Source organism: Ovis canadensis, chromosome 15 (genome assembly GCF_042477335.2).
Source record: "Ovis canadensis isolate MfBH-ARS-UI-01 breed Bighorn chromosome 15, ARS-UI_OviCan_v2, whole genome shotgun sequence".
Classification (NCBI taxonomy): Eukaryota; Metazoa; Chordata; class Mammalia; order Artiodactyla; family Bovidae; genus Ovis; species Ovis canadensis.
In genome coordinates this window covers 60,827,975-60,886,703 of record NC_091259.1, presented here as the reverse complement: position 1 = coordinate 60,886,703, position 58,729 = coordinate 60,827,975, and the positions used below count along the sequence as shown (strand labels likewise).

Here is a 58,729-nt window from a genome sequence, read left to right as displayed (position 1 = left end):
AGGGCATAGCAGGGAGACTAAGGCAGGTATATTCTTAAGGAGCAAGGGATTCCTCTGACTTCTGACAGCCATCTTTGGCTTCAGGATAACACAAGCTTTCTTAGACCAAATGGCCATCTAGGACACCTGAGGGTTCACCCAACCCTCATCTCACTTCTGCTCACTCAGGGTCAGACTTGAATGGAGGATTCCTGATTCAGCCATACTCTCCCTTCCCATTTTTGTAAAATCTTGTAGGCTTTGCTTCTTGGAGAACCCAGATTAACACATTTGTGTAAAAGTATACATTCTTGAAGGACTTTGGACTTCACTCTGGACTAATTCACAAGACTAGGGACACTTTTAGTAAAGTATAATGAGACAAAATCTGAAGCTTGGAGATGTATGGCCTAGGGATGCAGAGAGAATGGAGAAGGTATGAAAGAGCAAACAGTTGTACAGTTGACCTTTGAACAATGCAAGAGTTAGGGGTGCCAACTCTGCACAGTCAGAAATCCAAGTATAACTTTATGGTTGGCCCTCCATATTCATAATTCCTTCTTATCCATGGTTCCTTTCCATCCAGTTTCACATCCACAGATTCAACCAAACGCAGATGGTGCTGTACCTGTAGTATTTACTATTGAAAAACATCTGTGTATAATTGGGCACACGAAGTTCAAACCTATGTCAACTATGAGGACCTTTTCATGTTTGGAGAGTTTCTCATCTTATGACACAGACAGAACTGGCTTCTTAACTCACTTTCCCAGCATTCCCTACAACTAAGACACAGCACATGACGAATATCCTACCAATTAGATATATCTGCCTTAGGCTTTGAATTGGAAGCTAGTGCGGTAAAGAAGCAGGAGTGTGCAGAATCAGTGTTAGCCATGGCTGGCAGCATGGCAGAGAGGCAGAGTCCAGGATCTTGGATTGGTCATCTTGATGGTACTTGAGCGGTCCCAGTCCTCAGGGCAGGGACTGCCAATGTGTTCACTGGACCACTTCTATATGATAAATTTGGGAGTTGACCCTGGGAGAAAGTTCCAAGCCTGGTTCTTCACCTTTCATAACAAAAGTGTGTTGTTCAGCCACTCAGGCATGTCTGACTCTTTGCAACCCCATGGACTGCAGTATGTCAGGCGTCCCTATCCTTCACTATCTCCTGGAGTTTGCTCAAACTCATGTCGTTTGAGTTGGTAATGCCATCTAACCATTTCATCCTCTGTCGCCTCCTTCACTTCCTGCCCTCAATCTTTCCCATCATCAGGGTCTTTTCCAATGAGTCAGCTCTTTGCATCAGGTGGCCAAAGTATTGGAGCTTCAGCTTCAGCATCAGTCAGTCCTTCCAATGAATATTCATGATTGATTTCCTTTAGGATTGACTGGTTTGATCTCCTTAAGGGACTCTCAAGAGTCTTCTCCAACACCACAACACAAAAACATCAATTATTTGGCACTCAGCCTTCTCTGTTGTCCAGCTCTTATATCTGTACATGACTGCAGGAAAAACCATAGCTTTGACTATATGGACCTTTGTCAGCAAAGTGATGTCTCTGTTTTTTAATATGCTGTGTAGGTTGGTCATAAATTTTCTTCCAAGGAGCAAACAGCTTTTAATTTCATGGCTACAGTCACCATGTGCAGTGATTTTGGAGTCCAAGAAGATAAAATCTATAAGTTTCCATTTTTTCCCATGAAGTAATTTTTCCCATCTATTAGCCATGAAGTGACAGGAATGGATGCCATGATCTTTGTTTTTTGAATGTTGAATTTTAAGCCAGTTTTTTCACTTTCCTTTTTCACCTTCATCAAGAGGCTCTTTAGTTCCTCTTCACTTTCTGCCATAAGGATGGTGTCATCTGCATATCTGAGGTTATTGATATTTCTCCCAGCCATCTTGTCTCCAGCTTGTGCTTTATCCAGCCTGGCATTTCACATGATGTACTCTGCATAGAAGTTAAATAAGCAGGGTGACAATATACAGCCTTGATGTACTCCTTTCCCAATTTTGGACAAGTCTATTGTTTCATGTCTGGTTCTAACTGTTGCTTCTTGACCGACATAAGAAAATCTATGGCCTTAAACAGTGGAAATCTACCCCTCATGGTTCTGAAAGTTGAAAAGTCTAAAATCAGGTTGCCAGCTGATTTAGTTCCTGGTGAGAGTCCTCTTTCTGGTTTGCAGAGTGTCTCCTTCTTGAGGAATCCTCACATGGCAGACAGACAGAGAGAGAGAGAGTTCTGGTCTCTCCTGATAGGGGCACTAACCCTTTATAATGGCCTCTACCTGATGCTCTCATCTAAACTCAATTTCTTCCCAAAGTCCCCCCTCCAAATAATATCACTACTGGGATTAGGATTTCAACATATGAATGGCAGGGATAGGGGGACAATCAGTCTACAGCAACCTATTCACTGAGTGACCTTGAACAAGTCACTGATCTTTCTGAGCTCCAGCTATCTTATCTGTAAAATGGGAATATTGAGTTTTACCTCCTTCATTGTTGTTATTATCTGGTCCCTCAATCATGTCTGACTCTTTGCAACCCCATGGACTGTAGCCCACCAGGCTCCTCTGTCCATGGGATTATCCTGGCAGGAATACTAGAGTGGGTTGCCACTTCCTCCTCCAGAGGATCTTCCTAATCCAGGGATCAAACCCACATCTCTTGCATCTCCTGCATTGCAGGTGGATTCTTTATCACTAAGCCCCTTGCAAAGCCCCCTTACCACCTTCATGGGACTACTATGAAGATTAAATGAAATAATAGGTACAAAAATACATTGTAAACAAAAAGGTGAGCTCTACAGATGTTTGTAATTTAACAGGGCCAAGCACACAGTGTGTTAGACAGAGGTGTTTTTTAAATGTTTCAAGTAAGAAGAAAGGATAATAATTGTTTTTAGAGCAATTACTGTGTGTCAGCCACCATAATAAATGCTTTATTAAAATTTTCTTTCTGATAGCCTAAGGTGATCAACTTCCCAGTTTGCCTGGGACTCCCCTGAAACTCACGTATCCTGGGAATCCCCTGAGATCTGAACATAGGTTTGAGTATCATTTCCATTTTGTTGATAAGAAAAATAAGACTTAGCAGATTATGCAACATGCCCAGAATCACATTTAATAAGTGACAGAGTCAAAATGTGAACCCATGGATCTTCCCTGGTGGTCCAGTGGTTAAGAATCTGAGCTTCCAATGCAAGGGGTCACAAATTCAATCTCAGTTCAATCTTAGTTCAGTCTCAGCACTAAGATCCCACATACTGAGGGGCACTGTCAAAAAGTAAGAAAAAAAGGAAAGAAAGTAAAGAAAGAAAGAAATTGTAATCAGAGCTATCAAAGAGGAAAAATGAAAAGAGAAGTCCTTAGAATGAAAGAGGGTATCAAAACATGCTGTCTTAACCATAGGACTCTAGTCCAGTTTGGTCTCAGTGGCTGGTGCTGGGAAACTGTTTAGAGAAGGTCATAAGCTGGGCCCAGCCCCAGGTCATCTGCTCCTCCAGGGCAGTTCCTGGCAGATCATAGTACTTTGTTTTTTTACTTCTTAGAAAGTCTCTTGTTGTATAGGGTAATTAAACCCTCATGCTTCATCCTGTTTATATTTTGCGTTTGTCTTTTGTTTTACTTATGAATGAAAGAGCTAGTCAACTTTCCTAATCCAAACTGCTTATCCTCTTAAAGCAGGTGTTTTGGGTCTTACTATAAATATGTATAGGCTTCCCAAGTGGCTCAATGGTAAATATCTGCTTGCCAATACAGGAGACACAGGAGATACATATTTGAGCCCCAGGGTGGGAAGGTCCTCTGGAGGAGGGCATGGCAACTCACTCCAGCATTCTTGCCTGAAAAATTCCATGGACAGAGGAGCCTGGCAAGCTACAGTTCATGGAGTCACAAAGAGTCAGACATGACTGAGCAACTGAGCATGCACACATAAATAGGTATACAGAGGTGGAGGGATTCTATGCCCAGCCAGTGTCAGAAGCAGACCATTTCTTAGATGATAATAGGTAGGTTTTGCTCAGGGTAGGTCAGGAGAGAAAGAAAGTCTGGTTAACCTCAAGATCAAGATTCCTTCCTGTTCAGATACATCTGAAGTGGCCTCATCTTGTTGTTGTATAGATGCCCAGTTGTGTCCAACTCTTTGCCACCCCATGGACGACAGCATGCCAGGCCTCCCTGTCCTTCATCATCTCTCGAACTTTGCCCAAGTTCATCTCCCTTGCATCAGTGATGCCATCCAGCCATCTCCTCCTCTGATAATAGGTAGCCTGTTAGGTAGCCTAATCAGGTTACCATAGCCTCTTCTCCTTCTGCCCTCAATCTTTCCCAGGATCAGGGACTTTTCAGATGAGTCGACTGTTCACATTAGGTGACCAAAATGCTGAAGCTGAAGCTTCAGCATCAGTCCTTCCAATGAGTATTCAGGGTTGATTTCCCTTTAGATTGACAGGTTTGATTTCCTAGCAGTCCAAGAGACTCTCAGGAGTCTTCTCCAGCACCACAGTTTGAAGCATGGATTCTTTGGCGCTCTGCCTTCTTTAAAATACAGCTATCACACCTGTTTGATATGTTGGGAAGACCATAGCCTTGATTGTATGGACCTTTGGGGCAGAGTAATTTCTCTGCTTTTCAATACACTGTCTATGTTTGTCATAGCTTTCCTGCCTCTGTAGGAGGGAATGCAAACCACGCCAGTATACTTGCTATGAGAACCTCATGAACTGTATAAAAAGGCCCCATCTTATCTCCTGTCAATTCTCTCATGCTGTGCTGTTTAACTGAGGGTCCAGAAGCTGGCATGTGACCCCAACTCTGCCTCTAGTGAAGTGTTTGCCCTAGATAAGTCTCTCCCTTCTCAGAGTTTCAGTTTTCTCATCCATTGAACAAAGAGGAATCAGGTTACCAGATTAGGTACTTTCCTACAGAGTTCCTATGGTATTGACACCTATGATACTATAATAGTACATATAACTGAACTGCTTCCTCAGGATAAGGATATTAAATTACTATTTACAAAAAAAAAAGAAAAAAAACAACAGTTAGAACCAGACATGGAACAACAGACTGGTTCCAAATTGGGAAAGGAGTACGTCAAAGCTGTATATTGTCACCTTGCTTATTTAACTTCTATGCAGAGTATATCATGTGAAATGCCAGGTTGAATGAAGCACAAGCTGGAATCAAATTGCCAGGAGAACCATCAATAACCTCAGATACACAGATGATACTACGCTTATGGCAGAAACCAAAGAACTAAAGAGCCTCTTGATGAAAGTGAAGGAAGAAAGTGAAAAAGCTGGCTTAAAATGCAACATTCAGAAAACGAAGGTCATGGCATCTGATCCCATCACTTCATAGATGGGGAAATAGATGGGGAAATAATGGAAACAGTGACAGACTTTATTTTTTTGGACTCCAAAATCACTGCAGATGGTGACTGCAGCCATGAAATTAAAAGATGCTTGTTCCTTGGAATAAAAGCTATGACCAACCTAGACAGCATATTAAAAAGCAGAGACATTGCTTTGTCAACAAAGGTCTGTCTAGTCAAAGCTATGGTTTTTCCAGTAGTCATATATGGATGCGAAAATTAAACTAGAAAGAAAGCTGAGCGCCGAAGAATTGATGCTTTTGAAGTGCAGTGTTGGAGAAGACTCTTGAGAGTCCCTTGGACTGCAGGGAGATTCAACCAGTCCATCCTAAAGGAAATCACTCCTGAATATTCATTGGAATGACTGATGCTGAAGCTGAAACTCCAATACTTTGGCCACCTAATGTGAAGAGCTGACTCCTTGGAAAAGACCCTGATGCTGGGAAAGATTGAGGGCAGGAGGAGAAGGGGACGACAGAGGATCAGATGGTTGGATGGTATCACCGACTCAACAGATATGAGTTTGAGCAAGTTCCAAGAGTTGATGATGGACAGGGAAGCCTGGCATGCTGCAGTCAATGGGGTCGCAAAGAGTTGGACACGGCTGAGCAACTGAACTGAACTGAATACCCTCAAACTGACAAAAGAAGAAAATGTTTCATTTATAAAATATAAGGGATTGCAGAACAAAAATAGGTAGATATGAAATAAAAGCAACTTGATATGATAAGACTATAAATGCTATAATTGAAAAACATATATATATCAAGGGAAGAATTTAGAAAATATAAACTTCAGACTAGATCCAGTTAAAAAGTTAGTTATTGAGCCACTGGGGGCAGTGTACCCTTGTATCTTGTTTTTCCCCAGTGAATTGCTTCTGAAGGCATGTCTGGCTGGGTTGTGTATGGGGGTAGATGTGAATGTGTGCAAGTGTGTTTGCATGAGTATGAGTGAGAGTGTGGGTGTGTATACAGGTCATTCTCAAAAAAGATAACCTCAGGGCTTACATGAAATTCCCGATCTGGTGAAAGCCATTCCCTGCCTGACTCTCCTGAATTGGCTTTTCCAGACTCAGCTCCTCCATAAAGACAGGAATGAGCACTAATGCTGGAGTTACACTTGGGCTTGGATCCTAACTCCACCCTGTACTTGCTATTTGACCTTAAGCAAGTTTCTTGCCTAATCCTGAATTTCATCAATGGTGACAAAGAGCTAACAGTCCCTAACTCAGCATAGTTAGAGACTGGAATGGAAGGAGTTATGTCAAGTACCTGACTTAGAAACTAATGCATTGGATACCTACATCAGGATCAAGTATGCAACTTGTGAATCCCAGGGCAAAAAAGAAAATGTGGGCCTCTTGTTCAGAAATTATCAAGAATTTCAAGATGGCAAGAACAGAACATTAAACCAAGCACAAGCCCCTTCTAAGCACAAGGCCCTGGGCATCTACACAGGTTACATCCTCTTGATATTAATTTTCTTTCAGGCAGGTTAGCTGAGCTGTCGGAAGAAGAATGATGGATGGAAGAGGGATGTCATAAGTAATGGCCCTCAAGTAACTCAGGAAGCATTAATTGAGGCTTGGAAATCTTTCCATCCCTACCCCCTCCCTGAAGTTGCCCTGGCCATGGGAAGGCACAGATGAAGGTCAGAGCAGGTGAGTCACTTGTTTCCTTAAACACTGAGAATATTTTTTCCTACTCTATGAATTCGGCCTCCCTCCCTTCCAGATGCAGAGGCTTAGCTCAGGATAAGACAACATGCATCCTTTCCCAGAGAGTCGGTCTTCACTTCTTTTACGTCACCTAAGTCCTTCTGGATCCCCTGGAAAGGAACCGAGGGCCTGGGGCCCAATGACAAGGGAAGGAGTGGCTGAGGGAGGTCACTGTCCATTGGGCAGAAGGGATCCTCCAGACCAAAGTACCTCTGAACACTTGGAAGCTGGGAAGTCAGCCAGCATTTCATCTTTTGTTTTTTCCTCCGGGGGCTTCCTGTCCCAAAGGTGGATGGAGAGGGGTCATGGGGGACTTCCTGACCTCTACAAATAAATCTTTCCATTGTCGTTGGCCAGGCAGAACTTCCAGGCCAGACAGACCAGGTAGATGGGCAGTAACAGACGGAGACAGCAATGCTGCCTGCAGAGGAAGCTCACCCCTAGTTCCATCAAAGTTCTCAGCAAGAGGAGGCTACACATTGCTGGGTGGAAAAAGTGATCATGGAAAAGGCCAGGACTGACTGCCTACAGTGGGGGTTGGGGTGTATAGAAACTGAGTTGAGGGGAGCATCAGAGAATGGGAGGGCTGAAAGAGACTCCAGAGTCATCTAGCATGTTCTTTGTTGATTCCCAGTACCCAGACAGTTTCTGGCACATAATAAGGGTTCAGTTGGCATTTAATGAATAAATGAGAGAATCTAGTCCAATGTCTTTCTTTAACTGAGCCAGAGAAGCAAGGCCCAGAATGGAAAAGAAAGTTTCTCAAGGACACACAATGAGTTAGTATCAGAACCCAGACTAGAGCTCAGAGTTCCTGAATCCTAAACCACTGTTCTTTCTATTTGGCATAGGGGTGTATGTGTGTATGTTCAGTCATTAGGTCATGTCCAGCTCTTTGCAACCCCATGGACTGTAGCCCTCCAGGCTTCTCTGTCCATGGGATTTCCCAGATGAGAATACTGGAGTGGGTTGCCATTTCCTTCTCCAGGGGATCTTCCTAACCTAGGGATCAAACCTGTGTCTCCTGCTTAACAGGTGGATTCTTTACCGCTGAGCCATCTGGGAAGCCTAAGCATAGGGGAGAGTAGCGACTTTCTCCTCCTTCTCTATGCTGAGGAAGAAAGGGGATTTCAATAAACCTGCTCAGAGAGCTTGACATGTGACTCTAAAGTTGAGTCATCATAAGACACAGAGTTTGACATACATTTGAGAAATATAAAAAGGAGAGACTGATGAACTTGGAGGACAAAGAGAGAGGTGGTTACTGCCAAGAGCTGACTGTTCTCTCACTGGCCATGGGGCAAAGACACTTGTATCCTGGGGACTGGTATGGATCTAGAAGAAGAGAGCTGACCTGGATCGTCTTAAAAATGACATGCCCTCAAAGCATGGAGGGCACTGTGACTCCAACAAAGAGGATGATGGACCGCTAGAAGCTCAGGAGCTAACCTGGAGGAGAGGCCTTGATTTGTCAAGGGAAGTGCAGGTGGAGCTCTGGGGGAGGATGTCCAAAGGACCTGCTAAAGCCTTCTGAGCAGAACTGGTTTTAGACATCTGATCTGCTCCAGAGAGCAGTGTCATATCAAAGCTGGTGCTCTGTGTTCCTCCTCTTCTCTCTTCCTTGGAGGCAGAGATGATATTTCTTGAAACTAATGAAGCTTATATTTCAGAACTTCTCACTTGCATGGGCCCCCTTAGGCCCATAAATCTTATATTTAATTTTTATCCTTTTTCCTCAAGAGTGTATTAGTTCTCTAAAGATGTGTAACACATTACCACAAACTTAGCAACTTAAAGCAACACAAATTTATTATCTCATTACCATATGCTGGAAGTCTGGTATAGCATGTGTGACTCAATTCTCTGCTCAGGGTCCCAGGCTGAACAAGCTATTAGTTAGGTCTGAGGCTCAAGGGCCTCCTTGAAACTCACTGGTTTTGGGCAGAATTGTGTTCACTATGGTTGTAGGACTGAGATCTTTATTACTCTGCTGGCTAACAGCTGGAGATCCCTGTCAGCCTATGGTCTACTCCCGATACTTTGCCATGTAGCCACTTATTATGAACTGAAAGTCTTGTGTTCCCCCCTCCCCAAATTCATACGTTGAAGCCCTAAATCCAAATGTGAATGTATTTGGAAATGGGACCTTTGGAAGTTAAAATTAAAATTAACTGAGTTACCCAACAGGATCAGTGTCCTTATAAGAAGAGACCTCAGAGCAGGGTCTGTGTGCACCTAGAGAGAAAGGGGCCGTCTACAAGCCACGAGGAGTGCTCTTACCAGAAAGTGACCATGTTGGCACCCTAATCTCAGACCTCCAGCCTTCAGATCTGTGATAAAATGAATCTGTTGTTTAAGCCAGTCATTCTGTGGTATTTTGTTACGGCAGCCTGAGCTAATACATTACATGCCCCTCCCCCACCCCCCAAATCACAACACCGATGTTCGCTTTCTTCCAGACCAGACAGAGCGCATCTCTCTCTCTGACTTTATCTTCTTTTTAACACTTAATAAGAACTGGAGAAATTTCATTACCTGAGGATCAAAAAATACCTACACATCAAGCAGCAAGGAAAGATCTATTTGGTAACCTAATTTTAGAGAAACTGGTGGGGAAAATAAGTATTCTACTTGAGACAGTATGAGTCCAGCTTGTTCAACAAATTAGTTGCACTTATAAAAGAGGAGGCATAAATACAGTAAAACAAATACACAGCACAGCAACATGAGCACATAATGGTTCTGAAAGTGGCCCAAGTGGAGAAATTCCTAGACTGGACCACGAGGGATTAGATTGTAGTCCTGACTCTTTCACTGACCACTTAAGTTGCCGTGTGGAATGTAGTTGCAGTGCGGAATATACACACAGCAAACAACCCACAGAGAAGAATGGACAAATGATAGTAATGCAGACAATCCATAGAAGAGGAAATGGAAATGGAAACTAAATGTATGAAAAGATGGTCAAATCCACTCTTTGTCAGGGAAATGCACATTTTAAAAAAAAAGAATAAAGTTTTTCAACAGTATGTCTAGTAAAAAAATAAAATAAAATATTGAAAATACCCAGCCCTTGTTAAAGAGTAAGGAAATGGTACCACATTACTGGTGAAGGTATAATATTGTACTATAATCTGTTTGGAAAATCTTCTGGAGGAATCTATTTAAATTTAAAATGTATATTCCCTTTGGTCCAGAAACCTGTTACAAGACTGAATACCATTGGAGTAAAAATATCAGTACCTAAATATATACATAAGAATATTTATAAGTACATTGTTTATAGTGGCAAACAAAACAAAACTAGAAATAACCTGAATGTCCAACAGGAAAGAAATAATTGAATACATTTTTATGTACTTATATTACATTATGGAATATAATCTAGCTATTAAAAACATGAATTAAATCTATCTGTATTAACCAGGAGGAATGAGCACGACATATTAAGTGAAAAAGCAAACTGCACAGTAATGTGTATTGTATGTCCCTATTTTTCTTAAGGGAAAAAAGAATCCCCTTTTTTATACTTTGTTATTTGTATCAGCAAAAAGAAAGATGTGCAAAGTTACACAACACAACGTTAATGTTGGGGTGGAAGATGGTATTAAGGGAGTGGTAAAGGCATTAAAAGGAAGAATGGGGGAAATTATTAGTGTGCTTTATATGTTAATTTTTTCATTGTTTGACTTACCATCAAGTATATGTATTACTTTAGATTTTTTAAAAATATGTTTAAAAATTAAAAGAAAAAAAGAGTAAAAGCATAGGTTTGGCAGTTCAAAAAACTCAAATTTGACCTCTCCTTCACTGGCTGGGTAACCATGAATGACTGATTGAAACCTCTCTGAGCCTCTGTCTTCTCATCTGTTAAGGTGGGTATGATACCTAGCTCCTAGAGTTGTGAGGATTAAAAGAGATCATGTATTTAAATGCTGAGCACATAGCAGGTATTTTAATAAATAGTAGTTATTATTAGCCCCACTCAAGATAGGGGCGGGGATTGGATTCACTTATGGATTGGATTGACTTATAGTCATGTATAGATGTGAGAGTTGGACTATAAAGAAAGCTGAGCACCAAAGAATTGATGCTTTTGAACTGTGATGTTAGAGAAGACTCTTGAGAGTCCCTTGGACTGCAAGGAGATCCAACCAGTCCATCCTAAAGGAGATCAGTCCTGAGTGTTCATTGGAAGGACTGACATTGAAGCTGAAACTCCAATACTTTGGCCACCTGATACGAAGAGCTGACTCATTTGAAAAGACCCTGATGCTGGGAAAGATTGAGGGCAGGAAGAGAAGGGGACAACAGAGGATGAGATGGTTGGATGGCATCACTGACTCAATGGACATGAGTTTGAGTAAACTCTGGGAGTTGGTGATGGACAGGGAGGCCTGGCATGCTGCAGTCCATGGGGTCCCAAAGAATCAGACACGACTGAGTGACTGAACTGAACTATATGAAGGACCTAAGCTACTCCATTTTGTTAAAGAAGACTCCATTTTGTAAAAATTCCCGGAAAAGAGCTTTTTGGAAATCCCTTAACCTCACCCCACCACCCTGGGACCAATCAGAACCCATGGCAAGCCCGGGAAATGGGAACCAATCAGAACCCAACACCTAACCCTTCAGAAGATAACCAGTTAGACGTGTCCCAACCCAGAAACTCCCGTTTTTCAAATTTCTCGCACGAGAATACCCTATATAAGCAATGAAACCCAGAGCTCAGGGCTCCTCCCTATAGCCGCTGTGTCGATATCGGTGGGAGCCCCAGCTCGAGCTTGATAATAAAAACTCTCTTGCTTTTGCATCGAATATCGGCTCCCTGGTGGTCATTGGGAGATTTTTGAGACTCAGGCATAACATATATAGGAACTCTGAGCAGGTTAATGATTTGGCAGCTTTCAGCAGTTTCATCCTTCAGGAAAACAAAATTCACCCTAATCATGTTAGTAGAATTTCAATATAGAGACTGTAAGGTATAGTCTGGGCAGAGGCAGAAAAGAGGGAAAGATGACCTCAACGGAAGTAGGTTACCTTTATTCAGGCAAGGAGGGGCGACAGTTGGCCTAACGACCAGGCTGAGTGCAAGAGGGATCAGGGAGGCTTCATATTTAAAGGGAGGTTTGTGGAAGCGATCAGGGAAACTTTAGTCAGGTGGGATGTTTTGGTTGAGATGGCATTTAGTTGAGATGGCATTTGTAGTTAAACAGGGAGTGGAAGGTTTTGGGCAGGGGGTGATAAGTCCCAGGTAGATGTAACCGGCCCGGAGCATCAGGGTGGGACTTAAAGTTCGGTTTTGTTTTCACTGAAGTTAGATGATTCAGCAAGGGCCTTTGAGACCGTTGTTTTCTTTTCTAGGCCCAAGAACTCCTTCAGAGACTTCATTAAATTGGGAGTTGGAAGACTGAAAATAGAGAAAAAGGCGAGAAAAGAGAGGATGACTGGGACTTCCCTGGTGGTCCAGTGGTTGAGAATCTGCCTTCTAATGCAGGGGACACGGGTTCAATCCCTGGTAGGTGAACTAAAATTCCCCCACATACTGTGGAGCTACTGAGACCACTCACCGCAACTACTGAGCCCGTGCTCTGCAACAAGAGAAGTCACCACAATGAGAAGCCCACGCACCTCAACTAGATAAAGACTATGTGCAGCAGCAAAGACTCATCACAGCCAAAACAAGGAAGTAAATAAATAAAATAATGACTGCATTAGCAGTTACCTCCCCAGGCATGGACAAACACAGAGAAGAGTCATCAATCAAGAGGTTTAGACGTGTTCTGGGAGGGCACCTTCCCCAACAACCCTCAGATCTGGAAACTGGCACCAACTGCTGCTTTCAAGGTCAATGACCTTTGCCAAGGAGACACTGACAGGAACAAGAAATAGAACAAAAGGAACAAGTCCCATCTGCCTCCTGCAGTGTTCTAGTCTTCCTCCAGTGCCCCTTGCAGGGAGAGCTTCATAGAAGACCACGCTGGCAAAGGAGATATGGGGTTTGCAGACTCGCTGCCCATCTCAGGGTTTGGAAGGGTAGATTGGCAGCTAAGAGATTGCCACAATTTCTTCAAACCAGCTTTCTTTAACTATTGTTCTACAATTAGACAAGAGGAAGGGCAGAAAGGAGGACCGGAGGTGGTAAGCTAATCCTCACCTTTATTTTCCGGGGCAATCCAGCTGTGAGTCAAATTTGCTTACTTCATTCCACAAAACAAAAGCCGTTTGTCGGTCCAATCTAGACTCCTCAGGAAGCTGTTGAGTGAGCACTCATTGTTATTCATCCTTATCTTAAATTAATCAAAAGTGTCTTTACAAGGACTGGAATTCGCTGTCCTAGAAGGGCTCTCATATACAGACACAAATTTTCCTACCTTGTTCAATTTCTTGTAGTGTTTTGGTATCCAGAAATGTTTGTACAATGGGTATGCTCAGTCGCTCCAGCGTGTCTGACTCTTTGGATTGTAACCTGCCAGGCTCCTCTGTTCATGAGATTCTCCAGGCAAGAATACTGGACTGGCTTGCCATGCCCTCCTCCTGGGGATCTTCTGGACCCAGAGATTGAACCTGCAGCTCCTGTGTCTTCAGCATCACAGGTGGATTCTTTACTGCTGAGCCACCAGGGAAGCCCACCCAGAGATGTCTGGGCTCCCCTTACAAGCCAGAGTCTTATAAACTGGAGCAGCTGCCTACACCTTCCTCTAGGTCAGATCACCAGCAGGTCACTTCATCTCTTTGGGTCCTCAATTTCCTCTTTTAAATAAGAATTTTAGGCTCCATATTCCTAAAATTCCTCACAATTCCAGTATTGTATAATTTTGCCCATTCTATGAACAAAATGAAACATGGCTCTTCTTTTTTGAAGAATAATAAACTAAAAATGGGTTTTCAAGAATGTTAGATGACTCAGGCGAAGCTTAGGGTTTATTACTGCTATTACATTTACATTAAAACTGCACCTTGACATGAAAGAGTTTGATACTTTCACTGAATCTAGGTATCAAATATCAATTAGATTTATTAAGGGCCAACATGGGCCAAGTTCTACAATGGAGATCCAGAAGAAAGATAAAATATCACTTTAACTCCTGATGAAACCATAAGTGTAAGAATAACTAATAATGAAACAGAGGGAAGGGGGCTGGGCACAACCTTTGTAAGAATAACATAAACTGAGGACGCAACATAAACTGGTTAGAACCAAATGGATCCAAGATGGCAGACAGGTCGACTTCCACTAGACTTTGAGCCTCAGTATATGCTCACTGTAGCACATCACCAAGCTGTGACACGTCCACAGGTGCCGTGACAGTTCCAAGACCAACCACCCAACACCAAAAAGTGGGCAGTGGCCCATTTCCTGGAAATCTCTGCCCATCCCCTCAGTAGTTGGAACATTCCTCCCACTCATTAGCCTGTGAAATTACCCAGCCCATAAAAGCTGCCCACACCACGTTTCAGGGCCCTGTCGCCTTCTCAGATGGGCCACACTCTGTCTATGGAGTGTGCTTCTCTCTAAATAAACTGACTTCTTTGTCTCTCATTGCATTCTTTCTGCGATGAGACATCAAAAACCTGAGCTTCGTTAAATTCTAAAACCAGGAGTGTGATCTCAGTTGGAAGACTGTGGGTTTTGGCTGGGTTCAAGTCCCAAGCTCATGGGTTCAAGCCCCAATCTGAGGTGCATGTTTTCAATATGATAACAAAGCAAAAGGTCAATACTCGAGTAATATACCAAATTTTGTTCTGGGATGAAATTGGTTTGGTGCATTGAACTGCTTTGTTGGTTGGTGATACAAGAGTAGGGCAGTTTCTCAAAGCAAATAAGCTGAGTTTTTTTGAATTTTATTGTTGTTGTCCAGCTGCTAAGTCCAACTCTTTGTGACCGCACGGACTGCAGCATGCTAGGCTCCTCTGTCCTCCATGATCTCTGAGGATTTGCTCAAATCCATGTCCATTGAGTCTGTGATGTTATCTCACCATCTCATTCTCTACCACTCTCTTCTTTTGCCTTCAAACTTTCCCAGCATTAGGGTCTTTTCCAGTGAGTCATCTCTTTGCATCAGGTGGTCAAGGTATTGGAGCTTCAACTTCAGCAACAGTCTTTTCAATAAATATTCAGGGTTGATTTCCTTTATGATTGGCTGGTTTGATCTCCTTGTAGTCCAAGGGAATCTCAAAAGTCTTCTCCAGCACCACAATTCGAAAACATCAATTCTTTGGTGTTCAACCTTCTTTATGGTCCAACTCTCACATCCATACATGACTACCGGAAAAACCATGGCTTTGATAATATGGACGTTTCTCGGCAAATTGATGTCTCTGCTTTTTAATACACTGTCTAGGTTGGTCGTAGCTTTTCTTCCAAGAAGCAAGCATCTTTTAATTTCATGGCTGCAGTCATCACTTGCAGTGATTTTGGAGCCCAAGAAAATAAAATCTGTCACTACTTCTTCTTTTCCCCCTCCTATTTGCCATGAAGTGATGCTACTGAATGCCGTGATCTTTCATATCTACCTCATTTATTTAAAAAGAGGGAGAAAAACCCTCTGGCTACTAACAGGGCAAGCAAACTTGATAATTGACTCAAAAAGACATTAATCATCTTAGAGGCAATAAAGAAAAATTTCTAAGTTAAAACTGATCTACAAAATAAAATTTTGGATGGAGTTTATCAGACTGAAAGAGTGGCTTAATCCCCCCATTCCAATTCTGTACTTGTTCTGCTTTTCTTTACTTACGCCACTGACCCAGCCTAAAGGCCCTTTTCATGGCTTGTTTGAATATTTCTCATCTTCTGTCATCCTCCAGGATCTACACAGTTTAGCTCAGCTCTTATCTGAAACCTTTCCAGGGTGTAAAACATTGGCTTACAGTCATCTGTCCTGTCTACTGAATGGACAGGGCTGAATTGAACAATATCTGACCGTATCCCATCTCCTATCATCCACAATTACAATCTCTCACAAGAACATCTGCTTCTGAAGATATCAGGTCCTAATCTTCGAAAATTGTGTTACCTTATGTGGAAACATGGCCTTTGCACAAATATGTAAAGACCTTGTTACAGGAAGATTATCTTAGATTATTAGGGTGGGGCCTAAATGCAATCACACAACACCCTCTTAGAAGGAGAAAGAAGAAGATCTGATGACTCGCAGTTGAGGAGGAGGCAATATGACTATGGAGGCAGAGACTGGAGTGATGTGGCTGTAGGCAAGCTCTGATAGCCATCAGAAGCTAGAAGAGGCAAGGAATGGAGGGAGGCATGACCCTGCACTGTCACCTTGATTTTGGCCCAGTTAAAATGATTTTGGGCTTTTAGACTCCACAACTATGAGGGAATAAATTCTGATATATTTTTTATAATTATATATATAATTTTATATAAATACAATAATTATTTTATTATAATAAGCCACTAAGTTTGTGGTAGTTCTTCACAGCAGCAAAAGGAAATTAATATAACCCCACTGAGATTTAACCATACAGACTAGTAGGGTACTGAACTCTCTGCTGAACCATGGCATTTAGAGCTGGTCCTGCTCACATGAAGACATCAGAATTATGGGATAGAAGAGAACTAATGCTTCTGTAATTCTTGCTGTTGCTGGTTGGGTTCTTCAGAAGCAGATGCTCAGATGGAGTCTAGTGTGCTGGATATTTTTTAGGGTGAACACCTGTGAAGAGAAGGGAAGTTTCTTTTTTATATATATTTATTTGGTTGTACTGGGTCGTGGTTGCAGCGTGTGGAATCTTTAGTTGTGGCATGCAGGCTCTTACTTGTGGCATGTGGGATCTTAGTTCCCTGATCAGGGATCGAACCTGGGCACCCTGCCTTGGGAGTGCAGAATCTTAGCCACTGGACCATGAGGGAAGTCCCAAGAGGAGAGGATTAACATAGACCAGGAGCAGAACTGTAAATGTATTTTGTGCCCTGTCCATGTGAATATGAACTGTTTCTGATATTCTTCTCTGATTGAAATAGAAAAAAAATTCATTTTGCAAGTCAGCAGCTGCATATCATGTACCTGAGGCCCTGTTAGTCTGTCCCAACAAAGAAATCACAGCTTGCTCATTCATAATTGCAACTACTGCTTGGTTGAGTTTGCTATGGTGTGCTATCATCCTCTAGGATCTATCTAGCATACTATTTAGTAGCTATAAATGAAGGTACTACTTGGTTAAATTTATGAAGCCTACTGTTATCCTCCAGGATTACATTATTTCTGATGAATTAAATGGAATATGATGTGGACCATCTCCCTTGCATCACTTAGATCTTTAAAACTGTCACTAATTTCCAGCCTCCTGCCTAGGGTATGATATTGTTTCTGATTTATGACTGGATAGAAGGTAGTTTCAGAGACTTCTATTTGGTCCTTCCTTCTATGATAGCTCTTATCACACAGGCCAAAGACTCAATGTAAGGTTGTATCAGCTACCAAATATGTCAGCTTCAGTCACACACTTGAATAATGGGAAAAATTATCATTGAGTATGGCGGCAAGCCTAGTAGACCCAAGGAAAAAAGAACCAGCTATTATTGGGTCTCCATTCTCAGAGAGGAGCCATGATAATGCTTTGGATCTCTGGGTATAAATGTCAACTTGGACCCTATAATCAACTCTCTCCAAAATATTTTGGTGTTCTCATTTTCACAGTAGGTGTAGGACTGCGAGGAAAATCATCACTGTGTGTACCTGCCAGAATGTTACAGTGTTTTTTCCTTCGGGGACTTAGCCTCTTCTTCATTCAATGCGTCTGGTCTAAGTGGCTCAGGATGGTCAAATTTTAACTGGGGCCAGAACTTTCAATGACTCTTTCAAAGATCTTAAATTGTACCCGCCTGGTTTCTAGTCACCTCTATAATCTAGTGGTTAGGTACTGCCTCCTGGTTCCTATTATTTTTGTGGTTTAACATGTTCATTTCTGTTCACTGTGCCTAGTTCCGTAACAGCTTCTCCTACCACTAGTCCTAGTGTTCCGAGGAGAGCCACCACTGAATTTTTCAGTCATTGCAGTGCCTCTCTTAGCAGCGCATTCATTTTAGCCTTGGTAAATGGTGTAAAGTTCCTCTGGAGCATAGTTATCTGCGAATCTTCTGGCCTTCCAGAGGGTATCCGCTTCCTGGAACCTTTTCATTCTTTCTTCCACCAATTGCATTGGCACTTGTGACTTAAAAAATTTTTTTTTAATTTTTGATCCCTGGTCAGGGACTAAGATCCCATGTGGGATCAAACCTGTGCCACCTGCAGTAGAAGCATGGAGTCTTAACCACTGGACCACCAGCAAAGTCCCTACTTGTGACATTTTTACTTTTACTTAGTAAGAGCTATCAATTTTCCTAAGCTTCTAGGAACCATCCTTACAGGAAGTGTGCTTATCTACTAAATCAAACTCTCCTCTGTCTGGTCTTAGGTTTTGGTTCCCTAGATCAAGCCTCCTCAGAATCCAGACTCATGTACGGGTGGCTCATGCTAATAAATGATGGTTAGGCCCTGTAGTTCCTTTGCAGTTCCTTTGGTGAATAATCCTTTTCTTCCTTTAATAGGCTCAGCACATCTCCAGCTGGATTTGCTATGACTTTGCCCCCAGGGTGGACTTTGCCCCCTAGCGTGAAAGTGTTAGTCACTCAGTCGTGTCCGACTCTTAGAAATCCCGTGGAATGAAGCCTGCCAGGCTCCTTTGTCCATGGAATTCTCCAGGCAAGAATACTGGAGTGGGTTGCCAAGCCCTCCTCCAGGGAGTCTTCCAGATCCAGGAATCAAACCTGGATCCTTTGCATTGCAGCCAGATTCTTGATGATCTGAGCCCCCAGGGACTAAGGCCTAGTAGCCAGGGGTATAGGTGGGGACAGTACCTGAGAAGGCACACTTTTTTCTTAAGGGTCTGAGTTCTCTGCTTTACTTTCAAGTAAGAAGGGTGTGCTACCTCTTAAAAGAAGAAGAGGGGTCCTGCTGCATGCTCAGAGGATTTAGAGGAGTCTGGAAGATCAAAATACACCCAGATGTCCTGTCCTAAGTGTCAGAGTCCCATTAATCTTGATATAACCTGCCTTGGTTAGTGATTTACCTTCTCTGGGACTTACGTACTCTATTAAGACCCCGTACAGGTCTTCAGCCTTCTCTGCCCTCCTTCTGCAGGAAACGAGAACCTCCTTGTTAGCTTTCACACTTGGCTTTCATTGCTTGTTAGTCACCTGCAGCTTTTTTTTTTTTCTTTATTTTTTTCTAGAATATGCATGGATTTTTTTCCAATAGTCACTCAGTCCCGTTATCCTTATAGTTACTATTTCTCCTGTATTTCTCAAATGCTTGTGACATCATACTGAGGACTTCCCCAGTGGTCCAGTGGTTAAGACTTCACCTTCCAAAACAGGGCATTCAGGTTCCATCTCCGGTCAGGGAATCAAGATCCCACATGCTGCATGATGAGTGCAAAAAGAAAAAAAATGAAGACATGTCACCAGTTAGTCTAGCGCATTCCCCTCCATGGGCATATCATCCTAATTTGTCACCAATAAGAACTGAACCACTACATTTCCTGCCCCACCCATTGCCAGTGATGCGATCCTCATTGCCAATGAGGTGGTTAGTGATCTAGTTTTAAAATCTCATCTTACCACCTGCTTTTTTGGACTGCCAGTTTCCACAGGTTAGTCTTCCAGGTGCTGATGGTGATATCTGTAGAAGGAAGGCCTGCAGAAAATTTATTCAGGATCCGTATCTGTGGAAAGGAAGGAAAGGAAGAAAAACTGGGCAGAGGGAAAAGCTCAGATGCCATGCAGGTCTGACAAAGCTTCAGCCAACCATGGGATCTCTGGAACATTTCTAACCCATAAGAATTGCCCCAGGGTGGGCCAAAGTGCCCAAAACTTTATACCCCTGTTTCACTCCTTCACTGAGAATCAGGTGCCCCTGCAAGACCAGACCTTGGGTAAAATAAATCTCTAGAAAGCTGAGGCAAAACCTGAGTAAACTGACAGAAGCTGTCTTAGAGCAGCACTCCTAGCATTTGGGGGCAACCAATCCTCCTTGAAGTGAGATCTGGGGCAGCATATCTATAACATTAAATTAGGTTACAGGGCAATTTATTCCCCAGGGCATTGATGAAGAGAGTAGATCAATCAGCCAGCAATTAATGGAGCCAAACATCTTGGTGTGATATCAATGAGGAAGACAGCTTAACAGAGAAATCAAGGAAAAAAGACAGAGAGCCCTGATAAAACCACTGTTAACCCAGAGTGACACAGCACATATTGAAGGCTGTGTCATCTGAGAAGTGACATCAGAGGCTTCACACTATGGAGGAAACAGACTTCACTAAATTATTGCAGCCAAACCCTTAAGTGAATGAATAAGCAAACATCAACAAAAGCCTCAGAGAGGAGAGAAGGGAATTAGGATCCAAAGTGGCTGCAATACATTACCTAAAATGTCCAGTTTTCAACAAAAATTACAAGACATACAAAGAAACAAGCAAGTGTGGCCCATACACTGTTTTGTTTTAAAAGCAGGCAACAGAGACTGCCTATGAGGAGATATTGATGTCAGATTGAACAAAGATTTCAAAGCAGCCAATATGTTTCATACATTCAATGATCAGCATTCAAAGTTCAAAGAACTCAAAGAAACGTGTTTAAAGCAAAGGCAGATAAACTGACTGTCTCATCAAATTGAAAATGTTAACCAAGAGATAGAAATTATTAAAAAGGAACCAAATGGAAATTCTGGAGTTAAGAATTAGAAATAAGTAAAATTAAAAATTCAATAGAGTGGCTCAACAGTAGATTGGAATTGGCAGAAGAATCAGTAAACGTAAAGATAAATTGATAGAGATTATGTAAATTAAAGAACAGAGAGAAAGAAGACTAAGGAAAAATGAACAGACCTTATGAGACGCTATTAAGGACACCAACATATGTGTAAAAGAAATACCAGATAAGAGGAAAGAGAGAAAGAAGCAGAAAAAATATTTGAAGATACCTGGCTGGAAACATCTCAGATTTGATGAAAACCACTGATACGCACATCCACACCTACCAAGCAGGAGATGTGAGTTCAATCCCTGAGTTGGGAAGATGCCCTGGAAAAGGAAGTGGCGATCCACTTCAGTATCTTGTCTGGGAAATCCCATGGACAGAGAAGCCTGGTGGGCTACAGTCCAAGGGGATCGCAAAAGAGTTGGACACAACTTAGCAACTAAACAAAAACAACAACACATCCAAGTAGTTTAATGAAGTTCAAGTAGGATAAAAACAAAGAGATGCACCCTCAAATGTATTACAGAAAAAAAATGCTGAAAGACAAAATTTTGAAAGCAGAAAACACAAGCAACTTGTACAAGAAAGCCCCAGTAAAATTAACAATTGATTCCTTGTAAGAAATAGTGGAAGCCAGAAGACAGTGGGAAGATATATTCAAAGTGCTGAAAGTAAAAAATTGCATCCAGCAAAGCTTTCAAAAATGAAGGTGAAAAAAACACTCCCAGATCAATAAAGGCTAAGACAATTTTTCTTTTTTTTTTTTTTTTGCCAGCAGACCCACTTTGAAGGAAATGCTAAAGGAATTCTTCAGCCTGAAAGTAACTCACCCAAGATGGTAATTCAAATCCACACGAAAAAACAAAGAGGCTGGTAAGGGTAATTATGTTATCTTTATAATTATAAAAGATGAACAAATACCTTATTTCTTCTCTTTTATTCTATTAACTGATTTTAAAAGCAACTGTATAAAGCAATATGTACACTTTTTGAAAATGACATTAAAAGCTAAAACAACAACATTAAGAAAAAAAAAAACAACACACAGAATAGAGGCACACAATGCTTCCTTTCCCTCTTGTGAGTCTCCAAGTACTATTCTTAATTATATTTGTTTTTATTTTTCTTCATCTATCTTTAAATGGGTCCTAACTCTGTAAGGGCAGGAAGTGTCATTAGCATAGTTCAGTGAGTACTTCAATAAATAATTGTTGATAGTGAAGATAGTCTGAATCTACCACAGCAGGGAAAGAACATTTTGAATAGGAGAGTAGTTACATGTGGACTCAGGAAAGTTAGCCAACCTCTATTGTAATCACCTGTGGAATCTAGACAGGAGGTACCCTGGAGCCAGCTTGGATTCCATCAATGTTATCAGATTATTATTTTTTTTAATCCCACAAGCTAAGAAATCTTTCTATCCTGATAACAGTCTGCCTGCTTTCGTTCCTGATAAAATTCTCTGTGAAGTCCAGACAAGAATAATGGCACCGGCCCTAGGCCTCTGGGGGTATTTAACAGCCGGGGCCATGATTTCTTGGTGGTGTCAGCAACTACCCACTTATCTGCAGCAACCAGCACAAGCACAGGACCACGTAGGCAGGCTCATGATGTGAATGAGTGAATAGAACATCAAAGAGAGAGAATTCAAGGCCAGAAACAGAATCTTCAGGACAAACTTTTATAATAGAAATACTTTAGCCTACACCAGAGGACATCAGAAGATTTAATAATAATCATCTTCAGGTTTTTATAGCCTGGGATCAGTGGTGCTGGTAAATGTGTAACCAGTCTAAGAAAAACAGAAAGCCATTGCTGATTTCAATGGTATAAGTCCTCCTGCAATGGCCAATTTCAATCTACTAACATGCACACCATAGCTTTGAGAGCAAGCTCACTTTTCCAGCACCATAAAGTATTTCAACACTGGGGCACACCTGTGCAATCATTTTATTTTTCTTTTCTTAGTTTATACTTCCCCAAACTCTCTCACTACTTTGCACTTTGCATTCCATGATCTCTTTAGCATCTAGCCTTTTCCCAGTGCTCATCTTCCCATGTCCTTTAAGGCTCATTTCAGGAATCACCTCCTTTGAAAGAAGACATGTTTTCAGACTTCCCTGATGGTCCAGTGGCTAAAACTCCATGCTTCTAATGCAAGGATCCTGGGTTCGATCTCTGGTCAGGGAAGTAACTAGATCCCACATCCTGCCACTAAAAGTTTCCGGGTGCTGCAACTAAGACCCAGCTCAGCCAAATAAACAAATGTTAAAAAGAAAAAGAGAAAAAAGCCACGGTTTGACGATCTCAGCTGGATTCGGTGCCTTTCTTTGCATCCCCACAGTCCCTTGCTCTTCCCTGAGTCACTGCACTCATCACATCTCTATTGCTTTGTCTGTTTGCCTCTGTTTCCTGGCCCTCCTCCATACCCACCATGTAGTCCTTATGGGAGCTGCCTATTACACTATACCTTCGCTGTCCATGGGGCAGGTGTACAACCGAAGTTAGATGAATCTGAGTCTGGCCATAGGAGTTTTTGAACTGGAACTACAGAATTAAAACTGTAAATTATGAGATGGGGATTTAAGCCATCAAGGCAGAGGCTAATCTGAGAAAAGTCCTAGATGCAAAATAAACAGAAATGGATGGACAGATATGTGATAAATTAAATACAGCAAATGTTAACCACTGTAAAATTTAAGTGGTAGTATATATATGTACAAATTTTTCAACTTTTCTGTATATTGAATTTTTAATAACAAACTATTGAAGGAGGGGGTAAGAAATAGACAAGGGTCACAGAGTGAGAGAATTCTGGGGAGATTCCACACTCTGGGTTCAGCCATCTGAAGGGCGTGTCTGATTTCTTGCTCTGCTCATCATGATTACCTAGAAAATTTTTTCCCCTTTTTGCTACGCTAGATCAAATTGGAATTCTGTCACTTGCAATCAAGAAGGTCCTGACTAAAAGAATGTATAATGTAGTAGAATGCAACTTTTTTCATGCCTACCTTCTCTGTTAAACTTTAAACTCTGAGAGGGGCCTTCCCTGGTGGTCCAGTGGTTAAGAATCTGCCTGACAATACAGGAGACACAAGTTCGAGCTGTGGTTGGGGAAAATTACACATGCTGTGGGGCACTAAGTCCTCATGCTGCAACTACTGAGCCTGTGTGAGCAACTAGTGAAGCCTCTGTGCCCTAGAGTCCCCACTCTGCAACAAGAGACGCCACCGCAGCGAGAAGCCCACACACCTCAGTGAAGAGTAGCCTCCACTGCGGCAACTAGAGAAAGCCCAAGAACAGCAATGGAGACCCAGCTCAGGCAAAAACAAATAAATAAACTTTAAAAAATAAAAATTAAACTCTGAGCGGGCAGGGATCCTGCATTATCTATCTATCTATCTATCTATCTATCTATCTATCTATCTATCTATCTATAGTCATTCCATGTTCTCCAAAAACAGGCAATTTAACAGAGTGGTAAAAAGCATGGGTTTAGCAGTCAGACAGGCCTAAATGTATATTACAGCCTAGCTCTGCGATCTTACTGTGGGATTGTATACAGCTACTTAACTTAAATCTTTCTCATACTTGGTTTCCTCATCTGTAAAACGGAGATTATTTGCTGAATAGAATGTGAGAATGAAATAGGTAATGTATGGAGAGCATTCAGCCAATTGTCTAGCCTGCAAAAAGTGCTTGATAAATGTTAGCAATACTTACTGTTATCAGGTGATTCATATGACCTCACATTCTCTTATTCTCTGTCCTCAGTTTTTTTAATTATTAAATTTTCTCTGTTCTAAATTGCCACTGGTTATAAACCACATTATAGATTTAATAGCAACTCATCATAAAAATAAGGAAATAATAACACATAAAATATATGGTAAGGCAGTATAGTTTGATTTAATAGCAACTCTTCATAAAAATAAGGAAATAATAACACATAAAATATATGGTAAGGCAGTATAGTTTGATGGTTTAATATGTGAGTGCTAGAGACAGATTGCTGCTGCTGCTGCTAAGTCGCTTCAGTCACGTCCGACTCTGTGTGACCCCATAGACGGCAGCCCACCAGGCTCCCCTGTCCCTGGGACTCTCCAGGCAAGAGCACTGGAGTGGGTTGCCATTTCCTTCTCCAATGCATGAAAGTGAAAAGTCAAAGTGAAGTCACTCAGTCATGTCTGATTCTTAGCGACCCCATGGACTGCAGCCTACCAGGCTCCTCCGTCCATGGGATTTTCCAGGCAAGAGTACTGGAATGCAGTGCCATTGCCTTCTCCAAGAGACAGATTACCTCTTTTTAATGATCTTCGATAAATTACTTAACTTTCCTAGGATCGGTTTCTTCATTCAGAAACTGTAACTGTTCAATAAATGTTAATATTCTTATTAATATACTCATCGATTATAACATAGTGGTTTTTCAAATTTTCAAGACAGAAGAATGGCTAGAGTTCAAAAGGCACTATACCGAGAGGCAAGAACTCCAGATATCTGTCGATTTTCTTACTTGTGTCTTTCAGCTGAGTAACAACCAGCACACTGAATCATTACTACCAGGGAAACGACCAAGACCAGGGAAGGAACCACCATAACAGACTAGAGGTGACAATGCCCAGTACTGCCCAACAATAGTGTCTCTTCCCACCAGCCAGACTGCTGCTGCTGCTAAGTCGCTTCAGTCGTGTCCGACTCTGTGCGACCCCATAGATGGCAGCCCATCAGGCTCCCCTGTCCCTGGGATTCTCCAGGCAAGAACACTGGAGTGGGTTGCCATTTCCTTCTCCAATGCATGAAAGTGAAAAGTGAAAGTGAAGTCACTGAGTCATGTCCAACTCTCAGCGACCCCATGGACTGCAGCCTACCAGGCTCCTCCATCCATGGGATTTTCCAGGCAAGAGTACTGGAGTGGGGTGCCATTGCCTTCTCCCCAGCCAGACTAGGAAAACATATTAAATGCGACATTGGGTGGAGCAATCAGGAAGGTCTTGGCTCAGTAGTGCCATAAGGAGGCAGGAAAATGTCACTTTCAATGAGAAGAATATCAGCCCATTGAAATGGACCCAGAACTGACTCAGATGTCTGAATTAACAGAGCAGAACATTAAAACAGTTGTTATAACTGTATTCCATATGTTCAGAAAGTAAAGGCATGGAAGACATAAAAAGACACAAATATAACCTTTAGAGGTAAAAACCTCAAATGTCACTGATGATAAATACACTGGGTGGAATTAACAATAGATTCAATATAGCAGAAGAAAACATTAGTGAATTTAAAGGCATGGAAATATAAACTATACAAATGAAATAGAGATAAAAGTGAGTTAAGAATAGTAAAAAGAACATGAGTTAGCTGCGGGACAACTTCGGTCTAACACACATGTAATTGGAGTCCCCAAAGAACAGAACAAAGAGGAAGACAGGAAAAATATTTGAAAAAATAACTGCTGAATTTTCTTCAGGTTTGAAACACAATACTCAGTGAACGCCAAGCTGAAGAGACATGAAGAAAACAAGGCACATTGCAGTTTAATTGTTCACAATCAGTGATAAAGAGAAAATACTGAAAGCAGCTAGAGGAAAAGGCAAGTTCCATTCAAAAGAGTAAAGATAAGGGTTACAACAGTTTTCTTATTGGAAACAATTCAAGTGAGACTATAGTGCAGTAAGATCTTCAAAGTACTGAAAAAAAAATGTGAATGTAGCATTCCATATCCAGTGAGAACACCATTAAAAAAAAATCAAAATAAAGAAGTTTTCAGACATAGGAAAACTGGAAGAATTCATCACCAGGTGACAAACACTGAAAGAAATGCTAAAGGAGTTTTTTTAGCAGGAAGGAAATACCTGATGAAAACATGAATCTTACACAAAGGAATGAAAAGCACAAGAAAGGGTATCTGCATGGGAAAATATATGAGTTATCATTATTTGTATTTCTTTAAAAGAAAATAGGGACCTCCCTGGTGGTCTAGTGGCTAAGACTCTGCACTCCCAATGCAGGGGGTCCAGGTTCCATCCCTGGTCAGGGAACTAGACCCACATGCTCAACTAAAGATCCTCCATGCCACAGCTAAGACCCAGGGCAACCAAATAAATAAATAGAATAAAAATAAATATTAAAGAAACTGAACCATTTAACAAAAAGAACAAAGTAATGTAGAGTTTATAACATATGTAAAAGTAAAATGCATGAGAACAATTGCACAAAGGGCAGGAGAAAGGAAATGAAAATACACTATTTTACAATTCCTGTATTGTACTAGAAAAACCTTGGTGTGTCTTCTGTGTCGGAGAAAACCTAGTTCTTCCTTGCAGTGTTTCTCTTCTGTGTGTTTCCTTGACTATTCACGCAGACCACTTCTGGTCACTAAATGTGCAGAGGCTTTCCACCACATCAACAAGCAATTCTCAAACACCAAGAGAGTCCCACAGGACTGCTCCTTGCCCCTCACACACACTTCAGATACCAATCAAAAATCCAGATCATCACCTGGGCTTCTGACCAGCTGGCTATAAATCAGAGGGTTCCTTGAGAAGGTTCAGTTAATTTGCTAGAGCTGCTCACAGAACTCAGGGAAACACTGACTTACATTGAACATTTTATTGAAGTAGATGGTAAAGGAAACAGGAGAACACCAAGATGGAGACAATGCACAGGGTGAGGCAGATGGGAAGGGGCACAGAGGTCTATGCCCTCTCTGGGTGCACCATTCTCCCAGAACATACCCGGAAGTTCTCTGGACCCCACACTTGTGAGTTTGTGAAGGCTTCATCACAAAGGCATGATTGATCATCAACTCTGTTTTCAGCCCTTTCCTCTTTTCAAGAGGATGGACCTGAAAATTCCAAGCTTCCAATTATGGCTTGGTCTTTCTGGCGACCAGCCCTCATCCAGGAGTCCAACCAGAGTCACCTCATTGGAACAAAAGGCACTCCCATCACCCAGGAAATTACAGGAGTTTCACAAACTCTGTGTCAGGAAAGGTGGTCAAAGACCAAAATTAGAACAAGAGATGACCCTAGTGTTCTTATCACTTAGGAAGTTACAAAGATTCTAGGAGTTCTGTATCAGGAACTAGGGTCAGAGACCAACATATAGCTTCTATTATCTCACACAGACTATATGTGAAATGGTAAAATATTGACTGTAAAAAATCTAAAGATTTATAGTCTAAACACTAAAGCAATCACTAAGATACAAAACAGTTAAAGCCTATTAGCTAACAAAGGAGATAAAACAGAATTATTTTTTAAAATGTAATTAGACCAAAAGAAGGCAGAAGAAGAGCAAAGAAGATGTGCAAAAGGAAAAAGAATACAGATAGATACTCTACTTGCTGTGCTGTGCTGTGTTTAGTCACTCAGTCATGTTCAACTCTATGCAACCCTATGGACTGTAGCCTGCCAGGCTCCTCTGTCCATGGGGATTCTCCAGGCAAGCATACTGGAGTGGGTTGCCATGCGCTCCTCCAGGGGATCTTTCCAACCCAAGGCTCAAACCCAGGTCTCTCGCATTGCAGGCCAGTTCTTTGTTGTCTGAGCCACCAGGGAAGCCCAAGAATACTGGAATGGGTAGCCTATCCCTTCTCCAGGGGATCTTCCTGACCCAGGAATTGAACCAGGGTCTCCTGAATTTCCGGTGGAGTCTTTACTAGTTGAGCTACCAGGGAAGCCCAGATACTCTATACAGATAAGTAAGTAGAATACTTGGAGCAAAGACTAATATAAGTACCAAAGAGGATCATTTCATAATGATAAAGGCATTAGTTCATCTAGAGCAGTAGTCCCCAACCTTTTTGGTGCCAGGGACTGGTTTTGTGGAAGACAACTTTTCCATGGTCAGAGGAGGTGGAGGGGAGGGGATGGTTTCAGGATGATTCAAGCACATTACATTTATTGTACACTTTATTTCTATTATTATTACATCAACTCCATCTCAGATCATCTGGCATTAGATACATTGGGCACCCCTGATCTAGAGGACATAACAATCCTAAACTTAATTAAGGCAATATAATAAAAAAGTTTTAAAATATGAAACAAAAACTGATATGCCTGTAAAAACAAATCCACAATTGTAATTAGATTTCACTTTCCCTCTCTAAATAACTGAAAAAGAGAATAGGCAGAAGAGGATCAAAGAACATAGATTTAAACAATAATATTAAATACTTAATTGATATGTATAGTATACTCCATCCCAAATAACAGAATATCCATTCAGTTCAAGTTCATATGGAACATTTCCTAGGACTGATTGTGTTTGGGATTGTCAAACAAGTCTCAGTAAACTTAAAACTATACTGAGATCACACAAAGCATGCTGTCTGAATGCAATACAATTAAACTGAAAGTCAATAATAGAAAGATCTCTGGAAAAATCTCCCAAGTATTTGAAAACCAAATAATATGCTTCTATATAACACATGGATCAAAAGAGATGTCAAAAGAGAAATGAGAAATTATTTTGAACTGAAAGGAAATGAAAATACAAAATATCAAGATTTGCAGGGTAGCAGTAGCACACCAAAGCAGTGCTTAGGGAGAACTGTACAGCATTGGATATATATATATTTAATATATATAATGTATGTAATATATATATTATGTGTGTGTATATATATATATACATAAGAAAAAGAGAGGTCTCATTATGTCCTTTTCCATCTAAAACCAAGAAAAGGAAAGGCAAATTAAACCCAAAGGAAGTGAAAAAAATTAAGAGCAGAAATCAATGACATCAAATAGAGAGAAACAGAGGTGAACAAAATCAAAAGAAAGTTCTTTGAGATCAACAAAATCAATAAACCTCTAGATACACCGATGAGGAAAAAAGAAAGATGACAAAATTATCAAGAATGAGACCTGTGACATCCTTACAGATTCGACAGTTATTGAAAGGACATTAAAAGAATATTATTAATAACTTTGTATCAATATATTTGACAGCTTGAATGAAGCGGACAATTTCCTTGAAGGCACAAACTGCCAAGGTTCAGTCAGGAATAAATAGACATTGAAAATGCAAACTAATCTATAGTTTCAGAGAGCAGACTAAGAATTGCCCAGGAAAGCATAAAGGTGTCAGAGGAAGGGATTGCCAAGCGGCATGAGGAAATTTGGGGAGGTGATGGAAATGTTCATTATTGTGATGATGATCTCAAAACACATATGTCATACGTCAAACTTATCAAATTATAAACTTAAAGTATGTGTAGTTTGCCTGAGTGGGTGCTAAGTTTCTTCAGTTTTGCTAGACTCTATGCGACCCTATGGACCGTAGCCCACAAGGCTCCTCTGTCCATGGGATTCTCCAGGCAAGAATACTGGAGTGGCTTGCTGTGCCCTCCTCCAGAGGATCTTCCCTACCCAGGGATGGAATCTGCCTCTCTTACATCTCCTGCATTGGCAGGCAAGTTCTTTACCACTAATACCACCTGGGAAGCCCAGTGTAGTTTATCGTTTGTCAATTACATCTTGATAAAATGTTAAAGAATAGAAAATGAAGTGAATCAATTCTTCATGCCATATACTGTGCAAGATCCCTCTTTCACATCTCCAAGGGTTTGGGAAGGTGTCTTACCTTCTTCTCCATCAGTCCCGGTTGCACTGGGCTGTTTTAGCAGCTCTACTGTGTCCTGCTTCTGACCACTGCCTTTGGTCCTTGCTGTTCTATACCTGATGCCCTTTGCCCCATGCTGGACACCAACACCCCTCTTCCTGTCCTTTTTTCTCCCAAGATGGTATTAACACATGGCTATTACTAAAGAATTACAGGTGATGGGGAGCAATTACATCACAGACAAGAAAGAAATTGAATGTCAAATATCACTCCCCCAAACATTTATTTGGAGTACAAAATGGCAACCTACTGCAGTATTCTTGCCTGGAAAATTTCATAGACAGAGGAGCCTGGTGGTTTACAGTCCATGGGGTGGCAAAGAGTTGGACATGACTGAGTGACTGAGCACAAAGTTTTAATAGCCATCTGTATCAGAAGATTCTTTTCCACTGGCTACATCTCTCTGTAGGCTCTTTTTCTCTCTTTAAATTTCATATATTTCCCCTCTCCCTATTCTTCTTTGGTGTTTTAGCAGGGAGGCAAGTGTGATCTTAACTCCCTGACCATGGAGAAAGACTCACCTTTTATATCCCCAAAGGCTGTTGTGGTATTTTTCTAGACATATACAATCTTTTCTCTACTAATGAATATGGCATTCATTCCCTGGAAGGCAAATAAGACTATGCTAAGTTTTGTTTTCAGTATTCATTTTTTCCCCTTCTTGCAATGATTCACGAAGATATACTACAATAAATGTTATTGCAGCAAATGCCAAAAAACTTAACCTGGCCACAGGCCTTATGCTGATACTCCAACAAAACAACTTCAGAAATCATAGAATGTTGAAGTTAGGTAGGACTTCCCCAAGCACTCATTTCCCTCACCCATACCCCTACCCTCATTACACAAAATGTGAGAGTTTAAATGATTTGCCCAGATTAGATACTGTAGTCAAGGTCAGGGACTGGAGCCCAAGTCTCCTGGCTCTATTCAATTCCATTCAGTACAACAAACACCAAGTGAGCCCCTGGGAACCCAGCCAAGGGAAAGGAGTGGTGAAGGTTTTCTGGGAAGGGGCTCTGGGTCTAGGTGACTTCACTAGGTCAGGGCTCGGAGCCAGAGAATGTTTGATTGTTCCCAGACTCTGGATAATCTGTCCCCATCTCCCACCCTCAATGGGTGTGTCCTGGGTAAACTGACCCTGTATAGTACAAAACTAGATTAAATTCCTACAATTCATGAGGCCAAGCTGAAGGTATGAGCACACAGGAGGAGAATTTAACTCCAGTAAGAATTTTTCAACCAGCAGGCAGGATTAACACAGGTGGGGTTGGCAGGGTGTGCGTATTTGGGGCAATGGTCATAAACTAAGGCAATCTGCATGTCTGAGAGTTAAATTTGAACTCCAGTTCTGCTGTTTGAGCAAATTCCCTTCATCTCCGTGAGTCTGTTTCTTGACCTATAAGATTGAGATTAACTATGTCTATGCAAGGACTTCCCTGGTGGTCCAGTGGCTAAGGCTCCATGTTCCCAATGCAGAGTGCCTGGGTTCAATCTCTGGTCAGACAACTAGATCCTACATGTTGCAACTAAATTTCCCATATGTTGCAATGAAGATCGAAGATCCTAGAAGCCACAGCTAAGACCCAGGGCAGCCAAAAAAAAAAAAAAAAAACAAAACAAAAAAAAAATCTCCATGTAGACTGGTTGGCAAGATTAGATGAGATAAAGTAGGAAATGTTTTTAGTATTAATGGTAGCTATTAGAATAACTGTTACTGTATTCCAAGCACCTGCTCAATTAATCCTCACAACAGCCCTGAGGGGTAAGGTTTTATTAGCCTGACCTGAAGCTTGGAGAACTTAAAGACTTTACCCAAATTACTCAGTAGTCACCACCAAGGTATCAACCCCAGAAGCACGGCTGCAGCGGAAGGTATACGTATTGAGGGCAGCAGAAAACGGTAAAGGAAATGTCAGATGTGCCTAACCCTGGAAGATGCAGTTGCCTCCTAGAGGCCCTGCGCACCTTTTCTTGGAACTATACGATAATAGGTTGTTGGTTCATCTTCTTGGAGGTCATTCTGACCTTAGGTGGATGAGAATGTACACTAAGGAGCTAACAGAATGTTTCTCAAATTCAAGTAATGAATAGGTGGGGCCTCTGTTTAAAATTCTCACAGACTCACCCCAAAGTTGACTTAAGTTATTTTAATTTTAATACCACTTACATATTTATAAGCACAACACAGTATATATGCCTATGCTTATGGCTCTTCTACAACTCTAAACAAAAACATGTAGAAAATAAAACTATAAAACCTACAAAATTCAAATATACACTTCAATTTAATGTGACTGAAGATGTTGTCTGGCTGAAATTAAACAGCTGTTTGAAACCTGACTGGGGCACAGTTCTTTTGAGCCTGGTACCCATTGCACTGTATTACTATGCCATCTACCACCATGCTTCCCTGGTCAAACTCCTGGAAAATCTTCATCTTGACAGCATACCAAGACCGCATGTGACTTTCACTTTGCACAGGAACATCATTTACAGTAAGTCCCCCTCCCTATTTTCCTGGCCAGGCTACAATTCACATAGCATGATTGGGTACTAGAGTGACCACAAACATAAAGTGAATGCCAAAATGGCAAGGCAGGTGGGGGTCTTTTAGCCAATTCAGAACACATTTATATTAACTTGTCTGGATCATTGCCAAAATAAAATGCAACATTTAGAAGATCTCAGAGACACATCTCAGGCTCCTAAAAATACATCTATTGGGCTCAAGGGGGTCCACAGACTCAGATTTGAGACTCTCTGACCTAATCATTTCCAAAACTCTGGGATGTCTTTTCCTGAAGAACTATAATGCAGAACACTCGGCTCCTGTGATGGGTCATACACTTCTGCATTTGCTATTCTGCTGTTTCCCCCTTTATCTGCCTGGTGACCTTCTACTTGTCCCTCAAGTGGATTGTTCATCTGGAAGCCCTACCTGGCCTCTGCAAGCTATGTGAGACTTGCCTGCTCTGCATCTCTACCGCACTGCCTACACTCAGTCCCCAGGCTCATAGCCCCTGCTGGTATGATCGTTTATTTACCCTTTTGCCTTGCCGCCACATCATCCTTTCTATCCCTTAGACTGCAAGCTCAGAGCAGTCTGATCCATTTCTGGTCCATACTTCCCTGCACAGGGAACTAGATCCTACATGCTACAACTAAAAATCCCAGCACAATCAAATAAATTTAAAAAATAAAAAATTTTTTAAAGTATATCCTAGACTCATAGAATATTAAAGATAGAAGCTGAAGTACAGAAAGGGGAAATGACTTGCCCAGGTAGCCAGCTAGGATGTGAAAGCATCAGGCCAGAAACCATGTGCTCTGATTCCTATTTCAGTGTTTCTGGGGACATTATTTATTTCCCATTTTTTCATTCACTTATTTTTGGTTTGGGCTGCCCTGGGGAAAAACTGTGATTCCTTGTGACCTCACCTTCCTGTGACAGTGTTTTGGGAACAAATTGGATTCTCACGGTTCTCCCAATGGTGGCAAGGTGCCCATGTCAGGCAAGGTATTTTTCATAATGAAAAAGAAACAAAGATAGCGTCAGACTTCATTTGTAATTTCCCCATAGCAGCCAGAATCTAGAAATCTCTTTGTTCCTTTCTCAGCTTATTATGCTGCCCTTGTCCTTGGTAAAGTGGAGCAAGAAGGTGGATTTGGAGACTTAAAAAAAAAAAAAAATCTGTACTCTTTTGTTCATGTATGTATTTACTTAGAGAAGCATTTATTTTTGCCACACAGGCCAGTATGGACATCCTGAGATTCCCACCCAGCTTTCCTCCTTAATTTAGCTATCTCACTTCTCTCCCATGGCCACAAACACTAGTGTCATCCCTGACCTCCGGACATCCTCTTCCTTCCAGGCAGGGAGGCAGCCCGCCTCCTCACGCCCTCCCAGCGAGCCATCCTGGCTTTGACCCCACAACTACCAGATCTTTGTTCAACATTTAATCACTTCCTCCCCCGACACCGGTTTTGCACTCCTTCATCCTGCCTCTGGGCCAAGGCCCGGAACCCAGGTGCAGAGAAATCCAGAAGCAGAGAAGAAAGAAACTCAGACACACAGGTCATCTACTAGGTACGAGGGACCTGCTTTGTGTGTGTGTCTGACTTCTTTTACTCAGTATATCATTTATTTGTTTATTTTTATTATATATATAATATAAAATGTACCATTTTAACCATGTTTTAAAAGTATACAGTTCAGTGGCATTATTGCATTTACATGGTGGCACAACCATCACCATGATCCATTTCCAAAACATTTCCATCATCCCAAACTAAACCTCTGTACCCACTAATAATAATTACCAGGCCCCCTGCTCCCAGCCTCTGGTAACCACCAAATGCTTTTATATAAACTATTTGATTCAGTCCTCACATCCACCTTATGAGGTAGGTATTGATATCTCCATTCTTAACATCTGAGAAACCTGAGGCTCAGAGAGGTTAGGTAACTTACCCCAAGGTCATTCAGCTCCTGAGAGTCCAGGCTGAGAGTCAATTTCATCTGACCAGGCTCTTCCATTCTTTTCATTTGTGGGCTCCTTCTCAGTCCGTGGGACTTCCCTGGTGGCTCAGACGGTAAAGCATCTGCCTACAATGCGGGAGACCTGGGTTCAATCCCTGGGTTGAAAAGATCCCCTGGAGAAGGAAATGGCAACTCCAGTACTATTGCCTGGAAAATCCCATGGGCGGAAGAGCCTGGGAGGCTGCAGTCCATGGGGTCGCGAAGAGTCGGACATGACTGAGCGACTTCACTCTCAATCTGTGAGAGAGTGAGGTGTGATGTGGAAAAAGTGGTCTTTGCCTTTAAACAGCCTGTTCTTTAAAGAAGAGCAAGTTCTGTTTGTCTAAATGTGTGGTTCAACATGTGCAGAGGTTTCACAGTGACAGTACAGCTGTGGTGCCAACAACTGGGACTCTGTGTTACCATCCATTCCTTCAATATTTACTGGAAGATTTCATCACATCTCCTGGGCCCAGAGAGCCACCAGACCCCACCCTGACCTGGAGGAGCTGACTTCGTAGTACAGAAGGCAGGGATCTAAACAGAAGTATAAAAGGCAGTGTGCTCTCCTCTATGTGGAGGGCCATGGAGTGTAGACAAGGAGCAGAAGGCCTCCGGAGGAGGAGACATGTCAGCTGAGCCCTGAGGGATGAGGGGGAGGAGGGTGGCCAGTGGAGAAGACCAGCTAGAGTATTCCAAGCAGGGGTCCAGGAACAGAATGTCCTAGAACACAGAGGGATCAGGAAGCAGCACGGTGGCAGGGGTCCTGGCTGGGAGGTGGACCTGGGAAGACAGGTGAGAGCTGGATGATAAACACAAGGGAGTTTGGACTCAAGTCTGTTGGCAACAGAGAGCCAACAATTCCCATCTCCAGCCCAGAACTCTGTTCTCAACTTCTATCCATTTGCATAATATTGTGCTGTTATTTCCACTTGGACATCTTTTTTTTTTTTTGGCGGCGTCAGATCTTACTTGTAGCACTCAGGCTTCCCCCTAGTTGTAGCCCATGGACTCTCTAGTTGTGGCACAAGGGTTTAGTTCCCTGCGGCATGTGGGATCCCAGTTCTTCGACCAGGAATCAAATCCAAGTCCTCTACGTTGGAAGGCATATTATTAACCACTAGGCCACCAGTGAACTCCTTTACACTTGGATCTCTTATAGTCATCTCTAATTTTATATTTCCCAAAATGAACTCTGATTTACATGCTTTCTTGCCCAATCCCAAGAGCAGTGCTACTAAAATATTTAGGGCACAAGCCCCCAAAGGTCCCCAAGGTTTGGGATCAGTATCTTGAAGGCCATCGCTGTGCCGGGTATTAACTCTTTAGATGCTGGAGAGTGGAAGGGTCTGAGGGTCCCAGAGGAAAGTCCAGCCAGCTAGGACAGCAAAGTGGCTCGGAGCAGCAGTGCTTTTTGTGATGGGTGTGGCCAGTATCAGTTGTATGCAACCCTGCCCCCATCAAACCTAACCCTCCCGTGCTTTCCTCATCTCAGTAACAGCATCACCATCTGCCCAGGTACTCTCACTGGAAACCAAGGCAATATCCCTGGAGTCCAGGCCAAAAACACAATGGGATTCACATAATGTAAGTCTAAATATTTCAAAGTTATAGATCACATTAAATCAGTTACTTATTAAGATACAAAGTCTTCTTAACTATATCAAGGCATTTTTTTACATAAAATAAAATGCATACATTTTAAGGGTATGGTTTGAGGAGCTTTGACAAATATATTATGCAACCACCCCAATCACTCATGAATAGAGAATATACCCATTACCCCAGAAAGTTGCCATATGCCCATTTATAGTCAATTTTCTCTGCATTCCACTCCAGGCAATCATCCATCTAATTTCTATCATCATTGTAAGCTTATTCCAGAACATCAAATGTCAGGATTCTTTTGCTCAAAACCTATGGATTTTTGAGCAATGATTGAATGTTGATAAAAAGTCAAAGATGACTGAATTTAATGGTGTCCTATTGATGGACAGTAATATTCAATAAAAAGAAATATACAGCTCATGGATGATAACATAATTCATAAAAATTTTTCTTACATTCACTTAGAAGAATCAGTAATTATGCATTGTCATCAACATTTTCAAATAATTTTGTTTAATTGACAATAAAGCTTAAAATTAGATAAACTTTGTCGAGTCACATGTTTAAACTTTTTTTTTTACCTTATTAATATCCATTAGAGAAACTTTTCAGTAGCAACTGAAATTGTCAACAAAATCCTTGGAACAATATTTTAGATTAAAAAATACACATTGTGAGTTTTATGTACTATGATCAAATATTATGGGAATCCATAATAAGTTACAACAGTTCAGTTCAGTTCATTTCAGTCACTCCATCGTGTCCAACTGTTTGTGACCCCTTGGACTGCAGCATGCCAGGCCTCCCTGTCCATCACCAACTCCCCGATTTTACTCAAATTCGTGTCTGTTGAGTAGGTGATGCCATCCAACCATCTCATCCTCTGTCATCCCCTTCTCCTCCCACCTTCAATCTTTCCTAGCATCAGGGTCTTTGCAAATGAGGTAGCTGTTCGCATGAGGTGGCCAAAGTATTGGAGTTTCAGCTTCAGCATCAGTGCTTCCAATGAATATTCAAGACTGATTTCCTATAGGATGGACTGGTTGGATCTCCTTGCAGTCCAAGGGACTCTCAAGAGTCTTCTCCAACACCACAGTTCAAAACCATCAATTCTTCGGCACTCAGCTTTCTTTACAGTCCAACTCTCACACCCGTACATGACTACTCGAAAAACCGTAGCTTTGACTAGATGGACCTTTGTCGGCAAAGCAATGTCTCTGCTTTTTAATATACTGTCTAGGTTGGTCATAGCTTTTCTTCCAAGGAGTAAGCATCTTTTAATTTCATGGCTACAGTCACCATCTGCAGTAATTTTGGAGCCCAAGAAAATGAAGTCTCTCACTGTTTCCATTGTTTCCCCACCTATTTGCCATGAAGTGATGGGACTGGATGCCATGATCTTAGTTTTCTGAATGTTGAGCTTTAAGCCAACCTTCACTCTCCTCTTTCACTTTGATCAAGAGGCTCTTTAGTTCTTCTTCACTTTCTGCCATAAGGATTGTGTCATCTGCATATTTGAGGCCATTGATATTTCTCCCAACAATCTTGATTCCAGCTTGTGCTTCATCCAGCCCAGCATTTCACGTGATGTACTCTGCATATAAATTAAATAAGCAGGTGACAATTTACCGCCTTGATGTACTCCTTTCCCAATTTGGAACCAGTCTGTTGTTCCATGTCCCTTTCTAACTGTTGCTTCCTGACCTGCTTACAGATTTCTAGGGAGGCAGGTCAGGTGTTCTGGTATTCCCATCTCTTTCAGAATTTTCCACAGTTTATTGCAATCCACACAATCAAGGCCTTGGCATAGTCAATAAGACAGAAACAGATGTTTTTCTGGAACTCTTTTGATGATCCATCACATGTTGGCAGTTTGATCTCTGGTTCCTCTGCCTTTTCTAAATCCATCTTGAACATCTGGAAGTTCACAATTCACATACTGTTGAAGTCTGGCTTGGAGACTTTTGAGCATTACTTTATTAACGTGTGAGATGAGTGCAATTGTGTGGTGGTATGAGCATTATTTGGCATTGCCTTTCTTTGGGAATGGAATGAAAACTGACCTTTTCCAGTCCTGTGGCCACTGCTGAGTTTTCCAAGTTTTCTGGCATATTGAGTGAAGAACTTTCACAGCATCATCTTTTAGGAATTGAAATAGCTCAACTGGAATTCCATCACCTCCACTAGCTTTGTTTATTTTTTTTTATATTTTTATTTTTTAAATTTTAATATCTTTAATTCTTACATGCGTTCCCAAACATGAACCCCCCTCCCACCTCCCTCCCCAGAACATCTCTCTGGGTCATCCCCATGCACCAGCCCCAAGCATGCTGCATCCTGCGTCAGACATAGACTGGCGATTCAATTCTTACATGATAGTATACATGTTAGAATGTCATTCTCCCAAATCATCCCACCCTCTCCCTCTCCCTCTGAGTCCAAAAGTCCGTTATACACATCTGTGTCTCTTTCCCTGTCTTGCATACAGGGTCGTCATTGCCATCTTCCTAAATTCCATATATATGTGTTAGTATACTGTATTGGTGTTTTTCTTTCTGGCTTACTTCACTCTGTATAATCGGCTCCAGTTTCATCCATCTCATCAGAACTGATTCAAATGAATTCTTTTTAACGGCTGAGTAATACTCCATTGTGTATATGTACCACAGCTTTCTTATCCATTCATCTGCTGATGGACATCTAGGTTGTTTCCATGTCCTGGCTATTATAAACAGTGCTGCGATGAACATTGGGGTACATGTGTCTCTTTCAATTCTGGTTTCCTCGGTGTGTATGCCCAGCAGTGGGATTGCTGGGTCATAAGGTAGTTCTATTTGCAATTTTTTAAGGAATCTCCACACTGTTCTCCATAGTGGCTGTACTAGTTTGCATTCCCACCAACAGTGTAGGAGGGTTCCCTTTTCTCCACACCCTCTCCAGCATTTATTGCTTGCAGATTTTTGGATCGCAGACATTCTGACTGGTGTGAAGTGGTACCTCATTGTGGTTTTGATTTGCATTTCTCTGATAATGAGTGATGTTGAGCATCTTTTCATGTGTTTGTTAGCCATCCGTATGTCTTCTTTGGAGAAATGTCTATTTAGTTCTTTGGCCCATTTTTTGATTGGGTCGTTTATTTTTCTGGAATTGAGCTGCAGAAGTTGCTTGTATCACTAGCTTTGTTTATAGTGATGCTTCCTAAGGCCCACTTGACCTTGTATTACAGGATGTCTGGCTCTAGGTGAGTGATCACGCCATCGTGGTTATCTGGGTCATGAAGATATTTTTTTTTATAATTCTTCTGTGTATCCTTGCCACTTCTTTTTAGTCTCTTCTGCTTCTGTTAGAGCCATATAATTACTGTCCTTTATTGTGCTCATTTTTGCATGAAATGTTCCCTTGGTATCTCTAATTTTCTTGAAGAGATCTCCAGTCTTTCCTATTCTATTGTTTTCCTTAATTTCTTTTTCACTCATCACTGAGGAAGGCTTTCTTATCTCTCCTTGCTATTCTTTGAAACTCTGCATTCAGATGCTTATATCTTTCCTTTACTCCTTTGCTTCTCTTCTTTTCTCAGCTATTTGTAAGTCCTCCTTAGACAGCTATTTTGCTTTTTTGCATTTATTTTTCTTGGGGATGCTCTTGATCCCTGTCTTCTGTACAATGTCACAAACCTCTGTGGATAGTTCTTCAGGCACTCTGTCTATAAGGTCTAATCCCTTGAATCTATTTCTCACTTCCACTGTATTATTATAAGGGATTTGATTTAGGTCATACCTGAATGGTCTAGTGGTTTTCCCCACTTTCTTCAATTTAAGTCTGAATTTGGCAATAGGGAATTCATAATCTGAGCCACAGTCAGCTCCTGGTCTTGTTTTGGCTGACTGTATAGAGCTTCTCCATCTTTGGCTGCAAAGAATATAATCAATCTGATATCGGTATTGACCATCTGGTGATGCCCAGGTGTAGTGTCTTCTTTTGTGTTGTTGGAAGAGGGTGTTTGCTATGACCAGTGCATTCTCTTGGCAAAATTCTATTAGCCTTTGCCCTGCTTCATTCTGTACTCCAAGGCCAAATTTGCCTGTTACTCCAGGTATTTCTTGACTTCCTACTTTTTCATTCCAGTCCCCTATAATGAAAAGGGCCATGCTCAGTAAATCTTTAATCCAATTTTCTGTTGATGGGCGGGGTTGTGTCCCTTTCCTATTATTTGTCCTGAGGCCAAATTATGGTAGGGGTAATGAAGATAATCCTGACCTCCTTCAAAAGGACTTGTGTTTTGCACTGTTGTATGCAGTGCCCCTGATCCTGCAGCAGGCCAGTGTTGATCCAAGCCTCCTCTGGAGATTCCTAGACACTAAAGGACAGAAATGGTATGGACTTAACAGAAGCAGAAGATATTAAGAAAAGGTGGCAAGAATGCACAAAAGAACTATACAAAAAAGATCTTAATGACCCAGATAACCACAATGCTGTGATCACTTACCTAGAGCCAGACATCCTGGAATGTGAAGTCAAGTGGGCCTTAGGAAGCATCACTACGAACAAAGCTAGTGGAGGTGATGGAATTCAGTTGAACTATTTCAAATCCTCAACAATGATGCTGTTAAATTGCTGTACTCAATATGCCAGCAAAGTTGGAAAACTCAGGAGTAGCCACAGGACTGGAAAAGGTCAGTTTTCATTCCATTCCCAAAGAAAGGCAATGCCAAAGAATGTTCAAACTACTGCACATTTGCACTCATTTCACACACTAGCAAAGTAATGCTGAAAATTTTCCAAGCCAGGCTTCAACAGTACTTGAACTGTGAACTTCCAGATGTTCAAGCTGGATTTAGCAAAAACAGAGGAACAAGAGATCAAATTGCCAGCATCTGTTGGATCATCGAAAAAGCAAGAGAGTTCCAGAAAAACATATACTTCTGCTTTATTGACTACACCAAAGCTTTTGACTCTGTGGATCATAACAAATGTAGAAAATTCTTCAAGAGAAGGGAATATCAGACCACCTGACCTGCCTCTTGAGAAATCTGTATGCAGGTCAAGAAGCACCAGTTAGAACTGGACATGGACAGTGGACTGGTTCCAAATTGGGAAAGGAGTACATCAAGGCTGTATATTGTCACCCTGCTTATTTAACTTCTATGCAGAGGATATCATGCAAAATACTGGGCTTGGTGAAGCCCAAACTGGAGTCAAGATTGCTGGGAGAAATGTCAATAGCCTCAGATATGCAGATGATACAACCCTTATGGCAGAAAGTGAAGAGAAACTAAAGAGCCTCTTGATAAAGTGAAAGAGGAGGGTGAAAAAGTTGGCTTAAAACTCAACATTCAGAAAACTAAGATCATGGCATCCAGTCCCATCACTTCATGCCAAATAGATGGGGAAACAATGGAAATCATATCACTGCAGATGGTGACTGCAGCCATGAAATTAAAAGATGCTTGCTCCTTGGAAGAAAAGCTATGACAGTATACTAGACAGTATACTAAAGAGCAGATACATTACTTTGCCAACAAATGTCCATCTACTCAAAGCTATGGTTTTTCCAGTAGTCATGTATGGATGTGAGAGTTGAATCATAAAGAAGGCTGTGTGCCAAAGAATTGGTGCTTTTGAACTGTGGTATTGGAGAAGACTCTTGAGAGCCCCTTGGACTGCAAGGAGATCAAACCAGTCAATCTTAAAGGAAATCAGTCCCGACTACTCATTGGAAGGACTGATGCTGAAGCTGAAACTCCAATATTTGGCCGCTTGATTGGAAGAACGACTCATTGGAAAGGACCCTGATGCTGGGAAAGATTGAAGTCAGGAGAAGGGGATGACAGAGGATGAGATCGCTGAATGGCATCACTGACTTGATGGACGTGAGTTTGAGCAAACTATGGGAGTCTGTGATGGACAGGGAAGCCTGACATGCTGCAGTCCATGGGGTCTCAATGAGTTGGAACAAATGAGTGACTGAACTGAACTGAGACCCAATATTTCCCTTTATGGTCAAGATTGCTAGTAAAGGTCACTGTTAAAGGACATACATTTAGTTATTCATTCAATTAAAGAGTCATTCATTCATTCTACAAATATTGACAGCCTAAGAACTTACTTGGCACCAGGTACTAGGCTAGGTGGGATCCAGAGATCAAACTATACATTACCTACCACAAAGGAGCTCATATTCTCAAATCAACAGTGATAAACACAGGACATGAATTCAGATCCCCAACTTCCCAGCCTAGATCCTTCCAATTCATACTAGAACCTTTCTCAGGCTAAAGCACTGAGTTCATCTTTTATAGGAACCAGGTCATTTGAGTTACTTTCCCTATCACATATTTATTTATTGATTACAGCCTCTCTGGGACAGGGCCTTAAGTAATCCAACCTCTGATAGCCTGGAGCTATCTAAATGTTTTGTTTGCTTTTAAACAACAGTACTTCCATTGATGACTCACAATAACTTTTATAATCTGTTCTGAAACCTACCATTGTATATGTCTGTCCATGCTATCTGGTCTCTTTCTTAATTTCTTGGCCCAGAGCCTGATTTTGATTGTTATTCCCTGTCCCAGCTCCAATTCTCACTTCCTCCTTCCCAACCTCTGTGGACTAGTCCTATACACAAAAATTAATTGTAGATTAGGTCCATATAGTCAAAGTAATGGTTTTTCCAGTAGTCATGTACAGTTGTGAGAGTTGGACCATAAAGAAGACTGAGCAACAAAGAACTGATGCTTTTGAATTGTGGTGCTGGACTATTGAGAGTCCCTTGGATTGCCAGGAGAGCAAACCAGTCAATCCGAAAGGAAATCAACCCTGAATATTCATTGGAAAGGCCAGTGTTAAAGCTGAAGGTTCAGTATTTTGGCCACCTGATGCAAAGAGCCGATTCATTGGAAAAGACCCTGATGCTGGGAAAGAGTGAAGGCAGCAGGAGGAGGTGGCAGAGGATAAGATGGTTAGATACCATCCCTGACTCAATGGTCATGAGTCTTGAGCAAACTCCAGGAGATAGTGGAGTACAGAGGAGCCTGGCATGCTGCAGTCCATGGAGTCTCAAAGAGTTGGACACAACTTAGCGACTGAACAACAACATATCAGCGACATAAGGATTAGTTGATAGTTAATGTTTAAGTGCCTGTACTCCCTTAGCTTCACCAATTGCATATAGAATCTGGCCACACGCTCTTTGAGGGGTTACTTTCTTGTCTAGGAGTGGGGCTGGAGCCAAGAGAGATCATACCACTATGGGTTCCCTCTCTTGGCTAGTGGCCCCATCATCCTTGGACATCTTGTCCATTTTAACTGCTGAGCAGTATTTCATTGTATGAATATATAACACTGTATCAGTTCTCTTACTGGTAGATACCTGGGCTGTTCCCAATTTGGGAATATTATAAATAAAGTTGCCATGGGCTTTGCTGTACAAATCTTTTTGTGGTATAAATGTTTTCATTTATCATGGGTAAATTCTTAGGAATAAAACTGGGTCATAGGATAGGTGTATATTTAATTTCATGAAAAATGTCAGACCTTTATCACAAGTGTTTATGCCATTTTACACTATCACAAGCAACACGTGAGAGTTCTGATTACAATCTTGCCAACACTTGTTGTCTTTATTCTTCTTCATTTTAGCCATTCTGGTGATGGCATAACAACATTTCATTGTGGTTTTAACTTACATTTCCCTGATGACTAATGATGTTGAGCACAGAAAGACAAGGAAAAGAAAACAGACAAATAATAAACAGAGAGAACAAACACAAATAAAATAAAGGGTCAGACTTAAGCCTTAATATGTCAGTAATAAAAAAAAATGTCAGTAATCGTGTGCTGCGTACTCAGTCATGTTCAACTCTTTGTGATCCTATAGACTGTAGCCCACCAGGCTCCTCTGTCCATGGGATTTTTCAGGCAAGAATACTGGAGTGGGTTGCCATACCTTCCTCCCGGGGATCTTCCTGATCCAGGGATCGAACCTGGGTCTCCTGTGTCGACATGCAGTCTTTTCCACCAAGCAACCCCGGAAGCTCAATAATTACCTTAACCTAAAGGACCTAAATAGACCAATTAAAAGACAGATTGGCCTAATGGGGGAAAAAAAAAGCATAACCCAACTGCTGCTGCTGCTGCTAAGTCACTTCAGTCGTGTCCGACTCTGTGCGACCCCATAGACGGCAGTCCACCAGGCTCTGCCATCCCTGGGATTCTCTAGGCAAGAATACTGGAGTGAGTTGCCATTTCCTCCTCCAATGCATGAAAGTGAAAAGTGAAAGTGAAGTTGCTTAGTCATGTCCGACTCGTAGGGACCCCATGGACTGCAGCCTACCAGGCTCCTCCGTCCATGGGATTTTCCAGGCAAGAGTACTGGAGTGGGGTGCCATTGCCTTCTCCGATAACCCAACTACATGCTGTCTACAACAAACTCACTTTACTATTTTTTTTAAATATTTATTTGGCTGCACTGAGTCTTAGTTGCAGCACACAATATCTTTCATCTTTGTTGTAGCCTGTAGGATCTTTAGCTGCGGCATGCAAACCCTTAGTTGTGGTATGTGACATCTAATTCCTTGACCAGGGATTGAACCCAGTCCCCCTGCAATGAAAGCACAGAGTCTTAGCCACTGGCCCACTAGGGGAGTCCCTAAACTCACTTTAAATATAACAATAAAGGCAGATTAAAAGTAAAAGGATGGAAAGATAAATCATGCAAAATTAATCAAAGGAAAGTGGGAGTGGCTAGAGTAATATCATATAAAGTAAACTTCAGAGCAAGAAAAATTATCAGAAACAATTACATTATAAAGTGATAAAAAGGGTCAGTTCATCAAGAATATATAGAAATCATACATGGATATGCAATAAACAATGGAGCTGAAAACCATGAAGCAAAAACTGATTGAACTTAAGGAAGAAATAGGTAAGTCCACAATTAGGTAAATTGGAGACTACAGTACCTTTCTCTGAACACTTGATAGAATAACTAGACAGAAAATCAGCAAGGATATAGAAGAACACACCAGCACCACTGACTAACAGATTCTAATTAACATTTATAAACCACTGCACCCAACAATGGCAACCCACTCCAGTATTCTTGCCTGGAGAATCCCAGAGACAGAGGAGCCTGGTGGACTGCTGTCTATGGGGTCGCCCAGAGTCGGACACGACTGAAGTGACGCAGCAGCAGCAGCAGCAGCAGCAGCAGCACCCAACAACAGCAGAATACACATCCTTTTAAAGTGCCCACAGAACATATACCAAGACAGACCACATGCCGGGCCTTAAAAAATATTTTTTAAGAACTGGGATCGTACAGAGCGTGTGTTCTCCATCCACAATGGAATCAAATTAGAAATCAGAAAGATAACAGGAAGACAACATACTTCAAAGTAATCCATGGGTTGAAGAAGTCTCAAGGGAAATTTTAAAAATTATGTTGAACTGAATGAAAGTGAACATAGATCACTATGAACATATGAACATAGATGTACGAACATAGATCAACTTTGTAGGCTACAGCTAAAGTCACACAGAGAGGGAAAAGTTTAGCTCTAAATTTAGCACCAAATTCATACAGTGAAAAAGAGGAAAATAATCTCAAATCAATTATTTAAGCTCCCACTGAGAACACACAGGAAAAGAACCAAATAAAGTAAGCCAAAGGAAGGAAATAATAAAGATAAGAGCAGAAATAAATGAAATTGAAAACATAAAAACAATAGAAACAATAAAACAAAGAGCTGATTCTTTGGAAAAAGTAATAAAATTAACAACCTCCTAGCAAGACTGACGAAGGGGAGATAAGATAAAAATTACCAACATCAGGAATGACAAAAAGGACCCCACTATAGATCATGTAAACATAAAAAGGATGATTAAGTGAATACCACAAACAGCTCTACACACACAAATTTGACAACTTAGATAAAAGGGACTAATTCCTTGAAAAACACAAACTACTGCAACTCACCCAATATGAAATAGATCATTTGAATAGCTCTATAGCTATTGAGATAATTGAAGTTGTAGTTTTAAAACTCCCCCAAAGAAATTTCCAGATGGTTTCACAGAGAATTCTACCATACATTTAAAGAAGAATGAAGACAATCTACACAATACGTTCCAGAAAACAGAAAAGGACAAACTATCCAATTCATTTTAGAAGCCAGCAATACCTGAAAAACCAAAGAAGAACAAAAGAGAAAACTATTGACTAATATATCGCATAAACTTCGATGCAAAAATTCTCCACAAAATACTAGCAAACAAAATACAGCAATGTATAAAAAAAATTATACAGCACAACCAAATGGTATTCATTGCAGTTGTGCAAGGTTAGTCAACATTCAACAATCAATCCAAAAAAATCAGTCAATGTAATCTACCACATTAATAGGCTAAAAAGAAGAAAAATCTCATGATTATATAAATCACTGCCAAAAAAAAAAAAAAACTTTCACAAAAGTCAACACCCTTCATATTAAAAACTCTCAGAAAACAGGAATAAAGGAAAACTCCCTCAACTTGATAAAGATCATCTACAAAAAACCCTACAACTGACAGAGTACTTAGCAGTGAAAGACTGAATGTTTTCCCCCAAAGATCAGAAAAAAGGGAAAGATGTCTGCTCCGACTACCCTTGTTCAACATAGCATTGGAAGTTTTATTCAGTGCAAAAAAAGCAAAACAAGGGAATTTAATTCTGATGCATATTCATCAGAAAGGAAGAAAATAGAACTGTCCCTATTTGCAGATGATAAGACTGTCTAAGGAATCTACAAAAAAAACCCCAAAGTCTTAGCACTAATAAGTGAATTCAGCAAGGTATCTTGCAGGATGCAACACAAATGTTCAAAAATCAGTGGCATTTCTATATATTTTCAATGAACATATGGACACAGAAATTAAAAATACAATACTATTTATATTCACTCAGGAAAGAGAGAAAACTTAGGAATAAATCTAAGAAAGCACATGTAGACTTATATACTGGAAACTACAAAATGCTGATAAAGGAATTCAAAGAATATCTAAATGGTAAGAGTACCATGTTTATGGACTGGAAGACCCACTGTAGCAAATATGTCAAGTTTTCCCAAATTGATATATAGGCTTAATGCAATTTTTCTCAAAATTCCATCAATATTTTTTCAGATATAGACTATTCTTAAATTTATATGAGAAAGCAAATAATGAATACATTTTGAAATAACTAAAACAACTTTGGAAAGAGGAAGAATAAAGTAAGAGGAATCAGACCACCTGATTTCAAGACATTATTACAACAGCCAAGAATACGTGTGGAGGGAATGACACGCAGATTAACGGGAAAGAACCCAGAAATCGGTCCACTCAAGGATGGTCAACTGATTTGTGACAAAAGTGTAAAAGCAATTAAATACAGGAAACATAGCTTTTTGAACAAATGGTGCTGGAGCAATGCAACATTCGTAGGCAAACACACACATACACATACAACAAAAAAAACTAAGCCAAAAGCAAACAAAAAAAAACCATGACCAAAGTTTCAAAACTTAGGGGGAAACAGGAAAACGTCTTAGGGCAAGGCAAAGACTTCTTGGACCTAAAACACAACCCATAAAAGGAAAAGTGGATAATTTGACTTTATCACAAAAGACCCTGTTAAGAGGATGAAAGTACAGGCCATAGAAGGATAGAAAGTATTTATAAACCAGACGTCAGTACTTAGAACACATAAAGAACTCTTACAACTCATTGAAACATGTTAAATATCATGTAAGAAAGGAATCGCCAGTCTAGGTTCAATGCAGGATACAGGATGCTTGGGGCTGGTGCACTGGGGTGACCCAGAGAGATGGTATGGGGAGGGAGGTGGGAGGGGGGTTCAGGATTGGGAACACGTGTATACCCGTGGCAGATTCATGTTGATGTATGGCAAAACCAATACAGTATTGCAAAGTAAAATAAAGTAAAAAACAAAAACAAAAACTCAACAGTAAAAAGACACAATCAGTTAGAAAATGGGCAAAATACATGAACAGATATTTCATTGAAGAGGAAATACAGATGGAAAACAAACACATGAAAAGATGTTCAACACCACTAGCCATTAGAGAAATACAAATTAAAAATCACAGTGAAATACCACTATACACCTATCAGAATTTCTAAAATAAAAAGTAGTGGTAAGGCCAAACACTGGCAAGGATGCAGAAAAACAGCTTTCATATGTGTATTGCCAGTGGAAATGTAAACCAGTACAGCTACTCTGAAGAGCAGTCTGGCAGTTTATTGAAAAACTAAACAGACAGCTATTATATGACCCAGCAACTATATTCTTGGGCATTTATTCTAGAGAAATGAAAACTTACATTCACATTAAAAATTTGTATACAACTATTGGTAGCAGCTTTATTCATCTGACAACTGGAAATAACCTAGCTCTTCTTCAGTGGGTGAATGGTTAGATACAGTATATCCATATCATGAAATATTGCTTATCAATAAAAGGAAATGAATTATTGATACATACAACAACCTGGATGGGTCTCTAAAAATCATGTTGAGTGGAAATAAAAGCCAGTTCCCACAGTTTACGCACTGCATGATTCCACTTATACAACACAGATTATTGTTTGCTGGGAGTCAAGTAGTAGTGTGGCTACAAAAGAGAAATATGAGAGATCCTTATAGTGGTGAAAATGTTCTGTATCTTGACTGTATTGCTACCAATATTCCAGTTGACACTAGCAACACATTACCTTTGAGGGAATCTAGGTAAAGGGCACACAGGACCTCTCTGTATTATTCCTTACAATTGCATGTGAGTCTACCATTTTCTGAAAATGAAACATTTAACTAAAATATTACCTGTTTGGTTTTTCTCTCATATAAATCCTGATTGATGCAACACACTTCATCAAATTGGGGAATTTCTCCTTGCTTCCTAGTTTTATGAGAATTTTACTTAGAATAGGTGTTGATTTTGCCAACTGCTTTTTTTTTTTTTTTTTGCATTTATTGAAAGCAATCATATGGCTTTTCTCCTTTTTTGGTGAATTATATTGTTTGATTTTAGAACGTTAAGCCAATCTTGCATTCATGAGATAAATACTACTTCATGATGATATATTAATTCTTTTACACACTGCTGAATAAATTTGCTAATATTTGCTTAGGAATTTTGTCTACATTTACGAAATGTCTTTCAGACACCTATGAAAGTGATCAGTGTTATTAGCTTTAAAAATTAAAAGAGACTTGAGCAAAAGTAATAAAATATTAAAATTTGATAAGCCTGGATGGTGGGTAAATAGTAATTTGTTATTTTATTCTCTATACTTTCTGCTTTCTTTTCATTCTTTCAATTAAACTATCCTTGGTTGCAGTTTAGAAAACAGATTCAGAGGACAGATTGAGGACATAAAAACTGGGTTCTGTATGCTATTAGGATTACAGAGGTAGGATAGCTTTGTGTAACCTCTTCACATAGCCTAACACAGTTGTGCTGTGCTGTGCTAAGTCGCTTCAGTCGTTTCCAACTTCCAACTCTTTGCAACCCTACAGACCCAAGCCCACAGGCTTCTCTGTCCATCAGATTCTCCAGGCAAGAGTACTGGAGTGGGTTGCCATTCCCTTCTCCAGGGGATCTTCCTGACCCAGGGATCAAACCTGCATCTCTAAAGTTTCCTGCTTTGGCAAGCAGGCTCTTTACCACTACCACCACTTGGGTACTCAGTAAAAATTTATTGAGGGGTTTCCCAGGTGGCCTGAGTGATAAAAACCCGACAGCCATTTTAAGAGACAAAAGAGACTCAGGTTCGATCCCTGGATTGGGAAGATCCCCTAGATGCGGGCATGGCAACCCATTCCAGTATTCTTGCCTGGAGAATCCCATGGACAGAGGAGCCTGGTGAGCTATAGTTCATAGGGTCACAAAGAGTTGGACATGTGAAGCAACTTAACACACATACACACACACACACACACGTTTATTGAATGAACTTAGATTTGTTTAAATCACACTTCAATACAACATAATGGATACTATGATCCAGATCCACCCTCAGGATCTTGTCAGTCATCCCCCCAGTTTCTGGGGGTAGTTGCTCATAAATCCTAATTCCTCCCAAGGAATTGCCCTCTTTGAAAGGAAAGAGTCTTGCCAAAAGTCACAATACCTCTCCAGATACAGCCTCTATCACTGATCAATGCAAGGATATAAATTTCTCATTCCCTTCCTTAATTTGGAATAATTCTGAAAGGTCATCCCAGGCTCAGAGCATTCTTCGGGATTGGCAGAGGCTTCTGATGAGCTAATTTCACAACTCAACCTCTCTTTCTGGCCAATCCTGCTTCCATCACTCCATTACAAGCTTGGTGTTGACAGTAACTTCTCCCCAGCCCACCCTAACTAACCTCTTGAATGTTAAGCTCACTCTTCCTCAGGGAACTCCACTCAGGATACACATTATCCTATTTTACTTTTCTTTTCATAGCAGTTATCAACATGTGCAATAACCTTATTTATTTAATACTTTAATATTTGCTTATTGCTTGCTGTAAGAATGTAAGAGCTACAGGGCAGATTTTTTGTTTTCCATACACGGTGCACTACTATATCAAGCACCTAGGGCAGGGCCCGCAGAACATCAGTAGGTCCTAAACACTGGTTGTTGGACTGAATTAAATGAGACACACCTTGCATTGCATTCAATATCACAGTAACCCAAGTCTATGCCCCAACCAGTAATACTGAAGAAGCTGAATGGTTCTATGAAGACCCACAAGACCTTCTACAACTAACACTCAAAACAGACGTCCTTTTCATTATAAGACACTGGAATGCAAACGTAGGAAGTCAAGAAATACCTGGAGTAACAGGCAAACTTGGCCTTGGAGTACAAAATGAAGCAGGGCAAAGGCTAATAAAGTTTTGCCAAGAGAATGCACTGGTCATAGCAAACACCCTCTTCCAATAACACAAGAGACAACTCTACACATGGACATCGCCAGATTGTCAATACTGAAATCAGACTGATCATATTTTTGCAGCCAAAGATGAAGCAGCTCTATACAGCCAGCAAAAACAAGACCAGGAGCTGACTGTGGCTCAGATTATGAATTCCTTATTGCCAACTTCAGACTTAAATGGAAGAAAGTAGTGGAAAGCATTAGACCATTCAGGTATGACCAAAATCAAATCCCCTATGATTATACAGTGGAAGTGCGAAATAGATTCAAGGGATTAGACCTGATAGAGTGCCTGAAGAACTATGGACAGAGGTTCATGACATTGTACAGGAGGCAGTGATTAAGACCATCCCCAAGAAAAAGAAATCCAAAAAGGCAAAATGGTTGTCTGAGGAGGCCTTACAAATAGCTGAGAAAAGAAGAGAAGAGAAAGGCAAAGGAGAAAAGGAAAGATATACCCATTTGAAAGCAGACTTCAAAACAAAAGCAAAGAGCGATAAGAAAGCCTTCTTCAGCAATCAATGCAAAGAAATAGAGGAATACAATAAAATGGGAAAGACTAGAGATCCCTTCAAGAAAATTAGAGATACTAAGGGAACATTTCATGCAAAGATGGGCACAATAAAGGACAGAAATGGTATGGACCTAACAGAAGCAGAAGATATTAAGAAGAGGTGGAAAGAATACATAGAACTGTACAAAAAAGATCTTCATGACTCAGATAATCAGGATGGTGTGATCACTCACCTAGAGCCAGACATCCTGGAATGTGAAGTCAAGGGGGCCTTAGGAAGCATCACTATGAACAAAGCTAGTGGAGGTGACAGAATTCCAGCTGAGCTGTTTCAAATCCTAAAAGATGATGCTGTTAAAGTGCTTCACTCAATATGCCAGCAATGTTGGAAAATTCAGCAGTGGCCATAGGACAGGAAAAGATCAGTTTTCATTCCAATCCCAAAGAAATGCAATGCCAAAGAATGCTCAAACTACCACACAATTGCATTCATCTCACACACTAGCAAAGTAATGCTCAAAATTCTCCAAGCCAGGCTTCAACAGTACATGACCCGTGAACTTCCAGATGTTCAAGCTTGTTTTAGAAAAGGCAGAGGAACCAGATTTCAAATTGCCAACATCTGCTGGATCACTGAAAAAGCAAGAGAGTTGCATAAAAACATCTACTTCTGCTTCATTGACTATGCTAAAGCCTTCGACTGTGTGGATCACCACAAACTGTAGAAAATTCTTAAAGAGCCGGAATACCAGACCACCTTACCTGCCTCCTGAGAAATCTGTATGCAGGTCAAGAAGCAACAGTCAGAGCCAGACATGGAACAACAGTTTGGTTCCAAATTGGGAAAGTAGTAGTCAAGGCTGTATATCGTCACATTGCTTATTTAACTTCTATGCAGAGGACATAATGTGAAATGCTGGGCTGGATGAAGCACAAGCTGGAAATCAAGATTTCTGGGAGAAATATCAATATATGCATCTCAGATATGCAGATGACATCACCCTTATGGCAGAAAGTGAAGAGGAACTAAAGAGCTTCTTAATGAAAGTGAAAGAGGAGAGTGAAAAAGTTGGCTTAAAACTCAACATTCAGAAAACTAAGATCAAGGTATCCTGTCCCATCACTTCCTGGCAAATAGATGGGGAAACAATGGAAACAGCCAGAGACTTTGTTTTTCAGGGCTCCAAAATCACTGCAGATGGTGACTGCAGCCATGAAATTAAAAGAAGCTTGCTCCTTGGAAGAAAAGCTATGACCAATCTAGACAGAATATTAAAAAGCAGAGACATTACTTTGCCAACAAAGGTCTGTCTAGTCAAAGCTATGGTATTTCCAGTAGTCATGTATGGATGTTGAGAGTTGGACTATAATGAAAGCTGAGTGCTGAAAAATTGATGCTTTTGAACTGTGGTGTTGGAGAAGACTCTTGAGAGCCCCTTGGACTGCAAGGAGAGCCAACCAGTCCATCCTAAAGGAAATCAGTCCTAAATATTCATTCGAAGGACTGATGCTGAAACTGAAACTCCAATACTTTGGCCACCTGATGCGAAGAATTGAGTCATTGGAAAAGACCCTGATGCTGGGAAAGATTGAAGGCAGGAGGAGAAGGGGACAACAGAGGATGAAATGGTTGGATGGCATCACGGACTCGATGGACATGAGTTTGAGCAATTTTGAGCAATTTTCTGAATTTGGTGATGGACAGAGAAGCCTGGTTTGTTGCTGCCCATGGGGTCGCAAAAGGTCGGACACGACTGAGAGACTGAATTGAACTGACCTTACCGCTGCTGCTGCTGCTGCTAAATCGCTTCAGTCGTCTCCGACTCTGTGCGACCCCATAGACGGCAGCCCACCAGGCTCCCCCATCCCTGGGATTCTCCAGACAAGAACACTGGAGTGGGTTGCCATTTCCTTCTCCAATGCATGAAAGTGAAAAGTGAAAGTGAAGTCGCTCAGTCGTGTCCGACTCCTAGCGACCCCATGGACTGCATCCATCCATGGGATTTTCCAGGCAAGGGTATTGGAGTGGGGTGCCATTGCCTTCTCCCACGGAGGAGCCTGGCGGGCTACAATCCCTGGGGTCGCATAGAGTCAAAGAGTCAGTCTAAATTGTTAGACTGAGCGACTAAGAATTCAACACCTGCGTGGCGTGAGGCCAAAAGACTGGACAGAATAGACGCTGGACTGTGGTACAACCCCTGCTCACCGTCCAGAAGGCTCGGAAGCTAGGAACTGACCTTACAGTATCAAAACACTCCCTCAACAGCCAGTAAAAAGCATTTAGGGGCGGAGGCTCCGAGTCCCCGCCCCTCCCGGCCCGCCCCTAGGCCCGAAAAGGAGGCGGGGCTCCGCAGACGCCGCGGCGGGCGAAATGCCGCAACCGGCGGTACGGCTGGTGTGGCTGAGTCAGGTTCCCTACGCCGAGTTGCTGGCGTTGCAGCAGCGTTGGCTGCGGCGGCTGCAGGCCGAGCCAGGGCCCGAGGCGGGTGCCCTCCTGCTCTGCGAGCCCGCAGGGCCTGTGTATACCACCGGGCTGCGCGGCGGTCTGACATCCGAGGAGACTGCGCGACTGCGGGCCCTGGGTGCCGAGGTGCGCCCCCTTGGCCGGGGCGGCCTGGCCACCTTCCACGGCCCGGGCCAGCTGCTGTGCCACCCGGTACTCGACTTACGACCCCTCGGCCTGCGCCTGCGCACCCACGTGGCCGCGCTGGAGGCGTGCGCCGTGCGCCTGTGCGAGCTCCAGGGCCTACCCGGCGCCCGCGCGCGGCCCCCACCCTACACTGGAGTTTGGCTCGGCGAGCGCAAGATCTGCGCGATCGGTGAGCGCCTTGGGGCGGGGCCTGGCGGGGCCAGACCAATGGTGGTGAGGGCAGAGCTCCGGGCGGGTGTCACTGGCGCGGGTTTTGAATCATCTGCCCACTGCCTTTATCTAAGGCTCTTCTCACTGATATCTTCAGAACCAGGTCACTTCGGAGGTCACGTGGTTCAACACACTCATATTTAGAAATGGAGAGACAACGAGAAGTGAGTTGCCAGGTTACTTCACAATATCTGGACAATAAGGGTGAAATTTTTTTTTCATAATTTTTTTAAACAGAGGAATCTTTGTTAAAGGACATTTCTGTAATGTCCATAGTAAGTGCAGCCAGTGTGGAGTCACAGGCGTCTCCTCTCATAAAATCGGTGGTCTAGTCCAGTTTCTTCATCTCACTGAGGACCATCATGAAGCCTGGGGAGGGAGGGTGTCTATTCTAAGAGCCATTGGTTTGCCTTGCAGGTGTCCGCTGTGGAAGGCACGTTACGTCCCATGGCCTGGCGCTGAACTGTTCTACGGACCTCACGTGGTTTGAGCACATTGTGCCCTGTGGGCTGGTTGGGACAGGCGTCACTTCTCTGAGTGAGGAGCTCCAGAGGCATGTCACTGTGGATGAAGTAATACCACGTTTCCTTGAGGCCTTTAAAGAGACCTACAAGTGCACGTTGACCTCAGAGGACAGCCCCAGCTGATGGGCGTTTATATTATCTCACACTAGAGGTCTTGTCTTGGAAAGCAACGCACCAGACTTGGGAGTCACTGAAACCTAGATTCTAGAACTGGCCCTGTCATTCACACATCAGGAGACTGTGGGCAGATCATGAGCTCTGGGCCCTTGGTTCCATATGTATACGGTTTATTTATATCTTCCCAACCTGCCTCAGATATAGATATGAAAACATTGTGAAAAGCACAAATATAAGGCATTAGCACTACTGTCGACACCCATTTCTTAGCTCAGAAAAACTCAGGTATCATAGCGTGTCATTTCTCAAATATTTCCTCAGTAATGTATTTAATTGGGAAATCTGGGCTCCAGTTCCTTTGATTGTTGTAAGAATCATTTTTCAGGATCATCCAGGTGAAGGTGATGTGATGTGGATTTTTTTTTCATTCTCAGGAGACCTGGGAGCTTTCTGCAATGACAGGGAAGTGGAAAGACTTCTTTAAAGAGTAATATGGGATTCTGTCTTCCTGGGTTGGATTCCTCAAGCCTGATGGCTTTTTTAGTTAGGTAACCTGAGCTAGGCCAAAGGCTAGGGGAAAGAATAATAATTTCTGACCCTGTACAAATGCCAAAAATAGAAGGTTTTTTTTTTTAATATGAGATCTCTATAAAGGTTGTATGTTAATTATCTATAACATGTCACCCCAAAGCTTAATGACTTAAAAGAATAAACATTTATTATCTCATATACTGTGGTTTGGAAATTTGGGAGAAGCTTAGCTGAGTGGTTCTGGGTCAAGGTCTCTTCTGAGATGCAATCGAGATGTCAGCTGTCGGAGGACTTCCCTGGTTCTCCAGTGGTTAAGACTCTGTGCTGCCAATGCAGGGGCCACAGGTTCAACCCCTGGCTGGGGACCTAAGATCCCATATGCTGCATGGTGCAGCCAAAAGATTTTTTAAAAAAAGATGTTAGCCGGGGCAGCTCTCATCTGAAGACTTAGACTAAGGCTGTGGAATCAGCTTCCAAGATGACTGACTCACATGCTTGGTTGGTACTGGTTATTAACCGGAGGGCTTAATTCCTCTTCACTCCATGTTGCTCAGTCACTCAGTAGTATTTGACTCTTTGTGACCCGCCATGGACTGCAGCACACCAGGCTTCCCTGTCCATCACCAACTCCCAGAGCTTGCTCAAACTCACATCCATTGAGTCGATGATGCCATCCAACCATCTTGTTCTCTATTGCCCCCTTCTGCTGCCTTCAATCTTTCCCAGCATCAGGATCTTTTCCAAGGAGTCAGCTCTTTGCATCAGATGGCCAAAGTATTGGAGCTTTAGTTTCAGCATCAGTCCTTCCAATAAATATTTCAGATTGATTTCCTTTAGGATTGATTGGTTTCATCTCTTTGCAACCCAAGGGACTCTCAAGATTCTCCTCCAGCACTACAGTTCAAAAGCATAAATTCTTTGGCACTCAGCTTTCTTCATGGTCCAGCTCTCACATCCATACATGCTACTGGGAAAACCATAGCTTTGACCAGACGGACCTTTGTTGGTAGTGTCTCTGCTTTTTAATAAGCTGTCTAGGTTGGTCATAGCTTTTCTTCCAAGGAACAAGCTTCTTTTAATTTCATGGCTGCAGTCCATCTGCAATGATTTTGGAGTCCTAAAAAATAAAGTCTCTCACTGTTTCCATTGTTTCCCCATCTGTTTGCCGTGAAGTGATGAAACCAGATGCCATGATCTTCATTTTTTTAATGTTGAGCTTTAAGACTCTTTAGTTCCTCTTCACTTTCTGCCATGGGCGGGGGTGTCATATGCATATCTCAAGTTTTTTATATTTCTCCTGGCTATCTTGATTCCATTTTGTGCTTCATCCAGCCTGGCATTTCGTATAATGTCCTCTGCATAGAAGTTAAATAAGCAGGGTGACTATATACAGCTTTGATGTACTCCTTTCCGAATTTGGAACCAGTTTGTTGTTCCATGTCTGGTTCTAACTGTTGCTTCTTGACCTACTTACAGGTTTCTTAGGAGGCAGGTAAGGTGGTCTGGTATTCCCGGCTCTTTAAGAATTTTCCACAGTTTGTGGTGATCCACACAGTCAAAGGCTTTAGCAGAGTCAGTGAAGCAGATGTAGATATTTTTCTGGAATTTTCTTGCTTTTTCTGTGATCCAACAGATGTTGGCAATTTGAAATCTGGTTCCTCTGCCTTGTCTAAATCCAGCTTGAATATCTGGAAGTTCACAGTTTACGTACTGTTGAAGCCTGGCTTGGAGAATTCTGCCATTACTTTGTTAGTGTGTGAGATGAATGCAATTGTGCGGTAGTTTGAACATTCTTTGGCATTGGCTTTCTTTGGGATTGGAATGAAAACTGACCTTTTCCAGTCCTATGGCCACTGCTGAGTTTTCCAAATTTGCTGGCATATTGAGTGAAGCACTTTAACAGCATCATCTTTTAGGATTTGAAACAGCTCAGCTGGAATTTCATCGCCTCCACTATCTTTGTTCTTAGTGATACTTCCTAAGGCCCACTTGACTTTGCACTCCAAGGTGTCTGGCTCTAGGTGAGTGATCACACCATCGTCATTAACTGGGTCATTAAGATCTCTTTTGTATAGTTTTTCTGTGTATTTTTGCCACCTTTTCTTAATATCTTCTGCTTCTGTTAAGTCCATACCATTTCTGTCCTTTATTGTGCCCATCTTTGCATGAAATATTCCCTTGGTATCTAATTTTCTTGAAGAGATCTCTAGTCTTTCCCATTCTATTGTTTTCCTATATTTCTTTGCATTGGTCACTGAGGAAGGCTTTCTTATCTCTCCTTGATAATCTTTGAAACTCTGCATTTAGATGGGTATATCTTTCCTTTCCTCCTTTGCCTTCTTAGCTATTTCTAAGCCCCCCTCAGACAACCGTTTTGCCTTTTTGCATTTCTTTTTCACGGGGATGGTTTCACTTTATAGGGCTGCTTGCATATTCTCATTGCCTGGCAACTGGCTTTCCCCAGAGCAAGCGATGCCAGAAAGAGACAAGGTAGAAGCCACAGTGTCTTCTGTGACCCAGCACTGGAAGTCACACAGGCATTTCTGCAGTCTCCTAAGATGTGAGCCCTATTTATTCAGTATAGAAGGGACTACACAAGGGTGATAGGA

General features: G+C 41.6%; 1 protein-coding gene and 1 non-coding gene across 2 annotated transcripts; both read left to right on the top strand.

Moving 5' to 3' along the window:
• The first annotated feature begins 26,818 nt into the window (after window positions 1–26,818).
• Window positions 26,819–26,891, top strand: TRNAG-CCC (transfer RNA glycine (anticodon CCC)). The gene has a single exon. It is a non-coding gene; the product is annotated as a tRNA-Gly (tRNA).
• Window positions 26,892–54,423: 27,532 nt separating this feature from the next.
• LIPT2 (lipoyl(octanoyl) transferase 2) lies at window positions 54,424–56,316 on the top strand. The gene is made up of 2 exons (XM_069555700.1): window positions 54,424–54,907; window positions 55,366–56,316. Exons 1-2 carry the CDS (start codon window positions 54,460–54,462, stop codon window positions 55,593–55,595), a joined length of 678 nt encoding a protein of 225 aa, XP_069411801.1. The 5' UTR covers window positions 54,424–54,459; the 3' UTR covers window positions 55,596–56,316.
• The last annotated feature ends 2,413 nt before the right edge of the window (window positions 56,317–58,729 follow it).

What these genes read in the sequence shown, in the direction of transcription:
- LIPT2 (XM_069555700.1), top strand. Translation starts at nt 54,460, where the DNA reads ATGCCGCAACCGGCGGTACGGCTGGTGTGGCTGAGTCAGGTTCCCTAC. An exon ending in GCGCAAGATCTGCGCGATCG is followed by an intron (nt 54,908 to 55,365) that starts GTGAGCGCCTTG and finishes TTTGCCTTGCAG; the next exon opens with GTGTCCGCTGTGGAAGGCAC.